This window comes from Rosa rugosa, chromosome 4, assembly GCF_958449725.1.
Source record: "Rosa rugosa chromosome 4, drRosRugo1.1, whole genome shotgun sequence".
NCBI lineage: Eukaryota > Viridiplantae > Streptophyta > Magnoliopsida > Rosales > Rosaceae > Rosa > Rosa rugosa.
This window is the reverse complement of record NC_084823.1, coordinates 55,385,504-55,446,451: the sequence shown is the minus strand read 5'-3', so window position 1 is coordinate 55,446,451 and position 60,948 is coordinate 55,385,504. Positions and strand designations below refer to the sequence as shown.

The following is a 60,948-nucleotide window of genomic DNA, read 5'->3' as shown; positions in this document are numbered from 1 at the left end:
ACCAGAAGCGCTGCAGAACAACGATCGCACCACAGCCGTCTATGAGTCACTCGACCGCGTAGCCAATCTCTCCGGATTCGACTCGCTTTCGTCACCAAACACCGCTGCACCAACATAAGTCCAAACTTACCAAGAACTCCGTGCAGATGCCGCCCAAGATAGACTCCGATCCTTGATCCTATATGCAAGGTCATCAACCGATCAGAAGACGCCGACCAACCCCACCTCACTCCTAGATCAAAACAATCTTGTGTCGATTCGAGATCAAATCTACCTCCACCTCTGAGGAGAAACCCAGAGACGGAAACGTACTGCCTGGCCTAGACAGACGCCGAATTCTGCGCCGCCGTCCACTTGAAAACTGTCGGATTGCTATGCCGCCGTCCACTTGAAAATGAATTAATGTTCTTCGATTACTATAATTGAGATATGTACCTAAGTAAGAGATATAAATTTACGAATTAGTTTTCTTCTATTGTAGGTATAAATATTAATTGAGATACATATGGTGAGAAAAACTACCTATATATGAGGTATACTGAAATGTTGAATTTTTGAGCTCTTAATACATTTACCACAAAAATTGTGTAATGTTTGTTTGGCGCAAAAACCAGTTGGCTTGCAAACTGTCTCTTTTGAGCGTGTGCGCAGGCGTGCCAGCACCGTGGGGTGCAGTCGTCGGGGTAGTCCCTTGACCTGACTTCTTCTTCAAGCATTTGTGGACGAGGAGAGCACCAACCTCGCCACAAGGTTCTTCTCTAGCCTTCCGGGAAAGGACTTTCTGCCTTACGGATAAGGACTTTGGGTGTGATCTCTTCACGTCACCGAATCGATACTTAGTATTGTAGACTAAGCAGAGCAATCACTGGGAAGTTTGGAGAAAGCATAGGTTGCGCTAAAGCGTGACTTTAGCTTCGCTGGGTTGTGAGAGCGTTACCCTTGCTTCGCTGGTAGTAACGGTGGCGGTTGCGCTCGCAGTCGGCTCTTGAAGAGACTAGGACTGGCGGGTGGTCACCGGGTTTCAACGAGGTTGAAGGTTTGCTCCGAGGAGGCTTTGTAATCGCTGGGATTGATTGATTTGAGAGAGGTCCTTTCTTCGTCCTTGAAACCTGGTATATATACCTAGGGTTTCGACTGTTCCTTGTCATAGAAGGGATATTGATTGAAGTTTCCTATTCAATCCTCGCTACCCGACTCCAATAAGGTTTCGTTTTCCTCATGGATCACGGAATGGGTGAAGCTGTAACCCAAACCCGAGTAGGCTTATTTTTGGGCCGCAGGTATCGGCCCGCTATGCTAAATCCACTAAAGGATCTTGCCAAAATTACTTTTGGGCTCAAACAATGTTTACCTTAGAACAAGGTTACAATAGTGGTTTGTCAACCTACAATACATATGTGTGTGTGTGTGTGTGTGTGTGTATTTTCATTTCTAGGTTAAAGGTAAGTTAAGAATGAAATGTAAAAAAAAAATGAAGAAGAAGAAGAAGATCAAAATGAACAAGAGCTACCATCCATGGATGGAAGGGGGAAAAAATCGAACACCAAAATGATCACAATCGTATAGGGCCGACAAGAAAATACCTTGACCATAGAAAGCTTAATGTTAAAGAATGAGAACCACGTTCATAAAAAACATGACATTACATACAAAAGCCACAACAACCATAACCATAGAAGCTTTGGTGTTGAAGAAGAAAAACATTATAAAAAAATTGCTCTAGAAAGATTCATAACTTATAGAAAACATCTATTAAATTAGAATAATTTTAGGAATGATTTACATTAAATATGGTATTCAATGTCATATCAATTCCATAATTTTAAAAATAGATCCAGTCCATTTTTTTTTCTCTGACCTAGGGTTTGCATCTAGACTTCTAGATCGCTGGTTACAGTCTACCATGAACATGGATATTCTCAGTTGGAATTGTAGGGGCATCTGCAATGATACAACCAAGAGGGCGTTGAAGGATTTGATATCCCAAAATCGTCCCCAAATCGTCTTCGTGTGTGAGACGAAAATCAGTCGTATGTCAGACTTTCTTAGCCTGCATGTAGCTTTAGGTTTTCAACATTTTAAGGAGGTTTTGAGTGATGGAAACTCGAGAGGTCTGGGGATGTTCGGGAGCGGTGATGTGTGGGTTCAGGAACGTTCTACGTCTGCCCATCATATTGATATGGTCATTGAAGGAGATCCGGGGGAGCCTCATTGGCGTTTGACTAGCTTTTATGGTTTCCCAAGAACTGGAGACAGAGATAGATCGTGGCAGCTTCTCAATGATCTTTGTGACCTTGACTCTTTGCCTTGGGTTGTTATTGGCGATTTTAACAAGATACTGAATAGCAGCGAGAAGATTGATGGGCCGGTAAGGGTTGAGCGTCAGATGAGAGGTTTTCGAGATGCCCTAGGTTATGGAGACCTGCTTGATTTAGGGTTTTTGGGGCCAATGTGTACTTGGTGGAACTCGAAGACGCAACTACGGTTGGATAGGGCAGTATGCACACCTTCATGGTGTGATATTTTTGGTCATGCCAGGCTGCGTCATCTTCCCCCTAGTGATTCGGACCATGTCCCAATTCTGCTACAGGCTAGTTCGGTGCCTATGGTACAGCGTTCTCGCCATCATCGCTTCAAATTCGAAGCATACTTGCTGCAACATGCTGAATGTGATAGAGTGGTGAAGGAGGCATGGCACACAGATGTAACAGGGACACCCATGTATTGTGCTTCGCAGAAGATTATGCATACTAGAATGAAGCTAGACAAATGGCAGAAACAAACCTTTAGAGTGAGGCAATTGAATATGCTTGGCATTCGATCTTGTTTAGAGGAATTAATGGATGTTCCTATATCGGAGTCAGTGCAAGTGGAGAAGAAGAATTTACAAGACCGACTCCAAGTTCTTCTTTCCCAAGAAGAGACGTTTTGGCGACAACGATCAAAGTTACTTGGCTTCAAGATGGGGATAGAAATACTAATTTTTTCCATCGAAAAGCTTCTAATCGGAAACGGAAAAATCAGATTCGGGGTCTCTATAATGAAGATGTGGTGTGGTGTGAGGATGATGTAGGTGTGGTAAACATTGTTACTGCCTATTTCACCAGGATGTTTACAGCACAAGATATTGATCTTAATGCGGTTAATAAGACTCTTGAAGCTATTCAGCCTTGTGTTACTCAGACTATGAATGATCAGTTGTGTGCTCCTTACGCTTATGAGGAAGTTCGTAGTGCCTTGTTCCAAATGTATCCCACGAAGTCTCCAGGACCAGATGAGATACCTCCATTGTTCTTCCAACATTATTGGGATACAATTGGGGAAGATGTTACTTTAGCGGTGCAAAGCTTTCTACAAACAGGTCAATTGTTAAGACAAATTAACTTCACACATATATGTCTTATTCCAAAGAAGAACGATCCTGAACAAATGTCTGACTTGCGGCCTATTGCCTTGTGTAATGTGTTGTATAAAATTTGTTCCAAAGTAGTGGCCAATGGATTGAAACTAATCCTACCTGAGCTGATCTCTCCTTTTCAAAGTGCGTTTGTGCTAGGGAGGTTAATTACTGACAATATTCTAGTGGCTAATGAGATTGCCCATGTTGTTCATAACAAGAGAGAGAGAGGGGGGGGCGGAAGTTTTAGGGCCTTGAAGCTTGATCTTAGTAAGGCATATGACAGGATGGAATGGTCCTTCCTTAGGAAGGTGTTAAATCGTTTTGGATTTGCGTATGATTGGATTGAGATGGTTATGCAGTGTGTCAGTTCTGTGAGATATTCTTTTTTGGTCCGTGGGAAACCGCGGGGCTATGTTTGTCCGAGCGGAGGCTTGAGGCAGGGAGATCCTTTATCTCCATACTTGTTTCTGCTTGGAGCTGAGGGTTTCTCTGCATTACTTCAACAGAAACAGGATGCTGGACTTCTACCCGGGATCGAGGTATGTGATAATGCTCCTTCTGTTAATCATCTTCTGTTCGCAGATGATAGTATGATTTATGCTCATGCATCTTTGGAGGCATTATGAGATTCAGGATGTCATTGAGACATATGGGCGAGCTTCTGGTCAGCTGGTTAATTTCTATAAAAGCTCTGTTGTCTTTAGCAAGAATGTTTCGGAAGGCATGATGGTGGAAGTTTCTAGCCTTATGGGGGTTGAAGTGGTAGAATCCCATGAGAAATTTGTAGGGTTACCTACATATGTGGGGAGGAAGAAGACAACTATTTTCCAATACATTAAAGATAACTTGGCTAAGAAACTTGATGTTTGGCAGGGTAAGATGCTAAGTGGAGCTGGGAAGGATATCTTGATTCGAGTTGTAGCCCAAGCATTACCAACCTATGCTATGAGTGTGTTTCAATTGACAAAAAGCTTTTGTGAGGATTTGGAACAGATGTGTGCCAGATTTTGGTGGGGAACTACTTTGGACAAGAGGAAGATACATTGGAAGTCTTGGAATGCTTTGTGTAACCCAAGGGAGGAAGGAGGTTTGGGATTCTGAAGCCTTTCAAATTTCAGTTATGCAATGCTAGCAAAACAAGCTTGGCAGGTGCTTCATCATCCGGGTTCGCTTATTACACGAATTTATAAAGCTAAGTACTTCCCGGGGTCTTCTTTTTGGGAAGCTCCACCCCATGCTTCTCCCTCATATTCTTGGAGGAGCATTGTCTCCACCAGGGCTCTCTTGAAGGAAAGCTCATGCTAGCAGATAGGTAGTGGGGAGGACGTCAACATTTGGTCAGATTGTTGGATTTCTGCTTTGCAAGCTGCGCGACCGAGTAATAATGGTCCAGCTATGAGGGTAGTCAACAAAGTTAGTGAACTGATTTCGGCGACGGGAGTTTGGAATGATGCTCTGATCAGAAGGTTGTTTGGTAGGGAGGAAGCAGAGATCATACTAACAATTCCCCTCAGCCGTAGGACGATGCCTGACAGATTGGTGTGGAAGTTGGAAAAAAACGGTGAGTTTTTCGTTAAAACTGCTTATCGTTTTTCGTTTTCTCATTCTTCTAGTCGTATTCCATTTACTCTTAGTGTGAATGAGAGCTTTTGGAAGAGAGTTTGGAAGGTGTTGATTCCAAATGCAGCAAAGGTTTTTGCTTGGAGGGTGTGTCATGATATTCTGCCTTCACTGGAAAGATTAGCTATGAGGCATGTTCAGGTGGATTCTCAAGGATGTGTTTTGTGTGAGGGTAGTAGCGAGTCAACTCTACATCTTTGTAGAGACTGCCCGTTTACAAGACAAGTGTTACAAGGCCATGTGATGCTACAGCGGACCTGTTTTGCTCCCCAAGTTGAGGAGTGTGATTTGTTGACATGGTTTAATTACTGTGTGAAGTCCTTGTCTCTTACAGATTTGGGTACATTGATATTCTTATTATGGAGTATTTGGAAAGAAAGAAATTCACGGGTTTGGGAAGGAAAGAAAGCTTTGGCTTGTGATGTTATGCTTAGAGCTGCTGCTCGTCTGCAATAATTTCGAGCCTACAATACCAGGCCCAGGCTTGCTAGTGTTCGAAGTAGAAGAGGGCACAAATGGGTGGCTCCTCCAGCTGGTTTGTTAAAAATCAATGTTGATAGCTCTTTTCATCATGAAACTAGGAAAGGCGGTTTTGGCTTTGTAATTAGAGATTCAAGTGGTGTAATGGTCGTTGGCGGGGCTGGTCCCTTGAGTGGGTTGATCTCATCAGAACATGCGGAAGTGTTGGCGTGTAGGAATGCCATGAATTTGTTCCAGCTTTATTGGAGACTGACTCACAAGAGGTGCAACTTCAACTCGTTTCCCAAGCTAGTCTCAATACTTCCGCGTTGGGACGTTTGTATGAGGATCTGAATTTACTCTTGGGTTCTCATAATAATTTGAAAGTTAGTTATGTTAGTAGAAAGGCAAATGTAATTGCCCATATGTTAGCTGCACATGGTAGTATTGTAGTAATCTTGTGCCGGATTGCTTTTATGTTTCGATGCCTAGTTTTCTAGCAGCTGCGGTTGCAGCCGAGATTCCTGCTTTGTAATCTAAGTTTTATCAATAAAGGGTTACCTCTTTCTTTCAAAAAAAAAAAATCATAATTTTATGCTAGATCAATAAGAATAATTTAACAAAGATATACATCAAATATGATATTAAATTACTAATCAGATTGCTAAATTTTAATCCTATTAATTCTTGCCTTTTATGTGCAAAGACATTCAATAAGTGCATATTAGTCATGTAAAAAAAAAAAATTGATGAGGGTTGAGTCAGCAAGATGGAAAATGAAGTAAATCTGAGGTGACAGCTGAGTCATTGGACATTTGGACCGCAATTAACAAAAAATTTGATGTGGACTACAATCAATATACGTTCTGAGAAATTTTTGTGTGCTCCCGTCAGTCCACCTTGGATTGCCAAGTGGTTTGACGCCTCAATGGTATTTTGACACGTGGGTTCCTCAGAAACTAAATAACTCGATCATTTGTGAAAATGACCATTCTAGACTTTTGCTCTCTGCTTCGTTCTTCATCATCATCTAGAATTCCAGATCTTGCTCATGAAAAGTTTTCTCGAACTCTATGTCCCAATCAACACCAGCATCTAATCCTCCTTATACACCTCCTCTATATGTAAAAAGCCATCGAACCTGGTAACGCTTGAGAGTTCATCGATATTTTGAAAAAATTGTCAATAACCTCTCACATCCAAAACTCATAAATCCAATAAGCTTTCTAAGGATCGAAACTGTTCCAATTAATTCGAATTACAATTCAGTTTGAAGGACCCACTCGGTTCCATTATCTGAAACTTGCATTTCAAACTGGGGGCAATAATATTCTGTATGGCTAATCGGGAGGAAGTAAATTGGGAGAAGATATAGTGATAACCCTGCGGCCTCGATCTAGAGCCGGGCGTCAAGCCGTGTAGGAACAATTTTACATATTTGTGCTGCTGCTGTTGGTATCGCCTTCCGGATATGCCCAATTTTACAGCAGTGGTTAAGCTGATGAAGACGAAGTTGGTAATTGGTTCAATTAAAGACTCGTTATCGACAAATTAACAATTGATCACACGAGGATTATATTATATATGTATTGATTAGTAATCAAGCTTACACCATGATCATTACTAGTCAAGCTAATTACTAATCAATATCTTTTACAATTAATTGGTTTAATCTCCCAACATTGGTCAAAGTTGCAGAACACGATTCTGCAATTTATGGATTAGGTTGGAGAGGATGGAGACGAAGTGATAAACAGTGAATAGAAGGGGCATTGAAGGAGGACCCGAAATGGTCATTTCTCAAATATGCAGAAGAGTTTACATTTGTATTTAATAAATTGAAAACCAAGTGTCAAATTCTGATTGATTCGTCAAACCAGGTCATATGCCAGCATGGACTGACGAGAGCATACAAAAATTTCTCGTAGGTTCTAGCTTTTGGACTTTAATCAAATTAACTCTTAAAATTTTTTTAAAAAAAATACTCACAACCCACGTTTCCCTCTCCTATTTTCTTTTCTCTACAATAACCAACTCTTTTCTTTTTAAGTTCTTCTATTCAAACCTCTCTATTTAGTATTTGGACCTCCCTTCAATTTTTAGCCCTTTGAACTTCCTATTTGACCCCATTATTTCTCTTTACACCTCCTCTGCGACTTATATGTCTAACAACTACATCATCATCTCGTTGCTGTGAAAAGTAGAGAAATCTTAAACTTCAATTGCATCTTCTGATACAGAAAAAATAATAATCTTCAACTTTTCCAAGAAACAATCAAGCTGCATGATGAAAAACAACATCTTCTGATAAAGAAAAAATAATAATCTTCAACTTTTCAAGTAACAATCAAGCTGCATGATGAAAAACAAAACTTGGGGTCTTTAAAACTTCGAGTCATTGACAATGAAATTGAGTATGGCTCATGTACGTTCTTCTAAATTCCTACTCAGAATTTTGTTTAATTGCACACTGGTCATAATTTGAGGAGTTCCTTTTACAAATGGATGTGATATGGAATTCTCTTCATTTCTTAGCCTCTTACTGATTCTTCTTTGAATTTAAATTAGTTTCTTATTTTTATTTTCTTGGCCTCAGGATTAGATTGTATACGTGTTGGTGTGTGTGTGTGTGTACCCGATCAGAGAGTTTACAACTGGGCAGTTCTTCCTTTCTCTGCTCTATTCTTCCGGTTCAATTGATCGAAAAAATGGGCTCGATCGCGATTGCGAAAGGCTACCTATGCTGTTTGGATTGATGAAAGAGGTTGTGCCATTGTGCCTATGGGGTGGACGGAGGCAGCATGATATGCGGCTCTGTCAAATTTTGGTGTAGGAAAGTGATGAAATCTAGATTGAAGAGAGAGAAGAAAGAGTTGCAAGAGTAAGGAAAAGAGTTGCAGGAAGGTGAAGGGAGTCATAGGGAGTAGAAGGGGAGAGTTTTTTATTTTTTTGTTGGAGAGGGTAAAATAGGATTTAAAATTATACTAAAAATAAAGGAGGTCCAAATAGCAAATTGGGAGGTCTAAATAGAACCACCATTTCTTTTTTAATTTCTAAAAAAAAAATAACTTGCTCATGCAGATGTGTGGAGAAATGCTAGTAGTTCATAAGGTTTAGGAAAAGCTAGCCCTTCATTTGTTTACCTCCCCTTCTGATATCATGATCAAATCAAGGTTTCAAATTTCGATTTCGGTTTCGATTTCGGTAATTCAAATTTAAGGAAATTTCGGAGAAAGTTTCGATTTCGGTGGAAATTTTGGTTAAAAATAAAGAAATCAAATTAATTGCATTTATAAAATGATATTTTTGAATGAAACTTTTACATAGACTAAACTAACCTATAATAAACCTATTTACAATGTAACATCTCTAAAATTATACATTTATAATAGAATTATGATATTTTATATGGACGAGTAATTAACTAGTACTGTAGTAGGTTGCTAAACTAGTGTTTTTATCTATGTGTATTGATAATGTGTTGTATATTGATAATGTAAATATGGTTTACTTTTTTTAATAATTAGAAAATTACAAGGGGGTGGGGCGGGGCACATAAAACCAAAACCCCGTAAATTAAAATGAACAAGTACAACAAAAGGAATATAAAAGCTACTATGATGTGGTTCGATCTAGCTGGTTGAATTTCTTTTATTTAGTATCAAACAATACTGCTCCCAAGTACATGAATTTTGGAAATGATTTTCATACTTCATCACATGGTTATTGTATGTGTACATGTTGTTCCCTTTCCACATGCAATCCATATATCGGATATTGTGGAATTACCTAATATGATGTTACAGTGTATGAAGCATACAATATTTTAGACGAAGCAAAAAAGGAAATCATGTTATGGTTTGAGCATTCAACTTTGTAGCAGATAAAAACAAATAGGTTTTTTGTTGTATTCAACTTGATTGCAAAAAAATAAAAAAATAAAAATTTCATATTTTCTCTATAAAAGTATGAAGTAAAAATTCAGTGTAGGTGACAAAAAAATTTAACAGAAATTGCAGAGAAATTTCGGACAAAATTTCAGTGTGAATTTTTAAATATATATTGTGTGTGTAGATATTTCGGAAATTAAGAATTTCGTGGAAATGTACGGAAAATTTCTGACGGAAATGATATAGCATATGAATTTCATTTCGGTACTTCAAAATTACGGAAATTTCGGCAGTTTCGGAGAAATTTAAAACCTTGGATCAAATGGACAAATGTAATATTCTGAAAAAAAGAAGAAGATTATTATGAATTTAATGACGTTACCAATTATATAAAAATGAATATTTGAGTCTTCAATTTAAAGTTCTCACTTTAGTTGTTATTAAAAAGCGAAAAATTAATTTGTGTGGATCAAAATAGGTCACCAAGTTAAGCGAAAAAAATAAAATTAGGAGTAGTGGGGTGGGTACATTGTCTTCTCTCTTTATGATAAAAAGCTTTAGGCAAATCTACAACAAGGTAGCTAGCTAGTGCTCAAAAGAATCTCGATTGGAGGATATGTGTATGGTGCTAAAAGACGAACTTAATTTGGTGGATTGATTGACGGGCATGCAACCCGAATTACACCATCTAATTATTGTCCAATTAATTAAGAAGATAAATTGTCCACTTCAATAATCTGATTTCTTCAATCAAATAATGTGAGTCTTTGCTCATTTTTTCCAAAGATATGTGGACCCTAATTTGTTTTGGAAGATTAAAGTTAATTAAATTCGGAGGTATCTGGCCTAAACACGATTATTTTTTTTTATTTTTATTTTTTTTTTTGAAAGGGGTTTGGAACCCAGCCTAGCTGGGAGGCTCAGCCCCACGCCCGGTTCCATTTATTATATTAATAGTAAAATTTTGCATCGGGGGGACATAGCACCTATACCCCGAGCTACAGATAAACAATGACAATAATCCTTATAGAGAACATCCTGTATAATAGCAGGTGTCTCCCCTAACCAAACATCATCCACGGAACAACTACTAGCAAGATGTGCAAGCCTATTTGCAACACCATTTGCTTCACGGTAAATATGTCGGATTCGAATGGATTGGAAAGCGTCAAAATACTCTTTACATCCACGAAACACGATTACTTATTTCAGTTGTAATATGATAGAATCTTGTAGATCTCCTAATCAATGTTTGATTAGGTTTCCTTGTACTCTAAAATTTTGTACTTATAATCTCTATATAAAGAGGTTCTTATTATCATTGAAATCATCCAAGTATTCTCTCCGATCTCTTTTCTCTTAAACAAAGAGAATGTATTTAACTATTTATATATAAAAGCAAAGAAACAGAGGGGGTTCACTTTTATGACGATCATCTTTTGCATAACCCCTCATATACTCAGTGGGAGATGTTCTTTTTGCTGAAAAGGGGCTTCGTGATTGGTGGTCGTCTACCTGTGAGCTAGAACTAGATATCTACATATGTACCAAAAGCCTAGTTCATGTTCAATTTTACTTCTTTTTTCTTTGGTACTGAGAAATTTTACTCTTTTTGGTCCCTATCTGTCATGTAGAAATTTACTTTGTTGGCAAGGAAACTAAAGTGGAATCTTAAATCCCATCATATATATATGTACTTGTCTTGCGGTTGTTTCTTACCCATATGTGGCAAAAAACTTTCATGGCATCATTGGCATGAATGTTAGTTTTGACTAAAAACGATTTTGCGGTCTACTAATGTTGCATCAAAATTGAAGATAAAGCCTCGTAGCCTAATGATATATAGCTACAAAGATCAAACCCTAATCATACTACAACTTCAATTTTCCCTGTGCTTGCCTTAAACCAAAATGGTCGAAAATTAAGGTTGAGTATTCGCCCGAAAGCATAAATATATAGGTTGACTTGTTCTGCTATTTTTTAGCTTTTTATAGGAATATTAATTACAAGTATAGCATCATTTGTTGTGAATTGTGGTATCAAATCGCACGACTCAATAATAGCTAGTCAATATAACAACTCAACTGATTCAGGATTTCTATGTTTTCGTTTCACTTGGTTGGATTCAATCATTCAAAGTAAAGATGATTAATTAAGTAAGCAACCACATTATTAACCGGGCCAATTTGCATCCTTGATAGGATAGAAATTTCTTCATTTGTGTTGAGATCGAGCTAGTAGCTAGCTAGATTTCACCAACTAATTCTTGACAAAGAGGGCTATAATGAAACTTGTGGTTGACTTATCCCAACGTACACGTGCACTACCAACTCGATCAATCTTCTCCTCAAATTTATAGTATACAATCGACGATCGTGATGATATGTTAGTTTTATATTTTAGAGCTAATGTGTAATACCATTTATATATGTGAGTTGTGGACTTTTTTGTGATTGACAAATGACAACCACATGTGTGTTTGTCTCTCCTCACTTTATTATTCCAGACGATGGCAAATTAAAATATAAGCATATGTAATTACCTCCAGTAGCTTATGTGTGCTTGTCGATCTTAACCAGCTTGTTGCCTACTTTGATACAATTTTATGATATGAAATGGTGGTGGCTCGTCATGCCTGATAACTGTGCATCCAGTGCTCACCCTTCAATTCCTCAACTCCACAAAAGTTCAAGCCCACTCATGTTTACTCTAATTATATATATGTACTCCAAGTGTTAATTTAATAACATTTGATCATAATTTCGGAGTTGGCTTCATTTTACTCTCATGCAAAACATACTATTTCAAAGATGCAACAGTTTCCCACTTTTATCATCTTGGAAAGCAATTTGGATGGTAACTAACAATATGAAATTAATGAAACCAAAAAATCAAATTAGATTTTGACACCGCTAAAATCTACTTGCAAAGTTTGAGTGATTCAAATTGTTAAACTGTAAATCGTCAAAACAATTAGTAGTACGTCATGATTCAATACGATCAGATTTGCGGAAGGTATCTCGATTATGTCATTAGTTGATGAGAAAATAACAATCAAGTTACTTCAATTTTAACAAAGTGGCTTTGAATGTGTCAAAATTAGAAAGATCAATGACGTACTTACAGTATCTCTAGCTAATATATATATACTATATATATTCAGCCTTAAAACTTCCCTTTCAGTATAATGATGTATAGATCTTTCTCCACAAGGTATTTTTTTAGTTAAAAGTAGATTTGAAGAGCATCTTGTTGATGTTGAAATTGAAAAAAGTAATGATTGTATTTGATTTGATGCAATAGAGGAGAAATGTGGCCATTTTAGATAAGAGAGGAAGTGGAGGGGAATGCTAACAAGAACGTACCGGATCTTAGGTATATATACTTAGACAGGAGTTGTTGTTCACAGTACTCAAGGGTCCTAGCAGACCTGTCTTTAAGTATCCATGTAGACCCGCTAAGATCACAGATTAGAATCTACAATTAGTTGGTCACCCTAAGCTCTCATGAACAGCAGCTCCCATTGATTCTGGTCATAATCGATCCAGGTTTGATCACATTTACCGTTAATTGCTATTCACAGAATTACAGTTGAGATATCATTTCCAAATCTCAACACCTAGCTAGTGGTTTTTACCAAATAGAAAGAGGAAAGATCGAAGAATCTAGGGTATAATATGAGGACAAGGGCTTTTGAGTTTGATTTCCATTGAAACCAGTCACTGAAACACAGTGCGCCACGTTTACAGTATGGAGCAAAATTTTAATAAGACTAAAAGAGATATGGGTAACCTAACTGCTACTCCTTTATTAAAATTAAGAGTTACTTTTCGTTTTGACGTTATTTTTGGACGTGTTAGCCTGTGATTAGTCGACAAGACGACATCGATGTCTGTTCTGGGCTCTCGTTACTGTATATCATATTCAAAGCCAAAGTCCTGGCTTGAAAAATTTGGTAGTGACTGGTAAAAACAAAAGGGCTGCTGAAAATGCTCTCTTTAATTAACCTATCTTTTTTTTTTTTTTTTTTTTTTTTATGCTTTTAACTAACCTATCTTCTAAAGCTTGTGGTATTACACCAAGCACACTAAGCTACCAATATATATGCCAATCTGTATATAACTATATATAGCTGCTAGGGTTAGGGTTAGGCACCAACTAAATACAGGCATAGCCTTTTTTTTTTCTTTTCCCTTTTTTTTTTCTTAAATCCTTTTTTTTTCTGGTTTATAGTTATTGAGCTGTATATATATAGACATATATAGCTAGCTTCCTTGTAAGTACTGCAAGTTATCTCCAACATCCTATTCCATCTAGTCGACTAAGGAAGTCTATTTCTAGGGCTTGATCCAAAGAAATTGATGAAGAAACAGCAAGTGGTAGTCAGAAGAGATGGGTCGTCCCGGAGGAGCTCAAGCAGTACTTCATCTTCAATGGTTAGAACTGTGAGGTATGGGGAGTGCCAGAAGAATCACGCTGCAAATATCGGAGGGTATGCGGTAGATGGATGCAGAGAATTCATGGCAAGTGGGCAGGAGGGCACGGCGGAGGCGCTGACTTGTGCTGCCTGCGGCTGCCACCGGAATTTTCACCGGAGGGAAGTGGAAACTGAGGTTGTTTGTGAGTATACTCCACCCAATAATTCTTATCAACAATAATACTGCCTGCTTTCATAATTGAACGGCGTGTATAGGACTGAATGAAGAAGGGTCTTTGATTTCTCTGAAAGTAGTTAACTGATTGATGCCAAAGATTGTGAATTCTGAATTGATTTGCCAACCTCTATGCATATGACTCTAAGATGGTAATCAAACTTTGATTTGATTGTCGAAAGGAAAAGTTTCTCTATATCATGTTGTACATGTTCGCATGTCTTCTTATTAATATATTGCTTTATATTCATGAATTCCTTTTCTTTCTTTCCTTTATCCCCAAATTCGAATTCTACCTCCATGGACTTGAAATAGAGCTGCAAGCGCAATGCAGAAATGTATAGTCTGCTAGTTCTACTAGTGCAGAAGCCTAAAATTTCCTGGATATTCTACTAGTTCTTTCCTTGTGTATAATCTTGATGATTTTATACCAAACTTTTGAATACCAATATATGTCTGCAGTAAAAAGAAAATTTATCATTCTTACAACATGTATATAATGTTGAGATTATGCTATGTTTTCAGAAAGGCCCACACATCCAATCATGCTATATATCAACAGTTCAGAACATTTTGAAAAACTTGTTCCGGCCGCCTAAGCTTACAAAAACAAAAACAGAAACTATAGTGTTAAAGTACTATTTAGTGTCCCTCCTCCCTCTACTTTTCGGTGGTCAGTGGAATTAATTTGTTGGAACCAAATAGCAAGAAGATAACATATATATTTTAGATTAGTTGAAAGAATGCTATATATCAACAGTTCAGAACATTTTGAAAAACTTGTTCCGGCCGCCTAAGCTTACAAAAACAAAAACAGAAACTATAGTGTTAAAGTACTATTTAGTGTCCCTCCTCCCTCTACTTTTCGGTGGTCAGTGGAATTAATTTGTTGGAACCAAATAGCAAGAAGATAACATATATATTTTAGATTAGTTGAAAGAATGCTCAATATTAAATATATTGGAGCTCTAGTGGAAACACCTTTGAATGTCCTTACTTAATTAGAGACATTTGGACCCTTAGTTTTTTTTTTTTTTTAATTGGCACTTGCATAGTTAATTAAGTAACTGGTTGTGCAAAAAGTGATATGGCAGAATTATATACAAAATAGGCTTTCTACAATCAACTGTGTAAGTAGCATATATATTATTCTAACTTCTTGGGTTCCCTCTAAATGAGGTTTTTCTCCTTCTGTACCCACGCATTTGCCCTAATTTTCACCATGCATTTGTGAGAAGCTCTAGTTAAGACTTGAGTAGGGGGGAGCATTAAGAATCAAGGGTATATATATTGCATGTAGTAATACAGCTTGTATATATCAATAAATTAATCAAAGAAGGGTACGCACCCTTTTAATTATGTCATCACTACTCTAGCTCTAGAATGATGATATATTTCAGATTGTATGTAAGCTAAGAGCTTAGGAGGACGCCTAAGATAACATATTATGATCAATATATGAAAAGAAGAGCTTATTAGTTACGCATTAAAAATGTAGGTCATAATCAAGTTGTGTGTAAGCCTCTCTCTCTCTCTCTCTCTCTCTCTCTCTATCTATCTAATACATCCCTCGGTTACTGCCTTTTTAAGAGTTAATCCATCTTTAGCTCTTTAATTCCAAACTGCAAACGGAAAATTATTGAGTACACATTGCTAGTGCTAGAAATGAAGTACTGGAAGATGTTACCAGATTGAAAAAAAAAGTACTGAAAGATGTTTGGAGAAGACGAGAATAAGCAACTAAATATATATCTCTATCTATCTCATCAAAGAATGATCCTGTTCTCTTTTCATCCAAGCCAGCAACATTATCATTAGGCTGTAGTGTGTTGATTAGATTGGTTGGGCCATGTCCTCTGTTGAAGACCATTGGTTTCATATGTTTAAATGAAATTCTAGATTGGACTCATATTTTTTGTTATCTTGTTTTCTCTCTATCCCTGTCTCAATATTCTTTAATTCTGAATGTCGTCCTATGTTGTGCACATTTATGATCGACAACAGGCAAATTGGATGGTGCAAGCAAAGCCTATCCAATCCTTGATATATCATATTTTGTTTATAAATCATATAGATCGACCCACCTCATGATCCCTAGCCAGCTTTGACAGATACTGTAATGAAAGATTCCATGCCAGAAGAGTATGCATACGAAATATTTCATAATTCAGAAGGCTGTTGCGTATACAGATCAATTAATTAGGATTAAACTACTGAAAGCTAGCTTGCTCAAACCAAAAGTTAGTGATATATTCATATATTGATCCAACACAGCAGGTAACTCAGTTCAGATCATATATATATATATGGGTGTATGTGTATGTGTGTGTGTATAGGCTGGATATGAACAGACAGATAGAGAACGTTCAAAATCAAAAGAGATATTTTACGGTCATGATGAAACCGACTGCTTTTTATATGACAGATTGTATTTTTTGTACATGTATGAATCTCTCTCTCTCTCTCTCTCTCTCTACTGTATATGGTAGCAGACATGCATGGCCTGGCCTGGTATCCAAGTTCAAAACTGCTTAAAATGTGTCCTCTATCTCAACCTTGATGCCCGAGGCAATGCCAAACATGCATGTGTTGGAACAGCGTCAAAATTGATCTCATTCAAGCAATCATCACTTCATCATCAGTACAGCATCAAAGGCCAGGAGCCTAAGGCATACTGACAACCAAACAAGATAGCTAGACAAGCTACTATTTCCTACCTCAATTGGGTGGCCACGCCATTTAATTATCATAGCCAGTAGAGCTTACATGAGCTGGACCAATATGTCATGTCCCTGAATCTCCTATCTGATATCAAGTCGAGAGCAATGAGATATTGATGGGATACCTAAACAAGACTCTTTCTCAATTTGTTCACCTTCACCAAGTATTTTAGTGCATGTATTTCCATCCAAAAAAAAAAAAACTAAACTAAAAATAAACCCCTTAAAGATACAATGGGACTCAAAAACTAAACACAGAAAGTTCCTTCAAATCGGATTTCGATAGAATCTAAAATGGATTAAGCACCAGATATTGTGGTAGTCATAGAAACTGCAACTGTGGTCGATTATGTGAGAATGCACCATCTTGGTCTTAATCTTGCCGCATGTTCTTCAATTTAGCCCAAGTGTTGAGGAATGGTGGGAATTAGGCTAGCCTAAGGATTCGATCCACTCCATCGTACAAACAAAAAAAAGAAAAAACACCCCGACAATCTCACATATACACCCAATGCCTTAATAATTAGCACCTCATGGTGGCCAGTATCATTCCTAAGCGACGGCGACCCTACTGAAGACTCTTTTCGATTCAAATTTGAATGTCACTTCCACGCATGAAGAGAAGAAGAACATGATTAAAGTGACATCTCACCAAAGGCAATCGCTTATATTCGGGACTGTAATCAATCCACGCTACATTCCATTTTATCGTACAAGAAAAGTGTACAGTATGATTGGGCCATGCAGCTTTAACTATCAGGCCCAAAAAAATGAGAATTTAGTTCTAGAAAGGCCCACCATCTCGTTACTTTCTGGAGCCCAGACAAAGGCCCACTCCGAAAAGAAAAGAAAAAAAACAAAAAACAAAAAGCACAGAATAGACGACAGCAGAAGATGGGGCATCCGCTGTCGTTTTTGGCACATGTCTACGTGGTTTTAGGTCATATCACATGCGCTCCGAGTAGCCTCACATGGATGGGCCCCACCACCGTTCAATTATACGACCCCTCCTATTATCTTCCCTACACCGACGCACCATGTGATCCTCTGCACACTCACCCTAAGATCTTGCCACGACACACGTTTGCAAAATCGAAAGGTAGTACGTGATGCGTATATAGTAGTAGGATAGGAGTCTGTGTAGAGTATAGTTACAACGGGTATTAATTTTGTTTGGGCCCATAGTGAAGTAATGAGTACCCGTCGTCATCTCATTTATCGACTCACACCCTTTTTGTCTACACTCAACGAACGTCCCATGTTACTTGGATAACACTTGTGATATCCCCCTTTGCAAAATTACTTGTACGCCCTTTGTAAAGTTAAACGTCATCGTTGTCATTTTTAGAAAGTCATTCTGTTTTTTTGAGGCGATATTTATCTTGATCTGCATCGACAAATGTTGTTTTATGCTATCGATTTGATTTGGTGAAGTTTGGTTGGCAGTGTCAATCATGAAAACCATTAGCATTAATAATTGATCATCTGATATTTGTATCTCTCAATGTTACTTGTGATAGCACCCGTTGCAAAAAAATTTGTAGGTCCTTTGTAAAGATAAACGTTCTCATTGTCATTCTCGGAAATTCATTTTGTTAGAGGGAATATTTATCTTGATATGCAGTATCAACCATGAAAACCATTAGCGTTAATAACTGATCATCTTATATTTGTATTCTTCAGTAGTATTTTTGTTGTACGTTCTTTTGAGTTATTGTTCTTTTAGATTCAGTGACTTCAAATTAGAAATTATATTACTAAACTTATAGTTGCTTCGCGTGATCTAAGTAGTACGGGACAACATCAACGTCTAGCGGTGTGCTTATGATCTAGTCCTCTTTTACAAAGTGTTGTCGTGTCTAATTGAGGCAGCATTGATCGTTGATTAGTTATTAACTTATTATATAAGTATCGAGCATGGTGCACATGAATCACAAAAAGGGATCGTCATTTATGTGGTCAGTTCCGACCAAAACACCAATCGGACAACATCATTTTCAACACTACAATGAGTACAATCTATAATCATTTTACATATTATGTGAATAAATAAGATATAAACTTTTAAATGCACAATAATTATTCGAGGTGTCAACAATATAATATAACTTTTTAAATTTAATTTTACGATGCTCAATTTTACTATGTAAGTTAAATAACCAATAATTCAATTTCTTATTTAATTTACAAAGTACAACTTTTCAAGGCTTTGGGCATGGTAATTTAGTATATAGTATACATCGGGATTAATTTATGTTTCGTGTTTTTACTTTCTTTTTGTATAGATGGGACAATTTGGGAATATGACCACAACATAGATCAAAGTCATCAAACCAATAATACTTTAATTAAGATGCTAAAAAATAAGCAGCCATAGAATCATAGCATCAACAGATTAGGCAGTAACATGATATTTGTTGGGCATGCCTCCTCGAATCTCTATAAATAGCCATTCTCATTTTGCAATCTAAATATATCAAGTCCCACACCAAATCCATTACCACTACTAGCCAACTTGAACCAATCTATTTCTCTAGCTAAGCTCTTGGTTTGGTCTGTTTTGCTGATAGTAGTGATAACAATGGCCATGGCTAAGCTTCTCTGCCTTCTTCTTCTAGCTCTCCTTGGGATTTCCATGGCAGCAGAAACCCAGTATCACTTGGACAGTGTAAGTTCTTCCTTCTCTTTTCTTCATTTATCCTCATTATGGCTAGTCCGGTCAGTTTCTGACAAACAAACTCGACTGTAATTTTTCAGGCAAGGTATGGACCGGGGAGTCTTCAGAGTTCGCGTAAGTATCAGATTTTCCATCTTCTTGGTTAATTAAAAACTATATCCATGCATGTTAATATTTTCAACCTCTCCCTGTGATTAATCTGTGAATCGAATTACCAGAATGCCCATCACAGTGCACAAGGAGATGTAGCCAAACACAGTACCACAAGCCATGCATGTTCTTCTGCCAGAAATGCTGTGCCAAGTGTCTGTGTGTTCCCCCAGGCTTCTATGGCAACAAAGCTGTGTGTCCTTGCTACAACAACTGGAAGACAAAGGAAGGAGGACCCAAGTGTCCTTGAACCAAAGGGACACCTACCCTACCAATTTATAATCATCAATATTAATTTAATCGAAGAATTAATCTGCAAGATAATATTATCTGTCAGCTCCTTCAATTCATCCTCTGCAGTGTCAAAAATTCAATGACCTGTGTTTGAGGCTCTGAGCAGAAAATTAATCCATTTATAATCTGTGTTACTCCATTATTAATCGCTCCTTTGGGTCAATGGGTCTAAAATAAAGAAAAAAAACCACCAAATGAGAGCGTTGACAGAATTTGTGTTTTTCTCAATTTATGAATAAGATTTGTTCTATATATAATTACAGTGGCTGCCGCTGTACCACGGGCTTTGGTATCTCCAGATTTTTTTAATAAGAAAAGAAAAGATTACAAACTAAAAGCTCTAATACAATCCAACTCTAATTGGTGAAATAAAATGACATTCTTAACTGAAAAGGGGAACCGAAAAAGTATCCCAAATTTCGTCATCAGGTCTAGAATGTAAATATGGGTAAATTGGATTATTATATATAAAACAAATTATTTTTTTTTCGATACAAGGAATAAAAACAACAAGTCAACAACTAAAGAGCAAAACAGGGATACCCAAATTATCAAACAAGTGAATATTATAAGCAGGTAATGGCAGATAATTTTTCCAAAATTGAGCAATAGGATGGTGTCCCATATTGGCAATTGCATTGGCTAAGAAGTTGGCTTATCTCTCGACATGTTTAAGGCTTAAGTTGTGGAGTTGAGATGACAACTATGGAATGTCTTTGAGGATTTTTTTTGATACGCCAAGGAGGATGTATAGATCTATGAAAACTATCAATCAACAGTTTCGAATCATCTTCTACTTCCAAATAATGAAAGCCATGTAATAAGATAGCACGAAGACTAGCTCGCAGGGCTAAAGCTTCTGACATTAACACATCATTATGACCTAAATTATTTGAGGCAGCCAAGATTTGATTGCCATGGTCATCTCTAAAAACAAAATCTTCTACACTAAGATTATTAGTCTTGATAGAGCTATCAAAATTTAGTATTAAAGTCCCTGGAGAGAGGAGGGGAGGGGGGTGGGGGGCATCTTTTTAATTGATAAAAAGATTAGAAGCCAAGTACATTACCTGGATAGGTTCTTTTCGAGACTTCTGAAGATAATATTGTTTCTATTGTTTCAAATAGAATAACAAGTGCAATATAATATAAAACAAAAGTTGATGCTTACAGGTTTCTATTCTATATTTCTGCTTAGGATCGGATTCTCGAGTGGAAGACTTCCTTGTAAATTAAGTAAGAAACTTGGCTTTTAGTTTTCATCAGGAGTATTGATTGGAGCTCTTAGTGGGTGGTTCAAGGGTTGAAGTTAGCCCAACAGTCTTGTTTCTTTGTCACTGGTCAGTTCAATGCCAATAAGTTCCTCCTTAACCATTTTGATTGGGGAGAGATGCTTTATTCGAGTTCACACCAGAAATTATTTACCTCGATCACACTGTGATTTAAACAGCAATAAGCAATGGAATATATTCGAATTTATAGTACTTAATTAACAATTATTGGACACAAGATGTACGTAACCTCCCCAATAAACACCCACCCTCATGATCCTCCTTGTGAAGGAAAGGGATTCTCACCTCATGCATCATATTATACTCTTTGAGACATTGAGGTTGACGAGGCACTCTTAATCGTTCAATCTCTTGTGATTATCGCATGAGACGAAGTACTAATTACTTAACAACAACAACACATTGCAAAGTACCACGAATTACCAGAGAAGATGATATGAATCACTATTCATATAAATAATATTAAAATTTATCAAATATTTTGGTCACGACTTTAAGAACACCACTCTTGAGTTCTCAAATAAACTGATGAATTATATGGTCACGCATAGTAGAATTTATGTTTCAGATTTGCTATGAAAGACTTCATTAAATTGAAGTTAAGTATAATTTTGGAAGTTTAACCAACAATGAGATTGATTACTTTTGAAATTGCGCCTCTAGTTAAAAAGAATATAAACAAAACATTGAGTGTGAATAAAAATAAGTTATTTTTTTTTTTAATCAAGCAAATTGCATTATATTTTGATGAGATGTACTATATTTAAATCACATTGACGCAAAAACCCTAGGCGGCCTCCTTTGTGCCGCACCAAAACCCAACGCAACAGTCGGCCTTCTTTGCCGGCGCTCTCTACCATTCTTGATTCCTTGCATCACTACATCCAGATCTCACAATGGCTAGTATTGATTCTGTCACCAAAAGCTTTGCTACCTCGCTAGCTATCGTTACCAATGAGGTTGTTGATATCTCCTCCATGGAGAATGGGGGGGGGGGGGGGGCGCAGCGGAATGCACAGTCCTACCTCTTGGCAAGGCCTCTGACTTCCAAGCCAACAAATGCTTCTGATCTGCGGAGGCATTTTCGTCGAATATGGGTGCTAAACAAGGGTTTCAGTGTTCAGCCGAAAGCTCCGGATAGATTCCTCTTCTCCTTTGATCTCCGGGGAGATAGAAATAAAGTTTTGATGGGTGGTCCGTGGAGTTTCAATCGTGCTTTGGTTGTCATGCAGCCATATGATGGAGTAGCACCTCTGCAATCTGTGGAGATGGAGGACCTTTTCTTTTGGGTTCGCATCACTGACATGCCGCCCGCATATGAGCACAGGAACACTATTGCCAATGTTGCCTCCATTGCGGGTAAATTTCTTCATTTGGATCAAAAGTTATTTGATGCAACTCAGGAAATTAGGGTTAGGGTTTCTCATGCAATTTCGAAACCCTTCTTCCTGCACAAAACCCTAAAATTTGGCAAAGGGGTAGAACAAGAGGTTCACTTCTTTTTTGAGAATCTTGTGGGCAAATGCACTATATGCCTTTGTGTGTATCATAAGGGGGCAGCGTGTCAGGCAGCAACTACTGCGCCGGTCGTCCAGGAAGCTCCCACACCGGCGGCACGAAAATTAAATCTCACTCGCCCCTTCTTAGGTTTTCACGAAAATCAGTTCAAGGATGGATTGTTTCGCTTCCATGGAATTTCCACCCCCATTCTCCCACCTGTGGGAAGGTCTCTTTTTGGAGGTGCTGGGACTAGTAAGGTACGCAAACCCATTGTTCTTCGTCATGCAGGAAAGACACATACTAATGACAACAATGAATTGGCTTTGGTACCTGTGGATACCGATCAGCCTACTAAGAGAAATCGGCCCTTTCCATCTCCAAAAAAATTGCAGTTTATGATGTCTGATTTGCTAGAGGGTAAAACAAGCCCTATTGCTCCCTCAAAGAAGGTAAAACTGCCTGAATTCCCTACAAAATTCAATGCAAAATCTCTGGGTTTGATGGAAACACCAGGAGGTATGCTTGTGCCTGCAGAGGGTATGATGCCCAAACCTTTACAACTTGAGCTTCCTAGTGGCAAAAAGAAGAGAGGTCGGCCTTTGGGAGCAAAGAACAGAAATCCACCAAAAGCAAAAAAGGTTCCTGCTGAAGATGTCCTGAGTTTTCTGTATTCAGGCAAGCCTCCAAACCCTAGCTTCAAGGGCAAGGAGAAGATATAGGGTTTTTCTTTTGTTAAGCCTATAAACTATGTAAATGTCTGGCATAGTTATAGGCTCGCTTAAATAAGTGAGCGATAAGTTCGAATAGAGTAGGTCTATCCTATGTACCACTGTGGCTCCTCCACGAATTCTTGCCTGGCCATTGTTATGTGTCAGCGGATGGGTATGTAATGGCCTTCTTGGCATGAGATATTATAAATGGATTTCCATTATTCAAAAAAAAAAAAATCACATTGACGCAACATTTAATGTGACAGTCAAATGTTTGATTACCATATCAATTGGCTAGATTATAGGGTTTTTGTCATTTACCCCATTTTTAGGGGTTTTTTTCCCACTTACCCCATTAAGTTTTTTTAATTCCTTCTTACACAAAACACTCTAAGGAAGTGTTCTCTAATACCCCATTAAGGTTTTTTGTTTTGTTTTTTAATACCATTTTACCCTCACCCCTTTGTTACTTAGAAAGAGAGAGAGAGAAACCATAGGAGACTTCGCCTGAGCCGGTCACCGGCCGCCGGATTCCCGTCATCGGCTGCCGCCCACCGGATTTTTTTGAAAACCTCGTCGGAGGTCCCCAAAGAGGTCATCCGAGATCTCATAGGTCGCCGGAAAAGTTTATTACCTCCAAATAGACGTCTATTGCCCCCCAATAGACGTCTATTGGGGGGCAATAGAGGTTTATGAAACATCGCCGGAAGTCTCCAAAGAGGTTGTTGTAGATCTCATATGGGGTCGGAGAGGTTTATTGCCCCCTGAATAAACCTGTATTGCCCCCCAATAGATGTCTATTGGCCCCTAATACCCCTTTATTTTTAAAAATTAGACAAATAAAACTTTGATTAAAGAAAAAAAACGAGGAGATTACATTAATTCAAAACGTCTACTGCCCCCCGATAAAATTTTTTTCTTTGTTCTTTCCTTCTGGACCTTCTACCCCCACTTTACCCAAAAAAAAAAAAAAAAAATTAAATTAAATTCTGCACTCATTTTACAAAAAAAAAAAAAAAAACGATTTGGGCACCCATAAAATGCTCTGAGCACCCAAGTCAAACGCCGGATGCGTTTCTCGCCGGTGTTCGGAGCTCCGACTCCAAAGTAGTTGCATTTGGTCGAGCTGGTCCAAAGTAGATCATTCAATCAATCACAGCCTTAGAGACGACGACGCGGGTGATGCTGAAGATGACGACGACGAAGTCGGTGCTGGAAAACAATGGGGAAGAAGGCCGATGGAGGGATTAGTGCGGGGAAGAAGGTTCGGATCGGACTCGGAGCTTTTGTAATTAAGATCCTCGTCGTCGTCGTCAACAACGTCCTTGCACAAGGAGAGAGAGAGAGAGATGGATCCTCGTCGTCGGCGTCGGCGTTGGGGTCCTCTTCCTTGTAGAGAGAGAAAGAGATGGATCCTCGGGTCATCGTCGACGTCCTTGTAGAGAAAGAGATCGGTGATGAGAGAGAAAGTGAGAGAGAGAGTCGTCGACGGCGTCCTTGCAGAGAGAGATCGATGATGAGAGAGAGTCGGCGAGAGAGATAAGAGTGGCGACCTGTAATTTTTAATTTTTTGGAGCCCAAAATCGTCATTTAGCTAGCAAGTGGGGTTAGTGGGAACAAAATTTGGTTGGTGGTGTAAGTGGGCTAATTTTAGTCTATTTTGGTGGTATGGGTCAAGGACCCTAGATTTTTTTTTTTTTTTTAGAACAGAAAATAACCATTAATCAACAAAGCTTACAATGGGGGGGGGGGGGGGGGGGATATGAACCAAAACCCCAAGAAACCGCGGTTACAGAGACCATTAGGCCCAAACTCTAACCACCCAACGCCCATTTCCAAGGCTACTTTGAGCATATGAACCCGAAAATTCCAGTAAAACCTCATTATCAACCTCAAAGAATGCAGCGTCCTCTTCAACACCGTGTCCGAAGGTACTAGATCACGTGTAAAGGATCGCTTACCAGCAAATCGACAACAAAAGTAAACCAGAGTTGAACAAAATCATCCTCGTCTTCGGGAATGACACCATTTACATGTTATGCCACCTAGACCAAATCCTATCCCAAAAGAGTAGGACACCAACCCTACCTCAGAAGAGTAGGGACTTATTAAACCTAAACAAACCAAACAAAAAACCCTAATTAAAACCAACTGACCGCCTCCATAAACCATTTCCCGTCGACAAGTAAACGACCCCGAAACATCGTTACTCTCATCGCCGAGGAAAAAACAGAGGCAACTGACCAACACAAGGACCCTAGTTTATATGACTAAAACGGAAAACCAAATGTTATTCCCTTCACCTAAAATTATCCAATTTATTTTAGATTTTTTGAGAATAAATAAAATGACTTTTAATTTACAAGTAATTGAGGAATGCACGACCACCGTGACTAATGATTATAAAAACTTAAAAAATAGGCAAAGACTCGGAAGCAAAGGGACACGAGAAAGGTTCTAAAAGTCATACTCTTTCTGTTGTCCATTTCATGAACACCCCAAAAGGATCAATATAAAGTATTAATCACATGTCACAGTCCACAAGAAAGTTTGCAAATAATAATAGACTTTGTTCAAAGCCCCTCGACGAATCTACTTAGTCACAATGCATGCCATGAAGTTTCAGAATTGACCCAGGTGCTGCCTTTGTAAGTCCTGATTGCCCCAGTTCATGAAATTTGATTTCTTTGATACCCAGATGAATAAAAAGTTCAGCTTTTTTTTTTTTTTTTTCAATTTTCTGCAATTTCATCTTTCTCTTGTTTTTGTGCGTGGCAATTTTCATGTAGCTCAACTACTCTAAGAACCCATATCATGAATTCTGGTGATCAGCTGCAAGAAGTAGTCTACTTTATGAGTGTTCATTCTCTATGTGCAGACTTATCACTTGCTCTGTTGCTCTGGTGAGTGGTGGTGATTTCAAGAGAGAGGCTTTGGTTCTTCCAGAAATTCAAGGTTCTATCTTTTATATGTAGAAGCTTCTTCTTTAAGAACAAAGAGAATTTCTTCTTGAAATTATGGTTGTTGTAGAGATGGGTAGTTTGGCAATGAGTTCTAAGAGAGCCAGCAGTTTTCAATCCTTGTTAAAACCCTTTGAGGTTTAAGAAGAATTTAGCTTCCAATTCGAGATGGGTGTCTCTCTTTACATGCTTTTATACTTGGGTGAATTTCATTGATTGCATTTTTAGCTGTGTTTGGTGCCCTGACTGTCATCAATGTCAGAAAAGAGTAGGATTCCGTCAAGATTCATTTCCTCCTTGATAACAGTTTCTGTGTTCCTTTTAGTTCTTTCTTCTGTGTTCCTTCTTCAATCTGGCAATACATCTTTCATTCCCAGATCAGTATTTGAGCTTATGCTTGTTAATGGCACATCAGTGTACTTTGAGCCTCATGTGAAAAAGGAACCATTTAAACTTCCTTTCCTCTCTTCTGAGGTTCCCCAAGTTGATGCTATAAAACCCTTAAAAAGAATAAGTGAATCAGCTTGTCAAGTTTCCGATTCGAGCAAGAAAGTGGGATCTGTAGAAAGAAAGAAAATGATGGTCTGTGACTCGAAGCAGGCTCTTTTGAGGGTATTTATGTATGAGTTGCCTCCTGAATTTCACTTTGGGTTATTGGGTTGGAAGGGAATGGAGAATCAAACATGGCCACAGCACATCCCACCTTACCCAGGCGGGCTGAATTTACAGCACAGTATAGAATATTGGCTCACCCTTGATCTTTTATCATCAGATAACCTAAATGTGGTCAGACCTTGTACAGTAGTCAGGGTGCACAATTCAAGTGAAGCTGATTTTATTTTTGTGCCATTCTTCTCATCTCTGAGTTACAACCGGCATTCTAAGCTTCATGAGAAGGAGAAAGTCAGTGTCAACAAGAGGTTGCAGGACAAGTTGGTGCAGTTTTTGATGGGCCGGAATGAATGGAAAAGAAAGGGTGGGAAGGATCATTTAATAGTTGCTCATCATCCAAATAGCATGTTGGATGCAAGAAAGAAATTGGGTTCTGCCATGTTCGTGCTTGCAGATTTTGGAAGATATCCTGCTGAAATAGCAAATCTTGGGAAGGATATAATCGCGCCTTACAGACATTTGGTGACGACTGTTCCCAGCAGCAAATCAGCCACATTCAAGGAGCGCCCTATACTAGTGTATTTCCGAGGAGCAATTTTCAGAAAAGATGTCAGTTTTTCCTTCTTTCATCTCTTGTGATGTTTATTCTCCAAAAAAAAATCTCTTGTGATGTTTAATAATGTTTTTGCTGTGATGTTGTTTTGCTTCATGATATGAATCTCTTAATAATTTTAGCAGACTATGCGTTAATTCTATTTGCTTTGACTAGGAGTGTTAAATGCATGATGAGATTTGTTCTGATTTTCTCATACTGCCTTGAATTTGATCTTGTAATGAAGTATCTGGCAATTAGGATGTTCAAAATTTGTTATTTCTGATTTCTGATTTCTTGATGCCCTATTGTCATTGCTCTTTTTATCGAAAAATAGCTGTTTTGTGGTTCTTCCCTTCCCTTTTTACGTCATACACTATTTTGATGTAGCAATAGTCAAGCTTAGAATAGCCTGATAATATCTACTTAGTTAATTTAATATTTACCTTTTACATTAATACAGGGAGGAGTAATTCGCCAAGAATTGTATCATCTTCTCAAAGACGAGAAAGATGTAGACTTCACTTTTGGTAGCATTGGAGGAAATGGTGTTCGCAAGGCAACCCAAGGAATGGCCTCATCAAAGTTTTGCCTAAATATAGCTGGCGATACCCCATCCTCAAATCGCCTATTTGATGCCATTGCTAGTCATTGTGTTCCAGTAATAATTAGCGATGAGATTGAGCTACCATTTGAAGATGTCTTAGACTACTCACAATTTTGCATATTTGTTCGCGGGGCTGATGCTGTAAAGAAGGGTTACCTACTGAAACTTCTTCGAGGAATAAACAAAGACAAGTGGACCAAAATGTGGGAAAGGTTGAAGCAAGTTGTACATCATTTCGAATATCAATATCCCTCCCTGCCTGGTGATGCTGTTGATATGATTTGGCAGGCAGTTTCTCGCAAGATATCCTCTCTACAATTTAAATATCACAGGAAGAAGAGATACGACAGGTCTCAACTTGTTTAAGAACAAAATGGCATCGTTCCATTTGAAAGCGTCTGATGTATGCAGGTCTTGACCTTTGCATCATTTATGAAACATCAAACTTTTTGTTCGAGTTGTAGATATTATATACTTTCAAGCTAATTTTTTATTCTTGAAACTATCAATGAAAAGTTAATTCCTTTTTTGCTATGATATGTGAGATTTTGATTGCATTGCAGTTTCACTACTGTAATTGCACTCGGAATGACAATGTTAGTTATTTCAAGAGAAATGACAGCCTTCGAGCTCATGACTTGTGTTTTAATACTTTGCACTTTTATAACCATTGGTTTTTTTGTAGAGGAAACTGAGAAATCTATGTTGCAATGCCTGTGAAACAATCAAGGTTGTGGCAATATGATGCAAAATTAGTCGCAACACAGAAATATAAAATCCTTTCTTTTATAGAGAAAAATCAGAAATGCATGTAATCTGTGAGAGCCAGCATCATCATTCTCAAAGTTCATCTATTGGTTAGGACCTATGTTTTTATACATTATAGAGATGATGCTCGCTCAATGACTGGTTCGATCAGCTGCAGTTCTTCAGCTCAACAAAAAAACACTTCGACTAAAACAAGCGAAAATATAGAATTCTAACCAACCGACTTTGTATTAGTTACAGCCTCCACAGCTTCTTGTGCCTGAAAAACCCTCCTTCATTCAGAAACTGCATCAGCATGTCAACATCTGTTGTGAATGGGATCTGATCCTTTTCGAACTGTACGTTTGTTTGATTGACTTGGATCGAATGTCATTGCAGGTGCAGGCGCCAAGCTCAGCTTTGCTTGCAAGTCCTCTACAGCAACCGCCTTAACAACATGCAAACTGTTAAGAAATGAGAAGTGCCTTTTATCCCATCTCAGAGCCAAATCCATGCTTCTTAATCCGGAAACCTTTTCCGGCTGGAGAGCTAAAAACCCAATGCAAACAAGAAGAATGGCCCCCTTATAAGCCAAACAACCCATGCTTGATTGTTCTCTGCAAAATCAAGAGGTGAAGTAGTAGTATAGGTATCTGTGTTTCAAGCAATGATAAGGGAATGAGTAGTGTGCTTGAGACTTTGTTCCTTCTTATGGTTCATTCCTGTGGGAATAAGCCAAGGGCATGCCTTTTATGGGATTTGGAAGACTAAAAGCATAAAGCACAATGGAGGCCCCAGAAGGCCAGAACATGTAGGGAAGTTTTAGATTCACCTCAATCATAAGCCTGCCATAGAAGCAATATAAGGCTGTTTTAGAAGACTCTGACAGGTTTGAATGAAAAGTTAACTTGGAACACTATCCTTGGGAAGCCAAGTATCTTTTTTCATTTGGTTTTGGATTACATTTCCCTCTATCTATCATTTGCCTTGCTCTTTTTTTTACCAAACAAAGACCAGCTCAACCTCTAGAGTACTTTCCCAACTTGCCATGTCACCCTTACCATGCTGATGTGCACAATTTTCCATATCCTAAAAGCGAACATAATTTGTGTATGGCTGGCTGTTGAACCAATAAATTGGTCCGACCGTCTGACCCAAGATTTGCTCCCTAAAAGCATATGCTAAATACTTTGCATATGTGGCTCAACCCAGACCTACACATCTAGTTGAGATTAAATGTAATCATTGAAAAGAGCCCAGTATCTAGTTACTAAACATATCAAACCACCAGGTACATAAAGAGAATTCAAAGGAAAAAAAAAAAAAAAAAGAGAATTCAAAGGAAGTCATACAAAGACACACTACAACATCATTGTTCATCATCTTGAGAAGAATATCAGGGTTTTAGGGAAATACTACCTTAAGAAGATAGCTACTGCAATTAAAAAGCCATCAAAAGTAGAGATCCTGGAGTAATGGTGGGGAATAGTAACCCCCTTCCTAAGAAAAAACAAACCCAAATAACCAACCAAGCAATGGCTTTATGTTCCAAACCCACTTTGCTTTAAGCTAACAAGCTAGCTTTAGAATTCCAAGCTCTTCTCTCCATGCACCAAAAATCACAGTCTTGGTTTCTTGTGCTGAATGGAATTCCTTTATGCTTTTCTTTGCTCTCTCTTTGGATTGCCCAGCTCTCCCTCCCTAATAAGTTACCTCATTCAAAGTTTCAAAGGAAACCCATTTTGGCTTGCATATCTGGCCTCTCCTCTTCTTTTTTCTTCTTTATATTTATCTCGCTTATCCATGAAGACCATCTTTCTCTACCCTCATTTTCTTTATATATCTGTTCTTTTCATTTTCGAAAACTTACCAGAACCTCTGGAGGACGTGGACTGGTCATGGTCCAAGCTGGACTTCAGCTCTTAGATATTCTAACATCCTTGATCTCTGCTTTGAGAGCTGTATTAAAGTAAAAGAACTGAATGAACTATTGCTTTCCAAATCATTCTTCACCATCACATTTAACTTTAACAACTACATCAGTGTAACGTTATTTCTTCAACTGGATTGAAGAAAGCAATGGTGCAAGGAATCTACAAGGCTGGAAGCCAAAACATCACATTCAGAACAAAAACTAATCCGTGTAAATGGAAAACTGCGATGAGTTTATTTGATCCTACAACATACTATATATATCATGCAATGAGTTCCTCAGCAATCAACAGAATGCAAATAGCTTAGAGTAGAGACCAGTTTTGTTGGCTTGAAACCTAAGAAACGAAAATAATAAAAGTGCAAGGAATATAAGAAGAAACAGGAGACTGATACATAATGAAGGTTGAGTAGATGCTTGGCAAGCATTTACAATACTCCATCATCATGAGCAGTAACCATAAAATAAGATAACAGTGAACAAACAAGAACTAAAGCATGCATCCAAGATAGTTTTATAATATGTGAAAAAAGCAGTTTTTGAATCAAGTGTAGTTTACTTGAGAACCGAATTATATACATAGTATTGGAAATTAACATTTCATGAAAGAAAGTGAGCTATATTTAAAAAATTTGATTACAGATACATGACACTCGTTAAAGATTTTAATCTTTGCTGCTACAAGCATAAAAAAAACAACATGCCCAAATCTCAGTCCCCATTCTCTTCGCCAACAAAGAACATATCCAGAATTGTGGAACACTGATATTATTGAATTGGCTCCTGATGGGGAGTTGCAGCAGGTCCTGAAGCTATTGTGAACTGTAATCCACGATGTTGCCCTGCCTGCAGCATAAATGCAACCTCAGTTGCCGCAAGTGCTGCTGCTTCCTGGATAAACAGTAATACACAAACAGATTAAAATGTTAATAAAAAAAAATATTAAAAAAGGAAAGGGAAATTGCATTATTTTAACTGAAATCAACATGCAACCAACATGTCATTCTAGAAGCTATGCATCAATATGTGCTACAGTGAATCATATGCATCAATACAGACAAAAAGGAAAACTGGAAAAGACAATTTTAAGCCCGATCTGGAAAGCTGTGCATCAATACTGAGACCATTGATGGCAAAAGGTCTTCAAGAAGATAATATCATACATCATCCAATAATCTACCAAGAGCAGAAAACTTCTTGTAGATGACAAAAGAAAGTTGTTTGCAACACATTTACTACATTCTTTCATTGTAATAGAAGCATGAACAAATCCCATTCAGGCTTCCTGATGGAACCAATCTCATAGATGTGATCTTCTTTTGGTCAAAAAAGAAAAGAGAAAAGAGAAAAATTGAGTAGAATTTGTTGCTCCAAAAACAGCAAAGCCGAGAACTAACCTGTCTTTGCCTTCGACGTTGTAATATGCTGATGGCCCAGGCCATAATGTAGCAGGGGAGAAGAAAACCAGCAGCTCGGAGCAAGAAAAGCTGTTAATTAATCATTGAGTTAGATAGTGCAAAAATTATCAAATGTTATGAGACTCATTAAACATCCATATCGCACTTACAGAGAAAAATGTAGAAGCATCATCATCATCACCATCACCATTGGGAAGAGTCAAAGCATGCCTCAGGAGTAGAAGAGCCATTAACTGCCAAAAAACAAGAGAGAAAGGTTAATATAGATAACAGAAACTTTTCAACCAGAAAAAGATGACATAACTGAATTTTCTTGTTCAACTGAAGTTGCCAATGTTTCAATATGGGCATTTGCACATGCAACAAGTTGCATGACCCGAAGAAAGCCAACCAATTACACCAAACCAAATGATCATGAAGAAAAGAGACTTAATAAAATAAAGAGGTGAGCAAAAACTGTTAAAAGAGTAGAGAAATATTCTTAAAGACTACCAGATGAAAGCATGAGTTAGATTTTGCTCATCGTCCAATAGATTCATAAGAAGAAGAAAAAAAACTTTAAAAAAAATATAAATCATTCCACCACAGTATTGACGAGGGTTATTGTGGTTTACAATTAGAGCAGCAGAGCGGCAAAAAGCTGCTCCATTAGCACTTGTATCAGCATACTCATCATATTCAGATTCAAGAAAGTGACGTTCTGCCGCTGCCATTGCCAATAGTCGAGGATCACGTAAATCCAAGGGGGTACCAGAGATTGTCCAGCCCTCACTGTCAAGCAAAAGATAAAAGGTCAAAACAGACAAGGTCTACACCATATTGGCCTGAAGATTGAAATGCAAAGAGCACTATCATATATATATATACATCCTGGCATCTTTCCAAATTTTACTTCTGAAAAACCAAAAGGAAAAAAAAATCCCATGATAGGAATATTAACCAAGTTAAAAGGCATATGTAAATTGTGTACTTGCCTGATGTCAATAGTAGTGTCGTCAGACTGAGGGGGAGGTGATGGGGCAGTATAACCAGGTTGGTAAGGCTGCACCAAAACAACTTTTTCATCATAGAGAACACAAACTGTGCAATTCATGACTGGTGAAGATTCAAATAAACCATTTGAAATCATCAAAGGTACCAGAAAATGGTCACATGCTCTAATAAATTACATAGATGCATTATCATAGTTAATTGATATGAAAAAATAGCTTCTCATGATACATTGAAGTATCAATACTTCGCAATAAAAAAATTGGAAAAGCATGACAATGATAGCTTCTAAATAAATTGAATCTGCTTTCCTTATATGAATATAAGGAAGATCCATAATCACTAATCCCTAACATAGAAATGGAATCAATCAAATTTTATAAACGATCATGAAAATGACCACTGCATATGCAAAGGAATGAAGGGATTCTAGCGAATTACCTGATGACAGATTTCACAAATAATATCTCCCTTCTCATTGCACCACCTCTGGACACATTTTCTATGAGCATACTGGAATTGTAGAAGAAACAGTTAAGAGGCATAATATCAAACCATTGATTTGAAATACAACAAGGCACTGCAATTGTTCAGTAAATAAAGGACAAAAAGCATAATATCCAGTGGATAGCGAAAAAGAAAATGACAAATAAAATCAGGAAGAAAAGTACATGAGCTAAGATCCTTCAGCATAACCAAAACATAAAGAAAAAGAAATAAACAGCACTTGTCAGATAGTTATTCAAGCCCACGAAACTGATTCCAGAATAGAAGACCGACACTAACAACCAGGGAGAAAAGAATATGTGAACTAACAACAACCAAACTAAAATGCTCAAGAACAACCTACTTCAAGAATTGAACTCTTGAAAGTACTGAGTTACTGACTGATGATTGTAAACAAATACCAAATTTAAAGTCAAAGGAATCAAAAGAACTGTCCGACACCCTCCCCCCGCCCCCCAGCAAAAAAAAAAAAAAGGAAAAAAAAACATTAAAAGGTTGCAAAACTGCAAGATAAAACAATATGAGCATCAATGAATCAGATGATACTTTTAAGCTGCCACTGCAAGCACAGGGGACCTCCAAATTGCTAACGCCATCCTCTTCCTGGCAAATGCGACATTCAACAGTTTGAATCAGTGGCTCCTCTTCTTCTGATACAACATTCTCCCCCGTTCCCTTGATATCAATCGCACAGCTGGGTATCTCAGCCGATTGGGAGGATGAGGCCTCTAGAGAAGAAGATCCTGGAGTCTCAGTCCCTTGCACTGATTGCGAATTTTCAGGTTTTGTGAAGCGGTCAACACACAACACCAGGTGATCACTCATTCTCACTGAAACAAAAGCTCCTGCATCAACAAGACAGAACAAAACAACAATTAAACTCGAACCTTCTTGTTCAAATTCAACAAAAACACAAAACTCACAATAAACTTATGCATCATGGTTTTGGGTTTGAATGATCATAATGCAGCACAATATAACACATTGACTCTTAATCCCAAATCTCTCCAAAACCAAAAAAATTTAGATTCATGTCCCTTTCATCTAATCGCCTCTACATCACAAATCACACATCAAAACTCAAAACATCCAAACCATCCCGCATTTCAAAATTCCAACAATTACAGATTCAACCATTTCAGCTCAGCAAAACTCAAAATTAACACCTACAACCATAAAGCCCCAAACTTTCCGTCGCGGAATCATAATTGCAACAAAAATCCAAACAATTTACCAATCGGCGATTCAAAACTCCCAAAATTTCACAAACCGCAATCAAAACACAACCACCTCTGCAAATTTTTACATCAACAAACAAGAAATTTCCAACACAAATAAATTACAGGAAATTTAAAGATGAATAATTTCTGAAAGAGAAGCACAAGTACCTGGAAAAGACCTAGAATTTTTGCTTTGGAATTCTCTGAAATTTTTTTGGTTCTCTCTATCTGAAAAGTCTTCTTCTTCTTCTTCACCTCGAAAGAAATGTAATTAAATTTGGAAGAGACACCACACCACCAGCTTCGGATTAGACTAGCCTGGTTTCGCTAGGCTCGGTAACTCCCGGTCCGAAGCTGGAGCGAAATCCTGACCGTTCAAGGGGTTCGATTTGGCGGTTCAGATGGTGTTTACTATTTAGCGCGTGTTTTAACAGTAACGGACGTTAGTAAATGGGGGACAGATTCCGGTCTTGTCTTGGAGTAGGTGGGGGGGTCAGACCAAAACAGAAGTCATTATTTTTGAAAATTCTTTTATTTGGTAAGTATGGAAAACAAAATCATATCTAGAACCTTTTGTAAAAGAAAAGAAATAAATCTAGACGTTTTTGTTAAGTTAATTATTGATATTATAGAGTAATCTTTCGTCAACCTGAAGACAAAAAAAAGAGTCATGATCAATTTCAAATTTTCAATATAAAAAATGAAATATTTTCATAACTGTATATTTATAAATCAACTATAAATTAAGAAAATCTATTAAAATAGGGTGAAAAGAAAATCAAAATAATGTATTAGTCGGTCATATTTGTGCATCACAAATATCATTGAAAAAATACATGCATATTGGCCTAGTAATTGAGGTTTTGATTGGGAACTCCCCTACCCACGTTCGACTTGCCATTTTGACAGCTTTGTGAGTCGAATGCTGGTAGGGCGGTTCCCAATCAATACCTCAAACACTAAGCTACTTACAACGGTTGAGGGGATTGCAATTTGAGTGGAATTATATTTCGTGCCTTTTTTCTTTTGTGTCTCACAAAATTTAAAACTAATTTTTTTTTTTGTCATACTTCATGACTTGAGCTTACTTACATAATAATATATATATTTTTTTTTTCTAACAACTCTACTAAAGACAGATCATTACATGCAATGTTCTTCCGGCATTAATAAAAAGACATTCCTTTTGAAACAAAAGACTATTTTTTATATTGACTTCAACTTCAAAGTTCATAATAAAAATAACCCAATGAGTTTGGTATAGCGAAAACATGACTAAGCCTACAAGCTGAGCGAATGTGAGCTGGATACTCAAAGAGGTCTATCCGCTTGTAAAAAACACCTCTTGGAGAGATTTTTATCTAAATCAGGTCCCAACTCAGAGGGATAAATACACTTTGCCAGCATTTTTCGTACCAAAAAAAAATTTCATAATAGAAATTACCCCATAGGAGAACATAAAAAGAGGTAAATTTATTTTTTTTTGGCAAGAAAATTACTTTGCAAAAGAAAAGTAACAAAATATGGAATTTTTGGGTGAAAAAGATTCGGCCCTTGAGAAAAAGCCCGTTACTGCAGTCCATATATAAAGAGGGACACAAAAGCCTAGGGTTTTAGCTCCACACACTCAAATCTCCGGCGAATAAAACCTCCACAAAACTCAATCATGGCAGAGGCAACCGTCGCTGAAATCGCCGAGACCAACACCAACACCGCGGCGGCCGAGGACATGGACCTCGAAACCGCCCCGGCCCAAAACCCAGACGAGGCCCAGAACGGCGACGCAAACTCTAAGCGGGCCAGGGAGGAAGAAGAAGAGAGCGGCGGCGACGCGAAGAAGACGAAGGTGGTGGAGGAGAAGTCAGCGGAAGAGCAACGGTTGGAGAAGTTAGGGGAAGGAGAGAGCGAGGCGGGTCGGGTCATCTTGGGTCCGAAGAGTTTCGGGTCGGCCGTTGAGATGTTCGACTATTTCTATAAGCTACTCCATTACTGGCCAACTGATCTTAATATTAATAAGGTAAGAGAAAAAAGCTATTTGATTTTTTTGAGCTCTGTTTTGGGTTTGCTTAAAGTTTGGAACTTTGATGAAAAATTTAAGCTTTTGGTTAAATGTGTGTGAGTTTAGTGTTTGTTTGTGTGAAATTTGAGTGTTGCTGATGTTGGGTTTTGAGAAATTTGGGGTATATCGCTGTAGTGATTGATATTCGAGTTGGGATTTGGCTGCATGTGTTAATATGCTATTGTGGATAGTTTTATGTTTTAGATGGGGAAGTTGAAGTTGGCATGCTTGGGTCTAGTGTTTGATTGACATTGTTTTAGGGTGTAGTTTTGGAAGTTTGGATGGATTTTAGAGAGAAAATTTGAACGTTTTGATACTATGTAAGAAGAATGTGGTAATTTGGCTGTCTCGTGGTTGAGCTGAGTTTGGGAAATTTGGTTTTGGCTTGTGTTTTTCCCCTGTTTTGGTCTATGATCGAGAAGGGTCAAGTATTTCTCATAATTTGATTGTTCTGGTGGGGCCTTGTAGCTTGTGCTTGATACCCAAGTTATAATGGTGAAATTTTGTAGTTCATTCTTGCATGTTGGGAGTTGATATCTTTAGTTTTGGTGTTTCACAAACATTGATTTGGGGGGAGATTCAAGTGTTATTTTTTAGTCTTGTTGTAAGGATTTGGTAGAATCGACGATATCCTGAATTAGTTGGAAAGTTTTCTAACTTCTGATGTTATCTTCACCCTGAAAATTTTACATGTATCCCTACTGTGAACAAAGAATCTGATCCCTTGTCAAATTTCCATTGTAAATGGTAGGTGTATGCCATTTTTTTTACTCTTAGACAATCAGATATTTATGGAAAGGTATCACAAAATAGGAGCAACATCTTGTACATGCATAAATAATTATACATGTTATTACATCTTGCTTCCACATCATGACGGCACCCTCTAGCTCACATGTATGATAAATTCTCAAAAAATGGTTGGTGGAAATGGTCTATATTTTCTAAATTTGATGAAATGTGTAATCGAATATCATGTGTTATACTTGATGAAATGTTTGATCGATTCTCTTCTTACATTGTGTCTTGAGTTATTATATTATAACCTTCAATTGTTTGATTGAATCTCTTGTTGTATTGTGTTGCAGTATGAATATCTGGTTTTGCTGGACTTGCTCAAGAAGGGTCACTCTGAGCCTGATAAAAAGATTGGTGGAGGAATCCAGGCTTTCCAAGTTCGGTTCCACCCATTGTATAGAAGTAGGTGCTACTTCCTTGTTAGAGAAGATGGAGCCAGTGATGATTTTAGTTTCAGGAAGTGTGTGGATCATATACTTCCCTTGCCAGAGAACATGAAAGCACACGCTGATGCCAACAAAGCCTTAGGCGGTGGCAAGGGTGGTGGGGGGAGAGGAAGCTGGCGTGGCCGTGGAAGGGGCAGGTCAAGAAACTGAATCATAGTCTCGCATTTCCCTACCTGGAGTTTGAGTTTAGCGGAGGCTTGAGAAAAGTTTTGGACTAGCTTATTTCCCTTCTACTATATCAAAAGCTAAAACTGTTGTATTATCCAAATTTTGATTTTTAATGGATTTTGCTGTTGCTTGGTGATCATTCTTTATCTGCTCTATTAGTTACAAGCTTAAAAAACACACGTACTTTAAAAAAGGGAAGTGATGGATCTCAGATCTTGCAATAAACAATTGAACAAGCTTGGTAATTTGGTAGTATATAACATTTGGGTATTTGTCATCACCTGTTGGGCATTTGGACAGAAGGTTTTCCAGAATTTTGCTTCTGGGCAAATCTCTACACTACCGCACTTCTGCACTGCTAGTATTTTTTGGTGAACCCTAAACTTGAATGAAGATTGTGGATTGTGTAATCAATCATAACTTCTTTAACTCTCATCGGGTCATCTCCCATATATTGAATGTTTTAAAGCCGATTAATGGATAAGCCACCACTACTCATATGCATTAAGTAAGATACATGATATAAAAGAATGGTTGGCTATAATTGTTGCTTACAATATTAATCACAAGATTTCTAACTGATGATAGAAAATGATGAATAATTGAAGGATGATAGTGTCAAGAGAAATTATAAAGCAGTAACTCCTTCCCTCACACCCCACTGATAAGTTTTCATCAATCTCAATTCATACAAAAAATGATTAACAGTCTTTATTCCTTAACTTGTAGATGATTCTTGGTACGTTACATGCATATACTCCTCTAAAAAGCTCCTTTTTTTTTTTTTGGTGAAATGTCATTTCCAAAAAGAGGTGTTATTGCCATGCATGCTTGTATGTGAAGGCATATGTGCTACACCCCATCTTTTGTCACGCTCACAATAATCATCTCAAATTTTCAGAAGAAGGGAGAAGATCCTATCACTTTTATTTTCTTTTGCCTTCAGATGAAAAGATTTCCCTCTTGAGTGAGGAAAAGTAACTAGCTAGGCTACAAATTGATAGTGATGGTAAAGTAGTAACTAGCTAGCTAGCAAGTCCTAAGTTTTTAGTGTCCAAGTTGGAAGGAAAATCGCACTTGGCAAGCATGCAGGCACCTCCGACACACCCAAACTCTCGCTAGAGATACATATCTAGCCAAAATCGAGAAAAATGGAAAGAAGGAATAATATTAATGAAATTATAAGATAGAGGAGGAGGAGGAGAAGCTCTGGCGGCGCACGTTCATGTAGGCTAATGATGATGATGATTAAGCCCTCTAAATCTAATAAATCCAATTGAAGGACGTGTTTAGCAAGTAATTAATACTACATTCTCGTAACTTTCACTAGGCATTGAAACGCGCACAAAACACGATGATTAATTACAACACGTACTAGTAGTTGTGCTCATTCATGCATATATGTAATGTAAGCCTATATATACATTCACTATTTGCCTCTTCTTCTTCCTCAAGTCGATAAGAGCTCTTCACATTTATATTCACCGCCGGCCATTAATCTGTTCCTCTTTCTCGACTTGGGTGCAATGACAATGAGGAGTACTCACCATCAGAGTCATTCCCTGACGAGTAACCCTAATTGGGTAGTTTCTAAGGATCATGAAAACCCATTCTCATTCCCAAATCAATTTTCTCCTGCTGATTTCAGGTACAATATTGATTAGTGTTTGATCTAACTGCATTCCTCTGATTTGATTAGTACTTAAAACCATTAATCTTATGATTCTTAATTAATTGGTGGAGAAGTGGGTATGCTCCGGTACTTGATTGGGAAAATGAATTTCCGCCGATGGTGCAAGACTACACTTTTATTGATGCTCTTCCTTTCATGGAGAGTTGTCTTCCTTCGCTCGATATTCAACCAATCCGCCTATTTCCAGGTGATGATCAATCATATATATAAGTTTCTATCTATTGTTCTTATATGTGTGTAAATAAGTTTCTGAAAATATAGGAGATGATTTTTCCTTTGGAGATAATGGAAATGAGACTGAGAATGGAGTTAACAGTGAGTTGTTCGCTTCTGGGTTTGAGCGCCCTAATCATCATCATCAACAAGAACAAGAACAACAGCAACAGCAGCAGCAGCAACAACAACAACAAGAAAAGCAGCAACCTAATTTACTGCTTCCTAGCAATGAAGATCAAAGTGGTGCTGACAGAGAACATGTGGGTGAAGAGAGGGAGAGGAAGAGGAAGAGGCGGTGCATGAGAATTGATCATGAAGTGAAAAGTGGTAGTAGTACTAGAAGCTATTCATCGTCGAGATTATTGTCTAGGGAAACAATCTCCCCGTACTTTTACATGCCTATAACTCAGGCAGCGAAGGAACTGAATATAGGCTTGACCCTTTTGAAGAAAAGGTGCCGGGAGTTGGGTATTCGTCGTTGGCCTCATCGGAAACTCACCAGCCTCCAAACCCTAATCCGGAACATTCAGGTACCTAAGTATGACATATTTCAAAAAAAAAAAAATTCACCATTGGAATATATAATTTTCTAAAGCAAGTGATGATTAATGTGTGAATAATCTCAAAATTCGGATGCATTATCACATTTTTTTGTTGTGCTTCGTATGAAGGAGTTGGGAAAGGAAGAAGAGGAGAACGAAGAGAAGCTTCGGAATGCGATCGAGTTGTTGGAGAGGGAGAAGAAGTTGATGGAGGAAGCTCCTGATATGCAACTGGAGGATAATACCAAGCGGTTGAGACAGGCTTGTTTTAAGGCCAACTACAAGAAGAGAAAGATCATGGGGAAGAATCTGATTGATTATCCACCCCATTCTTCTAATTTCAGCACCATTGATACTCGTGGAGGCAAGTCCATCGCTATTCTTGACAATCGAGGAGACGAGGAAGACGAAGAGATTAAGTCACTTTTATCTGACTCCTTCTCATCTTCCTCTAGCATGATGATATAAAAGGGAATCATAACAGCCCGATCAGTAGTTTAGTTTTTCTGATTTTTTTGGGTTGATTTTGTGAATTTGCAACATGGTTAAATTAGTTGTTCATATGAACAGTGGGCTCTGAAGAAAGGCCAGCTCTTCAGAACATCCTGTCTTAAGCACATGAAAATGGTTAGTCAAGTAGACGGTTGATTTAGTTTTTGGTTCTTCTTTGACATAGTAGGTTGGATGTGAAATATCAATCCATCTATTCAAATATCTTACAGAATTAATTGATATCTCAACATGAAATGAACAAAAAAAAAAAATAATAATAATTTTATGAAAATAAATAAGTTCTACTCAACATTTTCATACTAGCTAGTCCATAAACTCAACATACAATGTGTTTGTTACTTTTTAAAAAAAAAGAGAATTCAAACTTGAAATTTACCATTAGACCAATTTTGTGTCGGTTCAAGTACTTAAAAATGAACAAACCATTAGTCTGATAAAAAATTCTCAAATTCTCAAATTCTAGCAGAAAAAAGAGAAGGCGGGCGGCAAGAACATATAAATTCACATCTCAGAAAGCAGAGAGTGGAAAATGACCGCAATCTCACACCCCCTCCTGCGCTCAAACTGCAACATCTCTTGTACTCGTTTCACCTCCACCCTCTCCTCACTCTTCACCACTAACCCAAAACCCCATCACCACCAAAACCAGACCAAACCCATCATCATCCCTTGTACTCAAACCCTCAAAGACTCCCTCCTCTCCCTCATCAAATCATGCACCCACAAATCCCATTTGCTCCAAATCCACGCCCACATTCTCCAAACCTCTCTCATTCTCGACTCCTCAATCTGCTTCCACTTCTTGTCCCTCGTTTCGCTTTCCCCACCTTTCCAAAACTTGACCTATTCCCGCCAATTCTTGTTTCAGATTCCCAAACCCAAAGCCATTCACTACAACACTGTGATAAGAGCTTACTCAGTGAGTGATTCACCCCAGGAGGGGATTCATCTTTACCTTGATTTGAGGCGGCGAGGTCTCCGTAGCAACGCTCTCTCCTCCTCTTTCGTAATCAAGTGTTGTGTTAGAGTCAAGTACTTATTAGGTGGAATTCAGGTTCAGGCCAGGATTGTGAGAGATGGGCAGCAATCAGACAGTCGTTTACTCACGACTTTGATGGACCTGTACTCGATTTGTGGCGAGTACGATGATGCATGTAAGGTGTTCGACGAAATTCTTCACAGAGACACTGTTGCCTGGAATGTGTTGATTTCTTGTTTTCTGCATAACAGCCGCAGCACGGATGCTTTGGGTTTGTTTGACATTATGCGGAGCGAATGTTACGGATGTGAGCCTGATGATGTTACTTGTTTACTTATGCTCCAAGCTTGCGCAAACTTGAATGCGTTGGAGTTTGGCGAAAGGGTTCACAGGTACATTGAAGAACATGGTTATATCGGTGCTTCTAATCTCTGCAATGCTCTTATAACTATGTATTCGCGGTGTGGGTGTTTGGATCAGGCTTATGAGGTGTTTAAGGGGATGCGGGGTAGAAATGTGGTTTCATGGAGTGCAATCATTTCTGGGCTTGCTGTGAATGGGCATGACAGAGACGCTGTTGAAGCGTTTTGTGAGATGCAGAGAATGGGGGTTTTACCTGATGAGCAGACTTTTACTGGTGTTCTTTCGGCTTGCAGTCATTGTGGGTTGGTTGATGAAGCAATGGATATTTTTGATCGCATGAGCAAAGAGTTTGGAGTAGTGCCTAACGTCCATCACTATGGGTGCTTGGTTGATCTTTTGGGTCGGGCTGGTCGACTTGATCAAGCATATCAGCTTATAATGTCGATGGATATGAAACCAGATTCGAAGATATGGAGAACCTTACTTGGGGCTTGCAAGATTCATAACTATGAAACCCTTGGGGAACGTGTGGTGGATCATTTGATCGAACTCAAGGCTCTTGAGGCAGGGGACTATGTTCTGTTGATGAATATTTACTCTTCAGCTGAAAACTGGGAGAAATTAGCTGAATTGAGGAAGTTTATGAAGGAAAAAGCAATTCAAACTACACCAGGCTGCAGCACAATTATACTGAATGGAACAGTCCATGAGTTTTTGGTGGATGATGTTTCGCATCCAAGGAAGGACGAAATCTACAGAATGCTGGATGAGATCAATAGTCAGCTGAAGATTGCTGGTTATGTTGCTGATGTATCATCAGAACTGCACAAGTTGGGGACAGAAGAGAAGGGATATGCACTCTCTTATCACAGCGAGAAATTAGCTATTGCTTTTGGAGTGCTGGCAACTCCACCCGGCACGACAATTAGACTGGCCAAGAATCTTCGCACTTGTGTTGATTGCCACAACTTTGGGAGGATTCTCTCAGGGGTTTATAACAGGACGATAATTGTTAGAGACCGCAGCCGGTTTCATCATTTTCGGGAGGGACGCTGCTCGTGCAATGGCTATTGGTAGGAACATTCAAGAACTACGGCATGTGAGCATCAGGGAACATGTTCTGCAAATGAAATGGCTGGGTGGGAAGCAACAGAGTTTTATAGATGGTAGTGAAAAGCTACTGATAAGTGACAGTGATTCAGAATTTCAGATTATTTTTGGAGGACAAAATGCGGAACTCGATCACGCTAAATTCTCTACTCTACAGCTTTAACTCCCTTATGAACAGTGTAATCCTGAGAAACAGTGTAGTGCCGATTTTGCCTCCGACAGCACTGCTCATCTATGGTGTGGCTTTCCTTCTTTGCTTCACGGAAAGAGGCGGTCTCCGTGCTAGGTAGGTCACATGTAAAGCAAAAAAAAAGGGACCTATTAAATTTTCATTTGCTTGATCACCGAGTCCCATACCATTTCTTCAATTCCTTCCCTTTTAGGGTTTGGTTTTCCGATTCTAATGAGAATTGGAAATTGGAAACAGGATTTAATTACTATAGAAAAGGATCAAAGGGTAAATATTTAGCTCGTGAAAACTATTCAGCCCTTTGTTGACTGGTTAACCTAGCTAGCTAGCTTCAAAAGGAAATTTGGAGATGGTGAGGTGCAACAGATTGAGGAGGCAGTACTACAACCGCAACGAAATCCCGAGGATCGCTACCCATCGATATTGTGGTGTACATCCTTTTGAGACTGCCGGTAGAGTCACTGGGTTGCATCCGATGTGTGTCCAAGACCTTGTTAAACACAGTTGACAGCCCCTCTTTCGTTAGGCAGCACACACTTTCACTCATTGCTGGCAACAGCCATGTTGTTCGAGTACCTCAACTTATGTGCTTTGCTCAAACAAGTCCTCCCGGGGGAGAAGTGTATTTTGCGACTTTGCAATGACTGAGATATGATGGCGGCACCGCCTTGACAAAAGGCGAATACGCATTTACTCATTCGACGAGAAGCCCTATATGGACAAGCTACCAAATAAATTTTGTTTTCTAAAACTTGTTTTGCATCGCCCTGGAGAATTATTGATCAATCCTCTTCTTAGAGAAGTTCTAAGTCTCCCAACCAATATTAACATCGAACAACTTACAAAATATGGTCCAAATTCTGAAGTACACATTACTTGGTATGGTATGGGATTTGATAATATAACCAACACCTACAAAATTGTTCGTGTTTCCAGGATTCTCAGTAAGGAATTACCTGAACCTTATAGAACCCTCGGCATGTTTGCGCATATTCTTGTATTGGGCACGAACTCATGGAGAGAAATACTATCTGTTCCTCCCTGTGGTTTAAATTGCGCGTTTAATCTTTGTGCATACGGAGATATGCACTGGCTGAAGAAAAACAGAGTAAGAGACTAGGGGGGTGTATTCAATTCAGATTTTAAAAGACTTTGTTTGAATTTTTATAATCCATAGATTTACTTAATCCACGGATTGTTTAAATTCTATATGGACTCTGATTGATTCTAATGGATTGATTTACTAGTATTTGTTTAGATTTTACAAATCTTTATGATGTTTTTGGTAGGTTAATTTTTTTTTCTTTCTTCTTCTTCTTTAATTAAGCAATGGATGTATGGATCCAACTATAATGCTATATCAATGACAAGAAAGTATGACAATCTACCATTCTTTATGTTGTGTATAATGATATATGAACAATAAGAGAAAACTAACCAGCCAAAATGTTACACAAAAATAAAGTAGTAAACTAATGACATAATTTATTTCATATCTAATTTACAAAAGAATCATATGTGTATGTATCATCTTAATAATAACATTGAAAGTGAGCTTAATTAGCTAGAAGGATTAAGGGCTTCTAAAGCTATAGTGATAAAAATAAATTAAAAAATTATTAGATGAGAGCAGAGGCAGAGAAAGATAGTGGGAAAATAGGTCTAAGACAAAATGAATGCGTGTCACCTATTGAGACTTGTTTTTTTTTTTTTTTTTTTTGGTGAAGAGCTTCTTCATTTTTTGAGTGAGAAAGAATCCATCAAAATCTCTTGGGAAGTGGTTGGATTGTTTTTGAGTTTTGATATGTATAAAAATCACTATAAAATCCTCCAAAATCCAGCATTTAATGAAATCCTTAAAAATCCGTATACTTTTGAATATCAGCAGATTTGAATGGATAATTTTAAATCTTAATTGAATACGTCAAGATTTTAAAGGACTGTTTAAAATCTCAGTTGAATACCCATAGACTTTTAAAATACAAAAAAATCTTGTAGACTCTTAAATGAATACACCCCCCTAAGAGGTGTAACAAAAAGCCATATACTTTCTTGGGTCTTTGACCAAAAGCCCCAAAATAAGCCAAAATTATCCCACTTACCCCAGCAACACATTTTTATTCCTACTCACCCAATTTCAAATAAAATGTCAATTTTGCCCTTAAGATAATTAATAAACTACAAGCTGCCACTCTCATCTCTCTCTTCTCCGCGTCGTTCTCTCTCTCCTCTCTCTCGTCAGCGCCGTCGTCGACGTCGAAGCTCAATCCGAGGCCACCGGAATCCGTCTCTCTCTCTGACTCACGGTTTCAACTCAGACAGCGACTCCGACTCTGAGTTCGACGTGCAGCAGCGACTCCGACGCTGACAGCCGGGAACCGCTGACCTGGGTCTCTGGCAGTGCAGGTCTACAACCGGCAAAGAAGAAGAAAAGAAGGGAAAGCAGATCAGCAACAGAGGTCGAGCTCCGATTTGCTCCGATTTGGTGGTTTGCTCCGATTTGGTTCTTGTTTGATTTTAAGAACCAGATTTATGGGCCTATAAATTCCTTTTGATTTTCCACGAGTTTGATTCAATCCATATGCTCCAGTTTGAAGCTCAGATAATTGATTTTCGGGTAAGGTTGGGTGTTATAGTCTGATTGAGGTGTTTTGCCTGCATAATCATGTTTAGAACTTGAATTTTTTTCGTTATTGTATTGAAGGACAATTAGAATGTAGTATTAGTTTGATCCTTGGTGTATAGTTCAGGACTAAAACTTTTACTTGTGGAAAGATTTTCTTTGTTTTGTGGAAATTTTTTGTTCAGGAGATTATGATTCGTTATTTTGTTTCGTGGGCAAAGTTGAGACACCTGGTTCTTTGTGTGTGTGTGTTTTTATATAAATTGTCATATTCATTTTGTCTTTTTCATCTCTCTGCAGTCTTTTTACAAAGTTTTTAGAAGTTGGGCGTCAAAGAAGTTCATGACTGGATGGTATGAGTGTCTTTTCTTCTGCCTTTTATTTATCCCCAGGTCATGATGAATTCAAAGCTGCAATATATATTATTGGGGGGCAATAGACGTTTTGAATTGATGTAATCTCCTTATTTTTTTTTCTGTAATCAAAGTTTTATTTGTCTAAATTTAGGGAGATTAGTTCTCATTCTAACAACTGAAAGTCCTATTGCGGGGCAATAGACGTCTATTAGGAGGCAATACATGGCTGATAGTCGTCTATTGGGGGCCATACATGGCTGATAGTCGTCTATTGGGGGCCAATAGACGTCTATTGGGGGAATAGACGTTTTTAAATTGATATAATCTCTTCGTTTTTTTCTTTAAACAAAGTTTTATTGTCTAAATTTTAGGAGATTAGTTCATATTATGGCAACCGAAAGTTCTATTAGAGGATAATAGACGTCTATTGGGGGCAATAGACATCTATTAGGGGGCAATACATGGCTGATAGACGTCTATTGGGGGGCAATAGACGTCTATTGCCCCTCTATTAGGGGGCAATAGATGTCTATTGGGGGCAAAAAAACTTTCCGGTGAGATTTTCAGCAAATTCCGGTGGACGGCAGCCTGTGACCGGATTCCGGCGACCGATGACCGAATTCTAGCGAAAGTTGGCCGGATTCCGGCGAAAGTTGACCGGATTCCGGTGGCCGGTGACCGGATTCCGGCGGCTGGTGACGGGCTCCGGCGAAGTCTCCTATGGTTTCTCTCTCTTCCATTTTCTCTATCTCTCTCTCTAAGTAACAAAGGGGTGAGGGGTAAAATGGTATTAAAAAAAAATTAAAAACAAAAAAAAAATCTTAATGGGGTATTAGGGAAGACTCCCTTAGAGTGTATTGGGTAAGAGAGAATTAAAAAAACTTAATGGGGTAAGTGGGAAAAAAATCCCTAGAAATGGGGTAAATGGACAAAACCCCTACTTTCTTTCGACTTCAAAAAAGAAGAGTTTTATTGGACTCCTACTTCCCCCACATTGCAAAGCTCGAACAAGGACTCCAACTTGAACTTGCTTACTGTAAGAGGATCGATGGCCATTGTGGAGACTTTTTCATGATCACCAGAAGGAGGTATGAATGTTGAGATATGGGTGTTGAAAGATTATAGAGTGGGCGAGGGAATACAGCATAAATATCGACATGCATCCCGAGTTTGAGTTGAAGTATGCCTATTGTGGTGAATGGGAGCATTGGCATATTTTTCAACGATCATAACGGTTCTTTCAAGTCCGATAGTATGGCTAGATTCTTTTTGGATCTTAGATGTGCTTCCGTCAATATTGTGGTATGCCCACTTGAAACCGAGGACTCTACAATCATTATGAGTTATACTGGGAGCTTGATTTCCTTGAGAGATTATGGTACTTTAGGTTACACTGATGAGCCTCATGATGAATTGGTTACTTGACTAAACGCCCTGCACAAGGCTTTAGTTGTCTGAGAAGCACATGCATGTTGGCCAGAAAGTTTAATGGGTACGTACAAGGATTTATTTGCACCGATTAGCTGGAGGAACTTTTAAGTATGTATGACTGTATTCATTCTTGTAAAAAATAGTACTACATGGTAAGATGTTTAATTCGGTTCTACACATATAGTGATCCATTGTGTTTCCCATGCATATCTGCAGACAGTGGCGGAACCAAGATTTGAAACTTGGGGGGGGGTCAAGACTTGAATATAAGTTTTTGACATGACAATTTTAACTTTTTATTTTTGGTAAGATAATATTATTATTTAGAAAATTAAGAAAATATGTATCAAAAACAATATCTCCATGCACAAATCATTAACTTTTTTTATTAATCTAGCTTACAAAAAGAAAGAGATCAAATATATGTAACCGAAAGAAAGGAAAAAATCAATATATATATCAATCACAAGATAATGAAGAAAGTAATTAACTCATTGACTTCATTATTTCTCAAAAAACAAAATAGTTTGCTGTTCTATTATGTTATTTATTTACTATAGCCAAGTTAAAGTTGTTTAATATGATTGGGTTGAGAATTGGGAGGGTGGGGTCCAGCAGTTGAATTAAACAACTTCATATGTTAATTATACACTCTTTAGCTGCAAAACATGGCATCTACAACAATCAAAGAGGGGGGGGGGGGGGTCCGGACCCCTTCAAACCGTAACATCGGTCTGCCCCTGTCTGTAGAGTTTCTGTTAGCAAAAGTTATAGAAAATATCTGACATTCGATAATCTACTTATATATTTACTGCGTGCTAATTACATCCAAGATGATTTTGGGATTCACAATTTAGAAGTACAATGAAACTGAAACTGGAAATAATGTAGTTTTAAACATAAGCGCAAAGACATAATGTGCACCTACCCTTGTTTAATAATTTTGTTTCGATTACTGCCCTTGTTTAATAATGCCTGCACCAATCTAGCCATCGTCCAAATTCGATCATCTAGACATATTTTTACTGCTAATTACATCCAACGCAACATCTCAAGGACTCAAGGTCGAAGATGTCAAAATTTAGACCTACAATGAAATGGAAAATCGAAACTATGTAGTTTTAGACATAAGCGTGATATCATGACACAATTGGAATGGTGTCACCTGGTATAGCAGGGTATAGCAGATCCAGGACCAGGAGTAACCCACGAGAGCCTCAGAACTCAAAAACACAGTGAGTTCTGTAAGGTTACAAGTAAGGTAAGGACAGTGATTCAGCCCTGAAGTCTATCACAAACCGCTAGTCAAAATTGAAAATTGTTGAAATTCCCGATCAGATGTATCTTTTAGTAGCCATTTTTTGTTGAATTGATACATAATAAAATCAGGCATGCATATTTTCAGACAGTTCTTGTCTAAGAGTTTGGCTTTGAGACTTAATTGCGTATAATTCATATTCTGAAATCATCAAAGGTGCTCACAAAGTAAAACTATATACTGCCATGAAAGTAGGATATCAGCTGTTTTAAGAATTTATTTGCTGCATCACAGACTAGCTCAAGTCTTGCACACATGCAGAGGGAGGAGAAATACATGATATCCCTAAACACTAACCATTGAGGAGCCAAGTTATTTCAAAACTGTCTACCTTCATCTACAACAACAGAAGAAACTCAAAATTTTGTATTGTAATTTCTAAGTGGGTATAGGCTGAAAAAATTAAAAAGCAGGTAAGTTTCATTAGTTTAATGCACTTTTTAGATGGAATCCGGATCCCACCTTTCCACAACTCTTTTATGGGAGTTTAATTTCAACTCGATTAAATCCCGATTTAAGGCGAGTTGGAGAGATGGTTTATTTTGTGGCAATTCAATTTCTAACCAAGTTAAGTAATGAGCTTCACCTTGATCTTTAGGAAAATTTTGTCCTTGATCTTTTATTCTCCTGCTCCATTAGTTATTTGTTCAGTTGTAATTATAGGATAATGAAAAAAAAAAATTGAATTAAAATGCAATTTTTTTTTTTTTTACTTTTCACGCTTGAAGCCTAGACATCTTTTCTTTGATTTTGAATCTCTTAGATAAGCCTTGTTCTCTGTTTCCAGTCCCCGATCTTTGAATCAACGCTTTCTATTCTTAATTCATGCGTGACTTTTCCTCTATATGCTTGTATCTCTAGCTCTGGACTAAGGCTAGCCTAGCTCCCAAATAACGGAATTCGAATATAAAATCAATTCGTTAATGTTCGTATCACAATAATGGTAATTTCCGGGGATCTACATCTACTTTGAGCGCTAGATATGTCATTTTCACTCTGCTTTTTTTTTTTTGGTGGGAAAAATGGGGGTAGAAGGCCCAAAAGAAAAAAAAAATTGGCATTGCAGTAAAAGTAATGCTTATATATGGGGTCGGGCCAGGCCGGGCCTAGTCAAAATCAACAAAATTTAGGGTCGGGTAGGGTTGGGCCGGGGCTTAAATATGTTAACCCTTACCCGCCCGAAAAGCCCGAGCCACTAGGGCCGGGTCGGGCCGGCCTTCCAAATAGGGCCGAAATGGACCTAAAAGGGCCTTAATTTGTTTAACAAAAAGAAATATATTATTTTTATTTTTTATCTCAAAATGTGGCTCAATGGTTATATAAGTAATACAAGACTCATTGTTTTTTGTTGATCATATTTAATATATATATATATATATATATATTAGAATTAACTTATAAGTTATAACATTTATAAATATTAGTTAAGATGGTTATATTAAATTAATTATCTCTCTAAATCTCCCAAAATTAATTGTTGTTTAACAAAGGAAACAAAAATTAAAGAAAATAAAGTTTAGGAAATCAATTACAAAAAAGAGATAAGTTGTATGTTATAGACTAAAGAGAAACATATTTAAAAAATAGAAAAAATAGAAAATTATTAGGGCTTAAAGGGCTGGGTCGGGCTTGGCCCTAACGGGCTCAAACGGGCCTGGCCGTAGGGTAGGGCCGGGCTTCATTTGCATGACCCTTACCCTACCCTATTTGAGAAAGGGTAGGGCCGACCCACCCTAATGCAAGGGCCGGGTAGGGCTTCGGTGCGGGCCTAGGGCGGGCTTAAGGCTGAAGGGCTAAATGATGAGGCCTTCAATCACCCACAACCTCATACAAGTCGAGAAATTTGTATATCCCTAAGCACGCAGGACGTCGTATTCCCATGAAACGTTGCAGAATTCTCATCTTCTATCGTGGAGATTTTTTGTTTGTTTTGTTTTTAAGAATTGCTGAAAAATGTAAATACTCTGGCCACCTAGCAGCATTGATGGATGCTACATTTTAAGATTTCAGTGATGGATTTACTTGCTTTGAAAATCTTTAGGTGAATTGGTTGAATCTGCTCCTAATTCATGTTTTGATTCTTTTGCTTTGGACTACCCAAGAGATTAGATGGTTACCTCTGTAGCACAAGAAGCTCTTGAGACTTGGTACATATCAGACCATCAGATTACAGGATGGTGCATAACTGCATGGCTAGCTAGCATGGGTATTCTCTTATTAAAAGTTCAGGTGTGTGGTGAAAGACTGAAAGGTACCCGCGCGAGTGAACGATAACTTCTGACGGAGTGACGGTTATGCCCCTACCTGCTCTGAATATAGAAAGATTGATGAATCCCAAGCTTATATAGCCCAAGCAAAAGCACGCCACAGGTCTCTCCCAGTCTCCCCTCCAAAGTTGACTTCTCTCTCTCCAAATCTCTCTCTCTTCTCTCTGTCTCTCCAAATCTCTCTCCAAATCCAGCAAACAGACAAACACCCCGAAAGCAGACACACGCCCCGAAAACCGACACCAGTCTCTCTCCGAATCCCGAAAACACACTTTTTCTCTGATTCTTTTTCAAAACAAACTAGTGCTGTGGTGAGCATCCGCCTGTATAAAACGAGTCATGGCTTCCCAAATCTCACACTTCCAAGCATCAGAGTCTCTCTCCCTCTCTTTTGCTCTCTGTGCTCACTCTCTTCTCTGTCATTCACTCCTTCTCCCTTCTTAATATTCCCTCAATCGATGGCAAACCAGTCCAAATTTATAAAGCAACTGAAGGAGACAGACGTGAAGGAGAGACTGGTAGTGACTGTTGAGATGGCTAAGATGATGCCCACTGCAGAACCAGGAAGAGATACTGAAATCCGAGCCTTGGACGACAAAGGTGAGGCTTATCATTTCTACTTGGCCGCTAGAAGTGGCAAATATAGGAAACCAACTTTCAAACGGAAGGACTGGATAGCCTTCATCAAAAAACGAGGAGTCCAAGAAGGTTTCTACCTGTATTTCTGGCGAGAGATGAATGAAGCTAGGCGTACGGAGTACAGAATAAAAGTGCTCTCTCCGGAGGAGGAGAAGAAATTTCAAGAATTGAAAAATTGGGCCAGCAGCAACGATGGTCTTTCACTTGGGTCGAATACGTATGCTGTTGTTGGTTAATGTGCTCCACTATTAGTTTTGGGTGTTTAATTTAATGTCTTTAGCTTAATTACTTAATTATGGTGTCTTCTTCTGTTGTTAATTTTTTTTTTTTTTTGATGAGTTTCTTCTGTTGTGAATTGCTTCGTTACCAACTATTTAATAACAAGATATGTGGGCTTGGACTTTGCTTTAATTTCTGTTGTTTAATTCAGTGCCTTTTGCTTAGTTACTTAATTATTGTTCGTTCTTTCTACATTATTAAATATTAGGATATTGCTTTAAAACTCTCAAAGCTAAAGCGGTCCACCACCTTTTTGTTTAGTTCTTTCTTGTTTCATAAAAGATAATTAAGGAAACCGAGGGTTTCAACTTTCAACCATCGATGGACATTGTGGGTCCCTTTGATGTCATCTGAATATCAGATACTTCAACGTCAGTCCTTGACGGCGGAACTGTAATCATGTTAATAAAAGGAAATATAATACTGCGCCATAGATTTTAGGATTTTGACTTTTGAAAGATTTTGTGCTTCTACATCTCTATTGCAAGTCTGTGACTATAACGGTATTGAACTAAAATTTTCATTCTCAACTTCTTTCGTATTCAATTAAAAAAAGCATGGTTTTACAAGATTTTGGACGTTTAACTCCTTAAATTATCATTTTATCATCACTTTTTTACGCAATTCTTTATTCATGTGAGTACTCTTTCAATGTTGTTATGAATACTGAATTAAACTTTGATAAGTTTATTGATGAAAAATGATCTACAAATATGGCTACATTTAATATATAGTTAACTAGAACAAATAATTGTAAATTCTAAATCATGTCAGAAAAATGATCTACAAAAATGGCTATATTTCAATGATGTGGTATTTCAGGTAATCAAACATGTGTGCACATATATTGGCTTATGTGAGTTATGTTAGAGTTCACATTAAGTGTAAATATCACTATAGCCTAGTGGCAATGGCTTTAATCATGCCTGGTGCTAAGATCAGTTGAAAGACTCGACAATAAGAGTGAAACACTACCTCGTAGACTTGGCTCTTCCATCTCAAAAGAAAAACCACCTCATTTTTCATTTTCCAAAAAAAAGAAAAAGAAAAGAAAAATGAAATAGAATAGTATCTGGATACTGGATAGGTTATAGTATACAAAGGCTTGAGTCTCTTGACTGCTGCTTCACATAACATGACTATATACGGAGTAGTGTGGCTCTATTTTGGAATACCCAAAATTCTCCTCAACCAATTGCCAAACCCGCAAGGCCGCAATCTTCGGGAGACGGGAAAACTGTAGCATCTTCTTGCTTTGAGGTGCTGTGTGGTCCTTGTTTTGCATCTTCTTGCTTGGACTCGTGTATCGATGTGGGAGAGACTATGGTGATCCTATTAATTCCAATGAGAGAGATTGGCATAGGTATCTATATATTAATTAATTAGGAAGAAGAAACTATACTTCTATCATCAAACGGCTGTAGTAAACTCTCCAATCAAAACATTGTGTGTGTGTGTGTGAGAGAGAGAGAAAAATAATCACACACTAAAACGGAGGGATGGGGGGGGGGGGGGGGGTTGAAAGAAAGAGAGAGAGAGAGAGAGGTCGATCTAATTATTCTAATCACGCAGAAAACGGCGGGATGGGGGGTTGAGAGAGAGAGAGAGGTCTCATACGGGCTACTAATAATAATCAGAGCGGGGGCCACCAATTATTTATTTTCGCTCTCTCAATCGCTCTCTTAGACCATCTGCCATCGTAGGGCATAACTCCATATATGGGGTATCATCACCTCCCACCATAAGGCATCTCACGTTTTTCCAGAAAAAAATTTGCCGTTTGGCAATAGGTTCAAGCCATATATGGCATTCAACTTGGTAAGGTATAGCACTTCAATTTTTTATTAGTTCTTATTTTGTTCCTGTTTTGTCCCTCTACATTGAACTCATAAACTTTCATGTGTATGCTTTATCAATTTTAATCACACTTCTTTTTTCTTCTAAAATTTTAGGCTTATAAATTTGTTAGTAATAAAATTTATACCATTATGAAGATCACAACGAGATCTTTTATTTGAGTCTAATATTGAATATATTTGGACTAAATTATCTTAATACAACATAATGAATTAGACCACTTTTTTCAAATATGCCTTATGGCTTTTGGCTTACCGTGAGAAACTTTTGCTATGCTATTTAAAGGTTCCATGGAATATTCCTTGATGGTAAGCCATATAAGGTGATATAAGAGACCAATTATAGCTTACCGTAGCAGATGCTCTTAGAGCATATGCAGCGCCAGCAGCGGTAGGCTAAGTGAATACGAAATGTCCAAATCCCTAGAGACAGGGCTCTGATCTGGCTATCTGAGGAGTGAGGAGTGAGGAGTGTATGGATCGATGAAATGGGAGAATGGTGTCGAAGTCATCATGCAGCTAATGGGTTGATAACAGAAGTGCTATAAAGTAAAATTAGTGAAGGAGAAGTAGAAAAGTAGGTCATAGAATTTTTAAAGAGATATATTTAGGGGAGTGAAATTAGCACACCCTAAATTACAAAACACACTCTATTTATTATATTTTAATATTTTCTCAATCAAATTTTATTGAATTTCCAAATTTACCCCTTTTGACCATAGTTCAAATTGTCTGTCAGATATATATATATTTTTTTTCAATTCACATATGTAGTCTTCTAAACTGAAGCTTCGTCAGAATGGCCAATACCTCATTATCATCTATGGAAATCCTATTTACAGTAACTATTAAGGACTTCTATTCATTAACCCTAGATCTCTTCACCATTAACCAAACTCAAAAAATGAAAATTCATTAAAAGCTATAAGCAAGGGAGATGGGAGTTGATTTGATCCTGGGAAGCATATCTTTTTTTATGTGTTTTGTGTTTCTGGGCTTGGAAAGAGAGAAGACAGAGAGAATATGGTGAGGATGAAGCCAGATTAGGGAGTAGGCAACAAAAATAACCTTTCTTGGAAAATCCCAAATGGAACCGAGATCTTATAACTTATAAAGACATTAATTAGCTTGATCGATCGTTGCACGAATCAATTTTCCTGAAAAATTTAGTTGCAGAAACAAAGCTTTCATTGAGCTTTTTAATCTTGGTGAAATGATGGGTATATGATTCGCTAAAAGCAAAGGTTGCATAAGTGGAGGATAGTTCATATATAATTGTGGAGAGGAGGTTGAGGAGGAGAGTATAGAGGATAGGGTTATCCACCCAGTGCGGCGAGTCGGAGATGTTGGCGAAGGAGGTCTGGAGGGAGGCAAGCTTGGTGCGGAGGGGCTGCCACCGGCCGGCAAATGATCGGACGGTGAGGGAGGTGAGGAGGAAGAGGGAGAGGGTCTCGTTGATGAGGTCGAGGAGGGTTTAGAGTGCGGCGGTGGAGGCGGTGCTCTGCATTAGGATGGTCGGGTATTGTTCAAGGGTGTTGTGGGAATTGAATTTGTCCAAAAAATAAAAAAAGAATTGGGGATGTGTATATTAGGTTGTGTATTAACTTATACTAGTCTGCAATCACATGTACGAAAAGTTTTCATTTTTTTTAAAAAAGGTGAGTAATTATTGCAGAAGAAATAAATTCACCGGTAGTTATTGTAGAGAGAAAATAGTGGGAGAAAAAAGTGGAGGTTGTGGAATCATTTCTTTTTAATTTTTTTAATAAAAATCTATTTTATAATTGTCATATTTATCATTGTGATTTAATTTATTCTTAAAGTTTTTTAATCTTTTAAGGTTAAATCTGTCAAAATTTTCAGTTTTGGCTAACAAAGCCTATTCTCTTAATAATAGTACAGATAATGGAAAAATCGTTTTCCCAAGTGAATTGAATATGAAATAGGTTTTTTCGAAAACATTGAATATGAAATAGTTCAGGGTAAGAGAATGAGACACATTCTGTACGTTAGCATCTTTGCAAGTTTCACCATCAAGTCTTCTGCAATTTGTTAGAATATTAACTTCATTTTGGATATTATACTGATGCGTTCACATGGTACAAAATTTGTTAGAATTTTCAAGGACCACAGTCCACACCAAATTCTGAATAATCAACCTATAGTGACAACAACCCACATTCCAAATTAATAATATATATACAGAGATGTTTACTTGCAAATAAATAAAAACTAAACAAGATTTTCTTTGATTGTCATGACTCATAATGAATATTCTTTTTCCATTCAAATTAATACTGAATTTCCCCTGTCAATTCTCTGAGGTGTTATAAAAATCTCTACGTGAATGTTTCTTTAACTTATCCGGATCCACTCGAACAAATCTACAAGTTGTTAATGGATGCGTGAAAATAATAACAACCAAAATGGAAATAATTACTAAAAACAGGTAAATGAAAATGTGCAAGTGTTGTGGGGTCGTGTTTATCTTTTTTTTTTTTTGGTCGAGAAAGACAATTTCATTAAGCCACAGCGGGCAAGAGAAAAACAAGAAAGAGAAAGCCCGCAGGCTACACAAAAGGGGGAAGGCATGAGCCTTGGATTAAACTACAGGGGGCCCTGGAAGGCCATCACTTCTCAGAATAGAAATCAAGGAGGTAGGGGGCCTGTTGGCCCAGTCCTGAGAGCACAACCTCCTCTTGGCAAGCTTAGCCGCTGCATCCGCAACACGGTTTGCTTCACGAGGGACCCAATGGAATTTGATCCCGGTAAAAAGAGTCTTCAAATGAAACACTTTGCTCAACATGTGTGAAATCCTCCAATTTGGAGAGGAAGAAGGATTATTGAGAGCATGGAAGAGCTCCTGGCAATCGCCTTCTATGATAATATTCTGGATCTTTAGGAACGCAGCTAGTTGAAGGCCCTTTACCACTGCATCTGCCTCAACTTCAATGGGTGAATTGTGATTACCGAGGATACTGGCACCTGCAATTGAGTTGCCTCGATGATTCCTTACTATAACCCCAATACCACTTTTGTGAGTGACATTATCCCAAGCTCCATCCACATTCACTTTAACAGAAGGAAAGATGGGAGGCTGCCAAGTAGGAATGGGGCTCGGGATCGTTTCTGGAGGGGAAGTTCTATCCAGCAAGCCAGACGCATTCAGCCACTCGCCAAGGCTTCTGTTAATGCACTCGATCGCAGTCCTGGGATTGGGCGTACCATGCCTCATGACAACATCACATCTGTGTTTCCATATACCCCATAGATGGAAGAACACACATTGCATCACATACTCCGAATTGTCAGAGAGGAGGGAGGACTTTTTCTGAATCTCCAAGATCCATGCTTCCAAAGTTGTGATTTTTTGTTTCTCTGGAATGTATCCTGTTGAGCTACCAAACCATACCGCTAATGCCCATGGACAAAGGATAAGGCTGTGCTCAGTAGTTTCAGGGAACTCCCCACAGATTTGGCACATGGGATTGTTAGCCATCTTTCTTCGAAATAGGTTCCAGCTAGTTGGGATAGCATTCGAAATGGCCCGCCACAGAAAGTTAGCAATCTTTGGGCTAGTCTGAGACTTCCAGATCAAATGCCTACAACACAGGATACATAACCAGCTCGGCGTTTATCTGAAGAGATGGATTTGTTGCGGTTTCTAGGGATTCCCTGTGGCCTACGGTGGAGACGTCGAAGTCATCATTGACATATTTACATGGAAGACGAACTTTCTATTGTGTCCTTGAAAATTCAAATGCATTTGGAGGGTAGAATTGAGAACTTAAAAACAGAAACCTTGAAATATCTTCATTCAATTTAAAAAAATAAAAATTTGTGGTAGATTCCATAATACCAACAGTAATTTTTTAAACTATGTCGAAAAAAAAAGGGGTAATTTTTTGAACACCTCCATAACACTTTGCTACATAAGCTACCAAATAAATTTTGTTTTCTACTACTTGTTTTGCATCGCCCTGGAGAATGAACACTGCTTGTTGATCAATCCTCTTCTTAGAGAAGTTCCAAGTCTCCCAACCAATATTAACATCGAACAACTTACAAAATATGGTCCAAATTCTGAAGTACACATTACTTGGTATGGTATGGGATTTGATAATATAACCAACACCTACAAAATTGTTCGTGTTTCCAGGATTCTTAGTAAGGAATTACCTGAACCTTATAGAACCCTCGGCATGTTTGCGCATATTCTTGTATTGGGCACGAACTCCCTGTTAATGTCTAAAAGTTCGGCGGTAGCCAAACCTTTGTTAACGCTGATCCGGTGGGCGGATCGATACTTGTAACGTTCTCAAAGCTTCCGCTACTTGTCAAGTAAAATACAAAGGGCGTTAGAGGGAGACCGCGCTGGGCGGTCTTCGACTCTCTGATGCCTAAGTTAGTCAATTTATTTATGTTGACAAAGTAACAGTAGGTAAGTATTGAATGCGTAATTAATGAGGAGAGAGGAGAGAACCTTTTATAGGTGAGGAGGAGGCTGACCTCCTCCTTGTTTTCGATGTGGGATTGATGTGCTTCAGTTCCCAGCTTCAGGAGCTTCTGATGCTATCTTGGCGCGGCGCGTGGCGGCACGTAGGCGGTGACCTGGGGGTGATCCGACGCTGAGGTTGTAGCCCGCCTGGCGGTGTACCTGTATGTCATTCCTTTGGTTGGAATTAGTACCTTTGGCGGTACGATGAGCGTGGCCCATATAGCTAATTATGCTTGCAAATGTACATGTATGTGCAAGTCTCCCAAGTCCCCAGTCAAGGAGGGCAATCTTGGTTGGGGAGTTGTTCGGCGGTTTGAAGCGTTTTCTTCTGCTAGACTTGCAAGAGCATAATTAGCGTCAGTGCGTTGTCAACCATGGATTTAATGAGCAAACGCTTTATACCCTTTCGGGTGGGCCCCTGCTAGGCCCCCCAGGGAGTCCCCCACTCCCCGGCCAAGGTAGACCTCTGGATGGTCGGCGAATTGTTTGTTGAGGGGGAGCTGCACGGAGCAGAGGGTGTTGGGTAGCGAACCCAATCTTAGTACCCGAGTGACGGGGGTCGACGTGCCTGATCAGGGCCGTCGTAGACTGTTGACAAGTCCCCGTGTCCCGTATGGACCGTCTGACCGTAACGCCGCGTGGCGGTCGTTGTCAGAGTGAGGCGTGGCCTCGGGATCCGCCTCTGGCGGATATCCCCCCGCTGACTGTAGCAGGAAGCAGTGTCCAGTAGACGTGCTTAGCGGTATGCTATTGAGCGGTATTGCTCTGAACAATCGTATGCTGTGTGCGAGATAAGCAGAAGGTTCCGCTAGAGGTTTTGTAGCGGAAGGTTCCCCGCTGGAAAGATGGCGAGGGTGAAGTTCCGCTGGCGGGGTTTCGCTCAGCGGAGACTTCGTCACTTGGAAGACGATAAGGGAGAAGTTTTGCAGGCGGGGTTTCGCTCAGCGGAGACTTCGTCACTTGGGAGATGACAAGGGAGAAGTTCCGCTGGAGGCCAGGGGTTTCGCTCAGCGGAGACTTCGTCACTTGGGAGATGACAAGGGAGAAGTTCCGCTGGCGGGGTTTCGCTCAGCGGAGACGTCAGACGGTTGGTGCATTCATCCCAAGTGGTTACTTCCACCAGACGCTTCGTCTGGTGGTGATTGACACGTGTCCAACCCGTAGAGGGTTAGCGTGCGGAGGCTTGTCCCCTAAGCCTGGCCTTCTTTTCGCCATTAATGCTAGTAATTATGGATTTCGTAACCGAGGCGACGCCTCGGTTAATCCGGAGAGTAAGTGGAGACTTGCGACACGTGTATGGCTGGTGTGTGATGTCATTTTTTAGCGGACGGCCTAGAACGCGTTGATGTTGACATAAAAGGGGGGGGGGGGAACTTTAGCGAGATTTGACACTTTGTGAAAACTTCAAACTTGAGTCGTCGTCTTCAAGCTCTGCGATTTGCGAAGAGAGTTCCGGGGGACGAAATCTGTTGAGTTATCGGATCTTGGGGACGAGGCCTTTACCGGTGGAGACACGCGCCTTCAATCACACCAAAGATTTCACGTTTGAGGTTGGTTCTCTGAATCTCATCCCTGTTCCATTGAATTTCTGTGTGTTTGCTTCTGTCGGTTTTTTGGGTTTCTGGATTTTGGGGTGTTCTGTTCTTGTTTGGCG

At 38.6% G+C, this 60,948-nt stretch overlaps 9 protein-coding genes across 10 annotated transcripts; 7 read left to right on the top strand and 2 right to left on the bottom strand.

Moving 5' to 3' along the window:
* The first annotated feature begins 4,795 nt into the window (after positions 1-4,795).
* Positions 4,796-5,476, top strand: LOC133745065 (uncharacterized). Its single transcript, XM_062173061.1, has one exon. It carries the CDS (start codon positions 4,796-4,798, stop codon positions 5,474-5,476), a length of 681 nt encoding a protein of 226 aa, XP_062029045.1.
* Positions 5,477-13,525: 8,049 nt separating this feature from the next.
* On the top strand, positions 13,526-14,275 carry LOC133744038 (mini zinc finger protein 3-like). The gene has a single exon (XM_062172165.1). The coding sequence runs from the start codon at positions 13,731-13,733 to the stop codon at positions 14,025-14,027; it is 297 nt and encodes a 98-aa protein (XP_062028149.1). The 5' UTR covers positions 13,526-13,730; the 3' UTR covers positions 14,028-14,275.
* A 4,925-nt stretch (positions 14,276-19,200) lies between these two features.
* LOC133707433 (gibberellin-regulated protein 6) lies at positions 19,201-20,119 on the top strand. The gene is made up of 3 exons (XM_062132998.1): positions 19,201-19,409; positions 19,499-19,532; positions 19,637-20,119. Exons 1-3 carry the CDS (start codon positions 19,323-19,325, stop codon positions 19,816-19,818), a joined length of 303 nt encoding a protein of 100 aa, XP_061988982.1. The 5' UTR covers positions 19,201-19,322; the 3' UTR covers positions 19,819-20,119.
* Positions 20,120-25,852: 5,733 nt separating this feature from the next.
* LOC133745347 (probable arabinosyltransferase ARAD2) lies at positions 25,853-28,672 on the top strand. 2 transcript variants are annotated; one of them, XM_062173405.1, is made up of 3 exons: positions 25,853-26,012; positions 26,154-27,545; positions 27,992-28,672. In XM_062173405.1, exons 2-3 carry the CDS (start codon positions 26,580-26,582, stop codon positions 28,499-28,501), a joined length of 1,476 nt encoding a protein of 491 aa, XP_062029389.1. In that variant the 5' UTR covers positions 25,853-26,012; positions 26,154-26,579; the 3' UTR covers positions 28,502-28,672. The 2 variants fall into 2 exon arrangements, with proteins under 2 accessions (XP_062029389.1, XP_062029390.1); XM_062173406.1 differs by having other exon boundaries at positions 25,878-26,012; positions 26,243-27,545.
* A 2,634-nt stretch (positions 28,673-31,306) lies between these two features.
* LOC133745950 (uncharacterized) lies at positions 31,307-35,276 on the bottom strand. The gene is made up of 8 exons (XM_062174108.1): positions 35,119-35,276; positions 34,277-34,575; positions 33,665-33,736; positions 33,208-33,275; positions 32,848-33,004; positions 32,383-32,466; positions 32,213-32,302; positions 31,307-31,706 (listed from the first exon to the last, which is right to left on the bottom strand). The coding sequence occupies exons 2-8, from the start codon at positions 34,553-34,555 to the stop codon at positions 31,584-31,586; spliced, it is 873 nt and encodes a 290-aa protein (XP_062030092.1). The 5' UTR covers positions 34,556-34,575; positions 35,119-35,276; the 3' UTR covers positions 31,307-31,583.
* A 1,275-nt stretch (positions 35,277-36,551) lies between these two features.
* On the top strand, positions 36,552-38,560 carry LOC133744034 (protein EMBRYO DEFECTIVE 514). Its single transcript, XM_062172159.1, has 2 exons — positions 36,552-36,967; positions 38,098-38,560. Exons 1-2 carry the CDS (start codon positions 36,617-36,619, stop codon positions 38,401-38,403), a joined length of 657 nt encoding a protein of 218 aa, XP_062028143.1. The 5' UTR covers positions 36,552-36,616; the 3' UTR covers positions 38,404-38,560.
* A 1,650-nt stretch (positions 38,561-40,210) lies between these two features.
* On the top strand, positions 40,211-41,340 carry LOC133745064 (protein RKD2-like). The gene is made up of 4 exons (XM_062173060.1): positions 40,211-40,301; positions 40,376-40,448; positions 40,584-40,860; positions 41,002-41,340. The coding sequence occupies exons 1-4, from the start codon at positions 40,211-40,213 to the stop codon at positions 41,338-41,340; spliced, it is 780 nt and encodes a 259-aa protein (XP_062029044.1).
* Positions 41,341-41,842: 502 nt separating this feature from the next.
* Positions 41,843-45,144, top strand: LOC133744052 (pentatricopeptide repeat-containing protein At3g47530). The gene is made up of 2 exons (XM_062172178.1): positions 41,843-44,123; positions 44,265-45,144. Exon 1 carries the CDS (start codon positions 41,915-41,917, stop codon positions 43,802-43,804), a length of 1,890 nt encoding a protein of 629 aa, XP_062028162.1. The 5' UTR covers positions 41,843-41,914; the 3' UTR covers positions 43,805-44,123; positions 44,265-45,144.
* A 12,254-nt stretch (positions 45,145-57,398) lies between these two features.
* Positions 57,399-58,295, bottom strand: LOC133745063 (uncharacterized). Its single transcript, XM_062173059.1, has one exon. It carries the CDS (start codon positions 58,293-58,295, stop codon positions 57,399-57,401), a length of 897 nt encoding a protein of 298 aa, XP_062029043.1.
* Between the last annotated feature and the right edge of the window lie 2,653 nt (positions 58,296-60,948).

Coding starts and splice junctions, on each gene's coding strand:
- LOC133745065 (XM_062173061.1), top strand. CDS start 4,796: ATGAGGGTAGTCAACAAAGTTAGTGAACTGATTTCGGCGACGGGAGTT.
- LOC133744038 (XM_062172165.1), top strand. CDS start 13,731: ATGAAGAAACAGCAAGTGGTAGTCAGAAGAGATGGGTCGTCCCGGAGG.
- LOC133707433 (XM_062132998.1), top strand. CDS start 19,323: ATGGCCATGGCTAAGCTTCTCTGCCTTCTTCTTCTAGCTCTCCTTGGG. Junction 19,410..19,498: donor CCCAGTATCACTTGGACAGT/GTAAGTTCTTCC, acceptor GTAATTTTTCAG/GCAAGGTATGGACCGGGGAG. Junction 19,533..19,636: donor GGGGAGTCTTCAGAGTTCGC/GTAAGTATCAGA, acceptor TCGAATTACCAG/AATGCCCATCACAGTGCACA.
- LOC133745347 (XM_062173405.1), top strand. CDS start 26,580: ATGTCAGAAAAGAGTAGGATTCCGTCAAGATTCATTTCCTCCTTGATA. Junction 27,546..27,991: donor GAGCAATTTTCAGAAAAGAT/GTCAGTTTTTCC, acceptor ACATTAATACAG/GGAGGAGTAATTCGCCAAGA.
- LOC133745950 (XM_062174108.1), bottom strand. CDS start 34,555: ATGAGTGATCACCTGGTGTTGTGTGTTGACCGCTTCACAAAACCTGAA. Junction 33,737..34,276: donor CTTGCAGTGGCAGCTTAAAA/GTATCATCTGAT, acceptor CTACAATTCCAG/TATGCTCATAGAAAATGTGT. Junction 33,276..33,664: donor TTTGTGAAATCTGTCATCAG/GTAATTCGCTAG, acceptor GTTTTGGTGCAG/CCTTACCAACCTGGTTATAC.
- LOC133744034 (XM_062172159.1), top strand. CDS start 36,617: ATGGCAGAGGCAACCGTCGCTGAAATCGCCGAGACCAACACCAACACC. Junction 36,968..38,097: donor CTGATCTTAATATTAATAAG/GTAAGAGAAAAA, acceptor ATTGTGTTGCAG/TATGAATATCTGGTTTTGCT.
- LOC133745064 (XM_062173060.1), top strand. CDS start 40,211: ATGGTGCAAGACTACACTTTTATTGATGCTCTTCCTTTCATGGAGAGT. Junction 40,302..40,375: donor ACCAATCCGCCTATTTCCAG/GTGATGATCAAT, acceptor CTGAAAATATAG/GAGATGATTTTTCCTTTGGA. Junction 40,861..41,001: donor CCCTAATCCGGAACATTCAG/GTACCTAAGTAT, acceptor CTTCGTATGAAG/GAGTTGGGAAAGGAAGAAGA.
- LOC133744052 (XM_062172178.1), top strand. CDS start 41,915: ATGACCGCAATCTCACACCCCCTCCTGCGCTCAAACTGCAACATCTCT.
- LOC133745063 (XM_062173059.1), bottom strand. CDS start 58,295: ATGGCTAACAATCCCATGTGCCAAATCTGTGGGGAGTTCCCTGAAACT.